The sequence below is a fragment of the Podarcis muralis genome, chromosome 3 (genome assembly GCF_964188315.1).
Source record: "Podarcis muralis chromosome 3, rPodMur119.hap1.1, whole genome shotgun sequence".
Taxonomy (NCBI): Eukaryota; Metazoa; Chordata; class Lepidosauria; order Squamata; family Lacertidae; genus Podarcis; species Podarcis muralis.
In genome coordinates this window covers 106,565,257-106,636,719 of record NC_135657.1, presented here as the reverse complement: position 1 = coordinate 106,636,719, position 71,463 = coordinate 106,565,257, and the positions used below count along the sequence as shown (strand labels likewise).

Sequence of the window (71,463 nt, the reverse complement as noted above, 5' to 3'; positions counted from 1 at the left end):
TCCCACAGGTAAGTTGTCGACGGCTGATTTCATGTCCTATGATAAAAAGCCTTCTGTTTCCACCGCCAAACTTTCAAGGGAGAATTTGCAACAGCTTTGCAGCATTTTTGAGTGAATTGGAGAATTTCAGATTTTTGCTGAAGTTGTGACCCCGGGGCTTAGAAAAATTTTTTCCCCCACAGGTTATGTGTTCGAGGACTGAATTCATGTCCGATGATAAAAAGCCTTCTCTTTCCACCGCCAAACATTTCAGGGGAGAATTTGCCACAGATTGGCAGCATTTTTGAGAGAAGTAGAGAATTTCAGATTTTTACTGATTTTCTGAGGCTTAGAATTTTTTTTCACAGGTTAAGTTGTCGAGGGCTGATTTCATGTCCTATGATAAAAAGCCTTCTGTTTCCACCGCCAAACCTTTCAGGGGAGAATTTGCAACTGTTTTGCACCATCTTTGAGTGAATTGGAAAATTTCAGATTTTTGCTTAAGTTTTGACCCCGGGGCTTAGAATTTTTTTTTTTCCACAGGTTAAGTTGTCGAGGGCTGATTTCACGTCCTATGATAAAAAGCCTACTGTTTCCACCGCCAAACCTTTCAGGGGAGAATTTGCAACAGCTTGGCAGCATTTTTGAGTGAATTGGAGAATTTCAGATTTTTGCTGATTTTCTGACCCCGCGGCTTAGAAATTTTTTTCCCCACAGGTTAAGTTGTTGAGGGCTGATTTCATGTCCTATGATTCAAAGCCTTCTGTTTCCACCGCCAAACCTTTCAGGGGAGAATTGGCAACAGCTTGGCAGCATTTCTGTTTGAATTGGAGAATTTCAGATTTTTGCTGATTTTCTGACCCGGAAACTTAGAATTATTTTTTTTTTCACAGGTTTAGTTGTCGAGGGCTGATTTCATGTCCTATGATAAAAAGCCTTCTGTTTCCACCGCCAAGCCTTTCAGGGGAGAATTTACAACAGTTTGGCAGCATTTTTGAGTGAAGTTGAGAATTTCAGATTTTTACTGATTTTCTGACCCCGGGGCTTAGAATTTTTTTTGTTCACAGGTTATGTCTACGAGGGCTGATTTCATGTCCTATGATAGAAAGCCTTCTGTTTCCACCGCAGAACGTTTCAGGGGAGAATTTGCAACAGTTTTGCAGCATTTCTGTGTGAATTGGAGAATTTCAAATTTTGGCTGATTTTCTACCCCGGGGCTTAGAATTTTCCCCCCACAGGTTAAGTTGTCGAGGGCTGATTTCATGTCCTATGAGAAAAAGCCTTCTCTTTCCGCCGTCAAAAATTCAGGGGAGAATTTGCAACAGATTGGCACCATCTTTGAGTGAATTGGAGAATGTCAGATTTTTGCTGAAGTTGTGACCCTGGGGCTTAGAAAATTTTTTCCCCATAGGTTATGTCTTCGAGGGCTGATTTCATGTCCTATGATAAAAAGCCTTCTGTTTCCACCGCCAAAGCTTTCAGGGGAGAATTTACAACAGTTTGGCAGCATTTTTGAGTGAAGTGGAGAATTTCAGATTTTTACTGATTTTATGACCCCGGGGCTTAGAAATTTTTTTTTCACAGGTAAAGTTGTCGAGGGCTGATTTCATGTTCTATGATAAAAAACCTTCTGTTTCCACCTCCAAACCTTTCAGGGGAGAATTTGCAACTGTTTGGCACCATCTTTGAGTGAAGTGGGGAATTTCAGATTTTTGATGAAGTTCTGACCCCGGGGCTTAGAATTTGTTTTTTTCACAGGTTAAGTTGTCGAGGGCTGATTTCATGTCCTATAATAAAAAGCCTTCTGTTTCCACCGCCAAACCTTTCAGGGGAGAATTTGCAACAGTTTGGCACCATTTTTGAGTGAATTGGAGAATTTCAGATTTTTGCTGATTTTCTGACCCCGGGGCTTAGAATATTTTTTTTCACAGGTTAAGTTGCCGAGGGCTAATTTCATGTCCTACAATAAAAAGCCTTCTGTTTCCACCGCAGAACGTTTCAGGGGAGAATTTGCAACAGTTTTGCAGCATTTCTGTGTGAATTGGAGAATTTCAAATTTTGGCTGATTTTCTGACCCCGGGGCTTAGATTTTTTTTTTCACAGGTTAAGTTGTCGAGGGCTGATTTCATGTCCTATGATAAAAAGCCTTCTTTTTCCACGACCAAAGCTTTCAGGGGAGAATTTCCAACAGTTTGGCAGCATTTCTGTGTCAATTGGAGAATTTCAAATTTTGGCTGATTTTCTGACCCCGGGGCTTAGAATCTTTTTTTCACAGGTTAAGTTGTCGAGGGCTGATTTCATTTCTTATGATAAAAAGCCTTCTGTTTCCACCGCCAAAGCTTTCAGGGGAGAATTTACAACAGTTTGGCAGCATTTTTGAATGATATGGAAAATTTCAGATTTTTACTGCTTTTCTGACCCCGGGGCTTAGAATTTTTTTTTTTTTGTCACAGGTAAAGTTGTCGAGGGCTGATTTCATGTCCTATGATAAAAAGCCTTCTGTTTCCACCGCCAAACCTTTCAGGGGAGAATTCGCAACAGCTTGGTAGCATTTCTGTGTGAATTGGAGAATTTCAATATTTGGCTTATTTTTTGACCCCGGGGCTTAGAATTGTTTTTCTCACAGGTTAAGTTGTCGAGGGCTGATTTCATGTCCTACGATAAAAAGCCTTCTGTTTCCACCGCCAAACCTTTCAGGGGAGAATTTGCAACAGTTTGGCACCATTTTTGATTGAATTGGAGAATTTCAGATTTTTGCTGATTTTCTGACCCCGGGGCTTAGAATTTTTTTTTTTCACAGGTAAAGTTGTCGAGGGCTGATTTCGTGTCCTATGATAAAAAGCCTTCTGTTTCCACCGCCAAACCTTTCAGGGGAGAATTGGCAACAGCTTGGTAGCATTTCTGTGTGAATTGGAGAATGTCAAATTTTGGCTTATTTTCTGACCCCGGGGCTTAGAATTCTTTTTTCACAGGTTAAGTTGTCGAGGGCTGATTTCAAGTCCTATGATAAAAAGCCTTCAGTTTCCACCGCCAAAGCTTTCAGGGGAGAATTGACAACAGTTTGGCAGCATTTTTGAGTGAAGTGGAGAATTTCAGATTTTTGCTGATTTTCTGACCCCGGGGCTTAGAAATTTTTTCCCCCCACAGGTTAAGTTGGTGAGGGCTGATTTCATGTCCTATGATAAAAAGCCTTCTGTTTCCACCGCCAAACCTTTCAGGGGAGAATTGGCAACAGCTTGGCAGCATTTCTGTTTGAATTGGAGAATTTCAGATTTTTGCTGATTTTCTGACTCCGGGGCTTAGAATTTTTTTTGTTCACAGGTTATGTCTACGAGGGCTGATTTCATGTCCTGTGATAAAAAGCCTTCTGTTTCCACCGCAGAACGTTTCAGGGGAGAATTTGCAACAGTTTGGCAGCATTTCTGTGTGAATTGGAGAATTTCAAATTTTGGCTGATTTTGGACCCCGGGGCTTAGAATTTTTTTCCCACAGGTAAGTTGTCGACGGCTGATTTCATGTCCTATGATAAAAAGCCTTCTGTTTCCACCGCCAAACTTTCAGGGGAGAATTTGCAACAGCTTTGCAGCATTTTTGAGTGAATTGGAGAATTTCAGATTTTTGCTGAAGTTGTGACCCCGGGGCTTAGAAAAATTTTTTCCCCCACAGGTTATGTGTTCGAGGACTGAATTCATGTCCGATGATAAAAAGCCTTCTCTTTCCACCGCCAAACATTTCAGGGGAGAATTTGCCACAGATTGGCAGCATTTTTGAGAGAAGTAGAGAATTTCAGATTTTTACTGATTTTCTGAGGCTTAGAATTTTTTTTCACAGGTTAAGTTGTCGAGGGCTGATTTCATGTCCTATGATAAAAAGCCTTCTGTTTCCACCGCCAAACCTTTCAGGGGAGAATTTGCAACTGTTTTGCACCATCTTTGAGTGAATTGGAAAATTTCAGATTTTTGCTTAACTTTTGACCCCGGGGCTTAGAATTTTTTTTCCCCACAGGTTAAGTTGTCGAGGGCTGATTTCACGTCCTATGATAAAAAGCCTACTGTTTCCACCGCCAAACCTTTCAGGGGAGAATTTGCAACAGCTTGGCAGCATTTTTGAGTGAATTGGAGAATTTCAGATTTTTGCTGGTTTTCTGACCCCGGGGCTTAGAAATTTTTCCCCCCACAGGTTAAGTTGTTGAGGGCTGATTTCATGTCCTATGATAAAAAGCCTTCTGTTTCCACCGCCAAACCTTTCAGGGGAGAATTGGCAACAGCTTGGCAGCATTTCTGTTTGAATTGGAGAATTTCAGATTTTTGCTGATTTTCTGACCCGGAAGCTTAGAATTTTTTTTTCTTCACAGGTTTAGTTGTCGAGGGCTGATTTCATGTCCTATGATAAAAAGCCTTCTGTTTCCACCGCCAAGCCTTTCAGGGGAGATTTTACAACAGTTTGGCAGCATTTTTGAGTGAAGTTGAGAATTTCAGATTTTTACTGATTTTCTGATCCCGGGGCTTAGAATTTTTTTTGTTCACAGGTTATGTCTACGAGGGCTGATTTCATGTCCTATGATAGAAAGCCTTCTGTTTCCACCGCAGAACGTTTCAGGGGAGAATTTGCAACAGTTTGGCAGCATTTCTGTGTGAATTGGAGAATTTCAAATTTTGGCTGATTTTCTACCCCGGGGCTTAGAATTTTTCCCCCACAGGTTAAGTTGTCGAGGGCTGATTTCATGTCCTATGAGAAAAAGCCTTCTCTTTCCGCCGTCAAAAATTCAGGGGAGAATTTGCAACAGATTGGCACCATCTTTGAGTGAATTGGAGAATGTCAGATTTTTGCTGAAGTTGTGACCCCGGGGCTTAGAAAATTTTTTTCCCATAGGTTATGTCTTCGAGGGCTGATTTCATGTCCTATGCTAAAAAGCCTTCTGTTTCCACCGCCAAAGCTTTCAGGGGAGAATTTACAACAGTTTGGCAGCATTTTTGAGTGAAGTGGAGAATTTCAGATTTTTACTGATTTTATGACCCCGGGGCTTAGAAATTTTTTTTTCACAGGTAAAGTTGTCGAGGGCTGATTTCATGTTCTATGATAAAAAACCTTCTGTTTCCACCTCCAAACCTTTCAGGGGAGAATTTGCAACTGTTCGGCACCATCTTTGAGTGAATTGGAAAATTTCAAATTTTGGCTGATTTTCTGATCCCGGGGCTTAGATTTTTTTTTTCACAAGTTAAGTTGTCGAGGGCTGATTTCATGTCCTATGATAAAAAGCCTTCTGTTTCCACCGCCAAACCTTTCAGGGGAGAATTGGCAACAGCTTGGTAGCATTTCTGTGTGAATTGGAGAATGTCAAATTTTGGCTTATTTTCTGACCCCGGGGCTTAGAATTTTTTTTTCACAGGTTAAGTTGTCGAGGGCTGATTTCAAGTTCTATGATAAAAAGACTTCTGTTTCCACCGCCAAAGTTTCAGGGGAGAATTTACAACAGTTTGGCAGCATTTTTGAGTGAAGTGGAGAATTTCAGATTTTTGCTGATTTTCTGACCCCGGGGCTTAGAAATTTTTTCCCCCCACAGGTTAAGTTGGTGAGGGCTGATTTCATGTCCTATGATAAAAAGCCTTCTGTTTCCACCGCCAAACCTTTGAGGGGAGAATTGGCAACAGCTTGGCAGCATTTCTGTTTGAATTGGAGAATTTCAGATTTTTGCTGATTATCTGACTCCGGGGCTTAGAATTTTTTTTGTTCACAGGTTATGTCTACGAGGGCTGATTTCATGTCCTATGATAAAAAGCCTTCTGTTTCCACCGCCAAAGCTTTCAGGGGAGAATTTACAACAGTTTGGCAGCATTTTTGAGTGAAGTTGGGAATTTCAGATTTTTGCTGATTTTCTGACCCCGGGGCTTAGAAATTTATTTTTCCACAGGTTAAGTTGTCAAGGGCTGATTTCATGTCCTATGATAAAAAGGCTTCTGTTTCCACCGCCAAAGCTTTCAGGGGAGAATTTGCAACAGTTTGGCACCATTTTTGAGTGAATTGGAGAACTTCAGGTTTTTGCTGAAGTTCTGACCCCGGGGCTTAGAAATTTTATTTTTCACAGGTTAAGTTGTCGAGGGATGATTTCATGTCGTATGATAAAAAGCCTTCTGTTTCCACCGCCAAACCTTTCAAAGGAGAATTTGCAACAGTTTGGCACCATCTTTGAGTGAATTGGAAAAATTCAGATTTTTGCTGAAGTTGTGACCCCGGGGCTTAGAAAATATTTTTTCCACAGGTTAAGTTGTCAAGGGCTGATTTCATGTCCTATGATAAAAAGCCTTCTGTTTCCACCGCCAAAGCATTCAGGGGAGAATTTACAACAGTTTGGCAGCATTTTTGAGTGAAGTGGAAAATTTCAGATTTTTACTGCTTTTCTGACCCCGGGGCATAGAATTTTTTTTTTTTTGTCACAGGTAAAGTTGTCGAGGGCTGATTTCATGTCCTATGCTAAAAAGCCTTCTGTTTCCACCGCCAAACCTTTCAGGGGAGAATTTGCAACAGCTTGGCAGCATTTTTGAGTGAATTGGAGAATTTCAGATTTTTGCTGATTTTCTGACCCCGGGGCTTAGAAATTTTTTCCCCCACAGGTTAAGTTGTTGAGGGCTGATTTCATGTCCTATGATAAAAAGCCTTCTGTTTCCACCGCCAAACCTTTCAGGGGAGAATTGGCAACAGCTTGGCAGCATTTCTGTTTGAATTGGAGAATTTCAGATTTTTGCTGATTTTCTGACCCGGAAGCTTAGAATTTTTTTTTCTTCACAGGTTTAGTTGTCGAGGGCTGATTTCATGTCCTATGATAAAAAGCCTTCTGTTTCCACCGCCAAGCCTTTCAGGGGAGAATTTACAACAGTTTGGCAGCATTTTTGAGTGAAGTTGAGAATTTCAGATTTTTACTGATTTTCTGATCCCGGGGCTTAGAATTTTTTTTGTTCACAGGTTATGTCTACGAGGGCTGATTTCATGTCCTATGATAGAAAGCCTTCTGTTTCCACCGCAGAACGTTTCAGGGGAGAATTTGCAACAGTTTGGCAGCATTTCTGTGTGAATTGGAGAATTTCAAATTTTGGCTGATTTTCTACCCCGGGGCTTAGAATTTTTCCCCCACAGGTTAAGTTGTCGAGGGCTGATTTCATGTCCTATGAGAAAAAGCCTTCTCTTTCCGCCGTCAAAAATTCAGGGGAGAATTTGCAACAGATTGGCACCATCTTTGAGTGAATTGGAGAATGTCAGATTTTTGCTGAAGTTGTGACCCCGGGGCTTAGAAAATTTTTTCCCCACAGGTTAAGTTGTCGAGGGCTGATTTCATGTCCTATGATAAAAAGCCTTCTGTTTCCACCGCCAAAGCTTTCAGGGGAGAATTTACAACAGTTTGGCAGCATTTTTGAGTGAAGTGGAGAATTTCAGATTTTTACTGATTTTTTGACCCCGGGGCTTAGAATTTTTTTTTTCACAGGTAAAGTTGTCGAGGGCTGATTTCATGTTCTATGATAAAAAAACCTTCTGTTTCCACCTCCAAACCTTTCAGGGGAGAATTTGCAACTGTTCAGCACCATCTTTGAGTGAATTGGAAAATTTCAAATTTTGGCTGATTTTCTGACCCCGGGGCTTAGATTTTTTTTTTCACAAGTTAAGTTGTCGAGGGCTGATTTCATGTCCTATGATAAAAAGCCTTCTGTTTCCACCGCCAAACCTTTCAGGGGAGAATTGGCAACAGCTTGGTAGCATTTCTGTGTGAATTGGAGAATGTCAAATTTTGGCTTATTTTCTGACCCCGGGGCTTAGAATTTTTTTTTCACAGGTTAAGTTGTCGAGGGCTGATTTCAAGTCCTATGATAAAAAGACTTCTGTTTCCACCGCCAAAGCTTTCAGGGGAGAATTTACAACAGTTTGGCAGCATTTTTGAGTGAAGTGGAGAATTTCAGATTTTTGCTGATTTTCTGACCCCGGGGCTTAGAATTTTTTTTGTTCACAGGTTATGTCTACGAGGGCTGATTTCATGTCCTGTGATAAAAAGCCTTCTGTTTCCACCGCAGAACGTTTCAGGGGAGAATTTGCAACAGTTTGGCAGCATTTCTGTGTGAATTGGAGAATTTCAAATTTTGGCTGATTTTGGACCCGGGGCTTAGAATTTTTTTTCACAAGTTAAGTTGTCGAGGGCTGATTTCATGTCCTATGATAAAAAGCCTTCTGTTTCCACCGCCAAACATTTCAGGGGAGAATTTGCCACAGATTGGCAGCATTTTTGAGAGAAGTAGAGAATTTCAGATTTTTACTGATTTTCTGAGGCTTAGAATTTTTTTTCACAAGTTAAGTTGTCGAGGGCTGATTTCATGTCCTATGATAAAAAGCCTTCTGTTTCCACCACCAACGGTTTCAGGGGAGAATTTGCAACAGCTTGTCAGCATTTTTCAGTGAATTGGAGAATTTCATATTTTTGCTGATTTTCTGACCCCGGGGCTTAGAAATTTATTTTTCCACAGGTTAAGTTGTCAAGGGCTGATTTCATGTCCTATGATAAAAAGGCTTCTGTTTCCACCGCCAAAGCTTTCAGGGGAGAATTTGCAACAGTTTGGCACCATTTTTGAGTGAATTGGAGAACTTCAGGTTTTTGCTGAAGTTCTGACCCCGGGGCTTAGAAATTTTATTTTTCACAGGTTAAGTTGTCGAGGGATGATTTCATGTCGTATGATAAAAAGCCTTCTGTTTCCACCGCCAAACCTTTCAAAGGAGAATTTGCAACAGTTTGGCACCATCTTTGAGTGAATTGGAAAAATTCAGATTTTTGCTGAAGTTGTGACCCCGGGGCTTAGAAAATATTTTTTCCACAGGTTAAGTTGTCAAGGGCTGATTTCATGTCCTATGATAAAAAGCCTTCTGTTTCCACCGCCAAAGCATTCAGGGGAGAATTTACAACAGTTTGGCAGCATTTTTGAGTGAAGTGGAAAATTTCAGATTTTTACTGCTTTTCTGACCCCGGGGCATAGAATTTTTTTTTTTTTTTTCACAGGTAAAGTTGTCGAGGGCTGATTTCATGTCCTATGCTAAAAAGCCTTCTGTTTCCACCGCCAAACCTTTCAGGGGAGAATTTGCAACAGCTTGGCAGCATTTTTGAGTGAATTGGAGAATTTCAGATTTTTGCTGATTTTCTGACCCCGGGGCTTAGAAATTTTTTCCCCCACAGGTTAAGTTGTTGAGGGCTGATTTCATGTCCTATGATAAAAAGCCTTCTGTTTCCACCGCCAAACCTTTCAGGGGAGAATTGGCAGCAGCTTGGCAGCATTTCTGTTTGAATTGGAGAATTTCAGATTTTTGCTGATTTTCTGATCCCGGGGCTTAGAATTTTTTTTGTTCACAGGTTATGTCTACGAGGGCTGATTTCATGTCCTATGATAGAAAGCCTTCTGTTTCCACCGCAGAACGTTTCAGGGGAGAATTTGCAACAGTTTGGCAGCATTTCGGTGTGAATTGGAGAATTTCAAATTTTGGCTGATTTTCTACCCCGGGGCTTAGAATTTTTTCCCCACAGGTAAGTTGTCGAGGGCTGATTTCATGTCCTATGATAAAAAGCCTTCTGTTTCCACCGCCAAACTTTCAGGGGAGAATTTGCAACAGCTTGGCAGCATTTTTGAGTGAATTGGAGAATTTCAGATTTTTGCTGAAGTTGTGACCCTGGGGCTTAGAAAAATTCCCCCCCACACACAGGTTATGTGTTCGAGGGCTGATTTCATGTCCGATGATAAAAAGCCTTCTGTTTCCACCGCCAAACCTTTCAGGGGATAATTTACAACAGTTTGGCAGCATTTTTGAGTGAATTGGAGAATTTCAGATTTTTGCTGATTTTCGGACCCCGGGGCTTAGAAATTTTTTTTTTACAGGTTAAGTTGTTGAGGGCTGATTTCATGTCCTATGATAAAAAGCCTTCTGTTTCCACCGCCAAACATTTCAGGGGAGAATTTGCAACAGTTTGGCAGCATTTTTGAGAGAAGTAGAGAATTTCAGATTTTTACTGATTTTCTGACCCCGGGGCTTAGAATTTTTTTTCCCCACAGGTTAAGTTGTCGAGGGCTGATTTCATGTCCTATGATAAAAAGCCTTCTGTTTCCACCACCAAAGCTTTCAGGGGAGAATTTGCAACAGCTTGGCACCATTTTTGAGTGAATTGGAGAATTTCAGATTTTTGCTGATTTTCTGACCCCGGGGCTTAGAAATTTTCCCCCCCACAAGTTAAGTTGTTGAGGGCTGATTTCATGTCCTATGATAAAAAGCCTTCTGTTTCCACCGCCAAACCTTTCAGGGGAGAATTGGCAACAGCTTGGCAGCATTTCTGTTTGAATTGGAGAATTTCAGAATTTGCTGATTTTCTGACCCGGGGGCTTAGAATATTTTTTTTTCACAGGTTAAGTTGTCGAGGGCTGATTTCATGTCCTATGATAAAAAGCCTTCTGTTTCCACCGCCAAAGCTTTAAGGGGAGAATTTAGAACAGTTTGGCAGCATTTTTGAGTGAAGAGGAGAATTTCAGATTTTTACTGATTTTCTGACCCCGGGGCTTAGAAATTTTTTTTTTCAAAGGTAAAGTTGTCGAGGGCTGATTTCATGTTCTATGATAAAAAGCCTTCTGTTTCCACCGCCAAACCTTTCAGGGGAGAATTTGCAACTGTTTGGCACCATCTTTGAGTGAATTGGAAAATTTCAGATTTTTGCTTAAGTTTTGACCCCAGGGCTTAGAATTTTTTTTTTTCACAGGTTAAGTTGTCGAGGGCTGATTTCACGTCCTATGATAAAAAGCCTACTATTTCCACCGCCAAACCTTTCAGGGGAGAATTTGCAACAGCTTGGTAGCATTTTTGTGTGAAGTGGAGAATTTCAGATTTTTGCTGATTTTCTGACCCCGGGGCTTAGAATTTTTTCCCCACAGGTTAAGTTGTCGAGGGCTGATTTCATGTTCTATGAGAGAAAGCCTTCTGTTTCCGCCGCCAAAAATTCAGGGGAGAATTTGCCACAGATTGGCACCATCTTTGAGTGAATTGGAAAAATTCAGATTTTTGCTGAAGTTGTGACCCTGGGGCTTAGAAATTTTTTTTTTTCACAGGTAAAGTTGTCGAGGGCTGATTTCATGTTCTATGATAAAAAGCCTTCTGTTTCCACCGCCAAACCTTTCAGGGGAGAATTTGCAACTGTTTGGCACCATCTTTGAGTGAAGTGCAGAATTTCAAATTTTGGCTGATTTTCTGACCCCGGGGCTTAGATTTTTTTTCCCCACAGGTTAAGTTGTCGAGGGCTGATTTCATGTCCTATGATAAAAAGCCTTCTTTTTCCACGGCCAAAGCTTTCAGGGGAGAATTTCCAACAGTTTAGCAGCATTTCTGTGTGAATTGGGGAATTTCAAATTTTGGCTGATTTTCTGACCCCGCGGCTTAGAATTTTTTTTTTTCACAGGTTAAGTTGTGGAGGGCTGATTTCATGTCCTATGATGAAAAGCCTTCTGTTTCCACTGCCAAAACTTTCAGGGGAGTTTTTGCAACAGTTTGGCCCCATTTTTGAGTGAATTGGAGAATTTCAGGTTTTTGCTGAAGTTCTGACCCCGGGGCTTAGAATTTTTTTTTTTTCACAGGTTAACTTGTCGAGGGCTGATTTCATGTCCTATGATAAAAAGCCTTCTGTTTCCACTGCCAAACCTTTCAGGGGAGTTTTTGCAACAGTTTGGCCCCATTTTTGAGTGAATTGGAGAATTTCAGGTTTTTGCTGAAATTGTGACCCCAGGGCGTAGAAATTTTTTTTTTCACAGGTTAAGTTGTCGAGGGCTGATTTCTTGCCCTGTGATAAAAAGCCTTCTGTTTCCACCGCCAAAACTTTTAGGGGAGAATTTGGAACATTTTTGCAACAGTTTCACACCATTTTTGAGTGAATTGGAGAATTTCGGATTTTTGCTGAAATTGTGACCGCGCGGCTTACGGATTTTTTAAAAAAAGTTTTTCCGCAAGTTCAGACGTCGAGGGCTAATTCTGTTTCTGGTGGTAAAACCCTTCTGTTTCTCCCGAAAAACTTTTCAGAGAAACATTTGCAACAGTTTGGCACCATTTTTTAGTGAATTGCAGAATGTCAGATTTTTCCTGAAATTGTTACCATGCAGCTTAGGGATTTTTTTTAAAAAAAGTTTTTCCAGAAGTTCAGACGTCGAGGGCTAATACTGTTTCCGATGATAAAAACCCTTCTGTTTCCACCAAAACACCTTTCAGGGGAGCATTTACAACAGTTTGGCACCATTTTTGCGTGAATTGCAGAATGTCAGATTTTTGCTGAAATTGTTTTTCGCAAGTTCAGACGTCGAGGGCTAATTCTGTTTCTGGTGGTAAAACCCTTCTGTTTCTCCCGAAAAACCTTTCAGAGAAACATTTGCAACAGTTTGGCACCATTTTTTAGTGAATTGCAGAATGTCAGATTTTTCCTGAAATTGTTACCGTGCAGCTTAGGGATTTTTTTAAAAAAAAGTTTTTCCAGAAGTTCAGACGTCGAGGGCTAATACTGTTTCCGATGATAAAAACCCTTCTGTTTCCACCAAAACACCTTTCAGGGGAGCATTTACAACAGTTTGGCACCATTTTTGCGTGAATTGCAGAATGTCAGATTTTTGCTGAAATTGTTTTTCCGCAAGTTCAGACATCAAGGGCTAATTCTGTTTCCAGAGATAAAAACCCTTCTGTTTCCACCAAGAAACCTTTTGTGGGAACATTTGCAACAATTTGGCACCATTTTTGAGTGAATTGCAGAACATCAGATTTTTGCTGATATTGTGACCGCACGGCTTAGGGATTTTTTTAAAAAAAGTTTTTTCGCAAGTTCAGGTGTCGAGGGCTAATGACATGTGATGCTAATTATTTCTCCCAATAGTTAAATGATAACTAATCAGAGGCAGCTACAGTTGCAAATGGCAACAAAATATCTTTGAAAGGAAGAGGAGCAAGTTTGCTCAAGTGTGTTGAAGGTAGAAATACTGTTTGCAATGAAGTCAGAGCAGTAGTTTACTTGTTCTAATTAACAGATAAGAAAATTTTGAGAATTTAAATTCTAAATTAAAATTGATTACTTAATGGAGAAGGGGATTGTAATGAAAACACTGGGGCCTAATTTGAATAGTAGAGTGCCTGGTATCTGGTGGGCAGACCAAAGCACTCGTCAGGAGAGCTATGTGATACAGGTGAGGGTCAGATGCCTTGTCAATCCCAGCAGGTATATAATAAGAAGACCTGGCCTGCCCAGGCCTCAAAAGGTTTACAAAGTTCAGTTATTGCAAAAGTTTTTCAGTGTTAATTTTATGCATTTTCAAAAATCACCATGGTATTTAACAATAATATCTTATGTCCTTAAGAGGAGAAATTGTTAATTGCAGAATTTTAAATACCCGTCATCATCCTCGGCTTCACTCAATTTTGTTTATAACACTCTTCCATTTTCTTCTAGTTGTGAGGGTGGGGCGGGGCCACAAGTGGAGTAGGTATAAATATATTTGGACACAACAAGTATAGCTGGTGTTATGTTCCTGTTCATATGTTGTGAACTTAAAAGTTGACAGACAACCTTTATTACTGTGGAATGTACTTTACTATGTTCCTGACATATATTTCAGCTTTCTGGATTTATTTTTCATCTGGCCTTCAGATATGAAAGGCAGAGTGATTTAACACCTGTATAGACTGCATAGATTTGTCATCCATGTGACAAAATCCTTAAAAAAGCTCAACTCTGGCCCGCTTTGAAAAAATTTGGACACCACTGAATTACACCTTAAATACCAAGGGTTGTATTCAACAAAGTTGGTCTGTTAGCGCAAGGATCCAGAACAGATATGGGTGACAAGAGGAGACGAGAGGAAGCTCTGCTGAGGTGGAGAAAGTCCTTGCCCTAACTACACAACTTTCTTTGTTGCAACCCCAAAACAGTATTAGAGAATCTTTATCCAAAGCCTGCCCCACATGGTTATTCTGCAATCAATCCAAGAATAAGTTAGGAAACAATTGAATATTTACAAGATTTGCTTCTAGTGACATAATGGGAAAATACCCCTCCTTCTGCCAAATGTCAAACATTCTATATTTTAAAAAGAAGTCAAGAAGCTGTCTCACATCACAGCTTTATTGTTCTCTGCCTGATTTATGAGTCAGAACAAATTATCTGTTCCTCTGGACCAGTATGTTAAATTAGAACTAAATGTATTTTTATCTGGTTCTGACTCTGAGCGTACCCAGACTGCTCTTGGCACGAGAGCAGCCACAAATGCATGTTACCACAGAGGTGAAGGCTAAATCCTATTTCTGTGACTAAAGGAAAGGAATTCAGTGAAGTGGTAGCCCATTGCCATGGCAGCATAGTATTTGTGAGCGAAACAAGCCACACTCCTTGTTATGTACTGAGTTGAATAGGATCCAAACTGCAGCAGTCTGATTGGTCATAGAACAATAGGATCCAAAAGGCAGCAGTCTGATTGGTCCTAGAACAATAGGATTCAGAATGCAGCAGTCTGATTGGTCCCAGAACAATGCAGCAGTATGATTGGTTGGCAGGAACTACCCAATCATGCTCCAGATAGAAGTGAATCCACAACCTGATTGGCTTACAGTAGAATTCCAGAATTAGCCAATCATGTGCAGCCCATTGTGTAAATAATGTATATAAAGCAGATACTTTGAGGGGACTGGCATCCATTCCCTCCTCACCACTATGAGCTGAATAAAGAGCATGAAATCACTTTGCGACTCTGAGTATATTTCACTCCTCTTTCGCCATGTTATGGATCAGGGTGAATTTGCAGGTGCATGCAACTGATAAGTTACATTTTACAGTAGTTGCCTTCTTCACATGGCGGGGCTGCTTGAAGCTGGCAACCATTTTCCTGGCTTATCTCATCACACAGTCCCTCCCCCCCTTTCATGAGGCTTTTGGGGAAGGCTGGGTTTTCTGGACCTTAAAAAGAGAGCCTCATTGCAAGACCAGGCCTGTATAGATTTCACCCTGCCTCAAGGAAAGGCCTTTGCTGGGAGCACCGTTGGTCTCTGGTTGACAGGGGCAGCAGACAATTTCACTCACACCTAATTGGCCCTGGGCGGTGAGGTTTTCTCCTTCCCCTCAGCAAGAGTTGTAAAAAATGCTTATCAACATGGACGTCTGTCACAGAGACTTTGGCTTCACCCCTTGGAGGCGCACTCCATTATCTCTTGAGACAGACAGATGTCAACAACGACAACATGTGAGTGCATCTTTTACACATGGAAAATGAGGCAAACTGTTTCAATGAGCACCCCTCTGGATGTTCAGGAAATGGGCCTGGAAGTGCGCAAGTAACGTAACACACACAGAATGGCTTGGAGATTTAAGATGATCCATACAGCAGGTTGCATAAAGGATAGCTGTCAAGTTGAGGGGGGGCAGGGAATCTGTCAATTTTAGCAGATGGTGTCCAAGCAAAATTTTCAAAAAACCGAAAAATTGTTTCGGAAAACCTAGGCATATGGCAGCCCATATCAGAAGTGTTTTTCTGGCAAATTCCCTAAAAAGAATCGGTTTAAAACTTCCCCAAAAATTGAGATTTTGCAAAAAAAAGAAGAAGATGAGCAACTTTGCGCCCTCCCCAAGAAAGAAAGAAAGAAAGAAAGAAGCTCAATAACTTGGGGGGGGGGTGTTATATACTGAGTTGAATAGGATCCAAATGCAGCAGTCTCATTGGTCCTAGAACAATAGGATCCAAAATGCAGCAGTCTGATTGGTCCTAGAACAATGCAGCAGTATGATTGGTTCGCAGGAGACACCCAATCCAGCTCCAGGTGGAAGTGAATCCGCAACCTGATTGGCCTACAGGTGAATCCCGGAATTAGCCAATCACGTGGGGCCCATTGTGTAAATAATGTATATAAAGCAGATATTTTGGGGAAATTTTCATTCCTCACTACTATGAGCTGAATAAAGAACATGAAATCCTAGCTCGACTCTGGGTATATTTCGGGGGGGGGGGGAGCTCAACAACTTTTGTGCCCCTACACTATATGAAATGCCTCTATTTTCACAGTGCAGAAGCCAAGAGTAAGCTTTACCTAAGCCTGTCACATAATGCAGCTCACCTCCCCTTTGCAAGCTAATGACATTTCTTATAAAAGCAATTAAAAAAAACTAGAGCAGGATGTATGAAACAACATTTGGCTCTTCCAATTTGGAGATAAGCCTTGTGCGCCTGGCAAAGTACCATCACTGAACAGAGTAGCACCGATTGAACTTGCAACTCATTGATCATGTACATGTCTCCAGAGAAGCAGTGATCAAATGGTTCAAAATTAATGGAAAACCAAATCTAGAGGATGCAACCCCTGACCAATCAATAGATACAAGATCTAAGTGAATCTGAAAAGCATCTGTCATGTTTTCTGAAATACATCTGTTGTAAACAGTATTTCCAGGTTTAGGGCAGTCACACCCTTTATATGTTGTTCCTGTGGCGCAGTTAGCATTTGAAAGATATATTAAGGCAGCACAGCTAGATAATTTGCAACATATTTTAATGCGATGTTGCATGTAGTGTCTGCAGTGCAATATTGTGAAGCCACATAAGATTGGTTATTACAGTCATACCTTGGAAGTCGAATAGCTTATTTCCTGAATGTTTTGGCTCCCAAATGCCGCAAACCTGGAAGTGACTGTTCTGGTTTGTGAACTATTTTTGGAAGCCGAATGTCCGTCAGGGATTCTGTGGCTTCCTGCAGCCAATCAGAAGCTGCGCTTTGGTTTTCAAATGTTTTGGAAGTGGAAGGGACTGCTGGAACGGATTCCATTCAACTTCCAAGGTACGACTGTATTGTACTTTCTATTGGCCACCAGTCAAAGATCTAGAGTGTGTGTGTGTGTGAAGGTTTTAAATTATTTAATCCCTATCTGATAGAAATAAAATATGTTTATTAAGACTTTGCCTTAATTGGGTCAATTGTATTCAAACAAACTGATATTGCAAGGCTAGAGTGTTGCTAAATCGGGGTAAGGGACCTGAGGCTCAGGGTCTAAATGTGAACCTCTCCCCCAAGGAATGGGCAAAAAATATATATGGTTATAATGTAATGATGGAACAGTGGTAACATATATGGACAAAAGGGTTAAAATAAATCCTGTGTTTAAAAGAGAATTTTTACAAAGCAATGTATCATTGGTATATAAGTTCTTGGTATCAAAAGTTACTTATCGAGTGTATAAAAATGTTTCAAATGTTTATCGGAAGTGTCAAGTGTAAAGAAGCTATATTTTATCATGTTTGGTGGACTTGTAAAAAAAGCTTTAAAATATTGGATACTGTCAGGGGTTCAGGAGCAGAGGCGAGGGCAAGGGAGGAAACAGAGAGCGAGGGGGAGGAGTCCGAAGAAAGGATGAGTGATGACGACGACCCGAGATCTCCGAGTCTTTCCAGTGAATCGGAAGATTCACAGAAAGGAGCGCCAGTGGCCAGAGCAAAGGGGGGGCCTAGGGGGACACCCCAGGAGGAAGGGACCAGCGGGGGTTCAGAGGGCAGCAGTTGGAAATCGGGGCCAGCGTCCCCACCAGAGCGCAGTGGAGAGGAAGGACGTCAGGGATCGAGCCCTGGCAGCTCGCAGCAGGGAAGAGGGCAGGAGTCAGGAGTGACCACGCCCCCATCGGGGAGCGAAGAAACGGTCAAGCGGAAAGTGGAAGGCTGGGCGCGCGCGCCAAGTTCAAATGCACAGGAAGGCGGCGCAGTAAGCAGCCCGGAAAGGGAGCCATGTCCTAAAGCCCGACGCAAGGAGAAAGGAGGGTCCGGGGGGTCAGCGTCAGAGGAGTCCCGGAGGGAGGAGACCACGGGGGGCAGAGGGACCCAGAGAAGGACGGTCAGGCGGAAAAGGTGGAGTAAGGCGAGGATATTAAGTTGGTGTACGAGGGGCGGAGATTCAGACGGAACTTCGCCGGTCTAGCCATAAGACGTAGAGTTGCACGCAGCAGCTTGGAAATGGAAACTGTAACTCAATAAAGACTTTTATAAAGCGAACGCTGGCTAGCGTGATCCTCTGTGAGCTGGGATCGGGGAGCAGCTCTGACAGTAAGCTCCGTCTCACATTTCTGTGGGCATCGAAAGCCTAGCGGAGAGGAGAGAAGGCTGGTGCCTACTCGAGAGCTCACGAACGGCAGACAAGATGACGGCCGAACAACAGATAGCGGATCTCAGAGAAGCAGTGACACAACTGAATGCCGAGGTACTTGCATCCAGGAAGAGAGAGGAGGACGCAGCTGCCGCCTACAGAGATCTCCAGGTCAGATTGGAAATGCTTACGAAGCAAGGGCAACTGACACCCAGACCGGAGGGGATTGGGTTGGGGAGACGAGCAGGCGGTCTAGTCTCTCACTTCAATGGGAATTTGCAACAGTACCCCAACTTTAGAGCAGATGTAAAGTGTGCACTGCAACTGCTGGAAAAGGACTTTAGAGATGAGCAAGAGAAGGTGGGGTTTATCATGTCCCATTTGCATGGAGATGCTAAAGCAGGGGTGTCAAACTCAAATTTATCGGGGGCCGCATCAGCAGTTTGGTCACCCTCAAAGGGCCGGTTGTATCTGTAGGACTTTACATGAATGCATGTAAAGTGGAGGTTTCCTGTGTAGAACGGCCGCCGCTGCTAGAGGACAGACATTCTCTGGCTTGTAGGCTGCCGCACATGCGCTGAAGAGGCGGCTTTCTTGTGTCAAAAAAAAAAAAGTGAGAATAAAAGGTGAAGGCTGGCGGCCGGCGGCGGCTACACGGGCCACATGACGAGGTCTGGCGGGCCGGATTCGGCCCGCGGGCCTTGTGTTTGACACCCGTGTGCTAAAGCATGGCTGCGCAATTTGTGGAGAGATAAGGATCCGGCGCTCCAAAATGCGGATGCCTTCATTAAAGCGATGGATGGGTGCTTCTTATCAAGCATAGACGTGGATCTTGCCCGGAAGGAGGTGCATGGACTTAAGCAGGGGAGGGCCAGTGTACGGCAGTATCATGCCCGCTTTTTTGCATTGGTCAGTGCCCTGGAATGGGACAGAGATTCGGCGCCAGTCAGAGACCTGTTTTGGGAAGGCTTGAGCGGCCCGGTTAAGGACGAAATTGCGAGGGGGGAGAGACCCCGGAGCACGCAGGAGATCGTTCAGAGGGCGCTCGCAGTTGGGGTCCGTCTGGAGGAATGTCCTTGGGGCAAGGACGAAGGGCGCGGAGGGCGCGAACCAGCCAGAGGCTACTCCTTCGTTCCCAGAGAAGCAGCGCGTGCGCAATCCACGCCTCCGCCAGGAGGAGGAGCGGAACCTATGGAGGTTGGCGGTGCAAGGGCTCAGTCAGCAACCAGAGCCCTAGCACCGGGAGCAGTGAAAGCAAAGCCTCCTAGAGGGAACCGGAAGTGCTACATCTGCGACAATCCCCAGCACATGGCGAAAGAGTGTCCCCAGAGGCTCCACAAGCACACTGCAGCCTCAGCAATGGTAACTACAGCGACTCAGCAAGGAGAACCACAGCAGGGAAACGAAGGAGTCTGGCTGGAGACAGAGGCACTGGGGCCCAGCCAGACGTGTCAGTGAAGCAGTCCCCAGAGATGTTGCAACCCACGGACCCCCTCCCGCCCAAACCAGTAGTGCGGCTCACCGCATCGCTCCAACTACCCAATGGACTCACCATGGACGTGCCAATCACTATTGACTCAGGAAGCAATGCGGACTTTATAGGGCAAGACTTTGTCGACCAGCACGATATACAGTTGCTGCCTGCCACACTGCCCCTGCAGGTAGTCACGGTGGATGGCAGGGAGCTGCTCGGGGGGCAAGTCGTGAAGCAAACGCCTCCAATGGTGATGCGACTTGGGAACCACAGGGAAGTCATCAGCTTCAATGTCACTCAATTATCGGACACGCCCATTGTACTGGGCATGAGTTGGCTGGACAAGCACAGCCCGGCGATGGCGTGGAATCAGAGGCAGCTGACTTTCGGCTCTTCCTATTGTGCTGAACACTGCATCCTGCCCCAGCAGGAGGGAGAGGAAGAGGAGTCACAGCTGCAGCTTGGGATGCTGCAAGCTGTTCCCCACAAGTACGCAGACTTTTTGGAGGTTTTCTGCGAGAAGGAGGCGGACAAGCTACCCCCCCACAGACCATACGACTGCAAGATCGACCTCCTACCAGGGGCGGCGTTGCCAAAGGGGAAACTGTACTCCATGTCTGAGGACGAACTACAGGACCTCAAGGAGTTCATAGATCACAATCTGGAGCGCGGTTTCATCCGAGAGTCCAAGGCAGTGGGGGGCAGTCCGGTATTCTTTGTCAAGAAGAAAAACACGCCCCAAAAAAGGCTCGTGGTGGACTATCGGATTTTGAACGCTGTGACCAAGCCATCGGACTTCCCCATGCCCAGGATCGACGACCTCCTCGCGACGGTGCGCAAAGGATGCGTCTTCACCAAGTTGGACCTCCGAGGGGCGTACAACCTCATTCATATGCGGGAGGGCGACGAGTGGAAGACGGCCATGTTCACGCCCCTGGGCACCTACGAATACAGAGTTATGCCTTTTGGATTACAAAATGGCTCCCACTGCTTTCAAGCTTTTATGCATCACGTCTTGGCAGGGCTGCTCTACAAGAAGTGTGTCTGTTTCCTGGATGACATACTCATCTTTTCTGAATCGCAGCACGATCACGACAGAGACGTCAAAGAAGTGCTGAGCAGACTACAGCAGCATAGGCTCTACGCCAAGCTGGAAAAATGCCAGTTCGACGTGTCGGAGGTGGACTTCCTGGGCTACAGGTTGTCAGACAAAGGGCTCGCAATGGACAGCGCCAAGGTTCGCGCAGTTTTGGATTGGAAAAGTCCGCGCAACCGGAAGGAGGTCCAGCGGTTTGTGGGCTTTGCGAACTTCTATCGCAAGTTCATCAAGGGGTTCGCGATGCAGACGGCGGCCATCACGGACACGCTCAGCTCCAAGAAGAAGAAATTCATCTGGACGGCGCAAGCAGAGCAGTCCTTTCAGGCACTCAAGCGTCTCTTCGCGTCGGAGGAGCAGCTACTACACGTCAACCCCAGCAGACCAATGAGGGTGGAGACGGACGCTTCAGACAGAGTCGTAGGAGCAGTTCTGTTGCAGCAAGACCCGCAGGGGGCTTGGAGGCCGGGAGCGTTCTACTCCAGGAAGCTCACCAAGTCAGAACAGAACTACACCATCTGGGACAGGGAGTTGTTAGCCATTCATGCAGCCTTCAAGGCGTGGAGGCACTTCCTGATCGGAGCCAAGCACACAGTGCAGGTCCGCACGGACCACAAGAATCTGGAGCACTGGCGCACGGCGAGGTTCCTGAACCAGAGGCAAATACGTTGGGCAGAGTTCTTTGCGGACTTCGACTTCCGTATAGAGTATGTCCCGGGGGACACCAACATCATGGCAGACGCCCTCTCCCGTAAACCGCAGTACCTCGAAGAGGCGACGCCAGCGGCGGCCATGCATATCTTCGCACCGACAGCGTGGGCGTGCGCTTCGGCGACTGTTGACCTGGAGGCGGTACGACGTGCATTGCGGGACGACTCTTTCGCGCGAGCAAAGATGGCAGAGGCGCACAGGGGCACGGCGGCGAACGACGAGTTCCAGGTTCGCGATGGATTACTCCTCCGTAAAGGGGCCATCTACGTGCCAGGGGACTATCTTCGCGCCAAGGTACTGCAGCAGTTGCACGACGCGCCCACTGCCGGGCACTTTGGCACAGAGAAGACGATAGAATTAGTCGCCAGAGACTTCTGGTGGCCCAGAATGAGAGGAGAAGTCGCGGACTACGTGGCGAGGTGCGACACCTGCCAGAGGGCCAAACCAGTACACAGACCGCCGGCGGGACTGCTGGAACCTCTGCAAACCCCGTTCGAACCATGGGAGAGAGTGGCCCTGGACTTTGTCACGGATCTGCCCAGCTCGAGGGGCAAAACGGCAGTGCTAGTGGTGGTGGACTTGTTCTCCAAGATGGCACATTTCATTCCGTGTGCGAAGGTGGCCACGGCGGAACAAACCGCCAAACTGTTCATAGATCACGTGTTCAAGGTTCACGGTCTGCCGCGGTCTATACTGTCTGACAGGGGGCGGCAGTTCATCTCGAACTTCTGGCAGAAACTGATGGGCTTCCTGAACGTCAAGATCAACCTGGCTTCGGCTAGACACCCGCAGACCAACGGGCAAGCGGAGCGGGTCAATGCCATCATGCAGCAGTACCTGAGATGCTACGCAAATCAACAGCCTGCGACGTGGGTGGACTACCTGCCGCTCGCCGAGTTCGCCTACAACAACACGAAACACGTGTCCACAGGGGTGACGCCGTTCTTCGCCAACAACGGAAGGCACCCCAGAACCTTCCCGGAACTGGAAAGAATGGGGGAGGGGGAGCCGCAGACAGCAGACGCGTTCGCGTCAGAGTTGCAAGAGGTCCACGATCAACTTCGGCGGCACCTGGAGCTGGCTAAACACGCATACAAGGTGCAAGCGGACAAACACAGGAGAGTCGGCGAAGAGATCCAGGTGGGAGACTGGGTCTGGTTGGCAGCCCAAGCAGTGCCGGCCAGGTCATTAGCGAAGAAGAAACTAGGGCATAAACAACTAGGGCCCTACCAAGTCGAAGAACAGATCAACCCGGTGGTTTTCAGGCTGATGCTTCCGGAGGGTTCCAGAATGCATCCGGTGTTCCACAGGTCGGTACTCACTCCCTACAAGACACCTCACAGGTTTCAGGAACCAGGAACGGCTCCGAGTCCGCTACGAGAGGGAACCGAACAAGGGGGAGTGACACAAGAGGAGTCCATCAACGAGGTCACAGAGATTTTGGACTCTAGATGGGGAGAAGAGGGAGTAGAATACCTCCTCGCCAAGGAGGGCTTCCCGGCCAGTGCCAACAGCTGGGTGCCAGGCTACGCCTTGGAGGAACCTCTGCTCAAGGACGAGTTTCACGCCCTTTTCCCACACAGGCCCATGCCAGCAGACTTTTTCGACGATTGGCTTTTCACACCGACGCTTTCAGCCAGCACTTTCCACGGGTTCGACTCGGACGAGGAACCGACAATGGACACGCGTTCCCCGGAGGGGTCGCCCTCGGGATCTGCCTCAGAGCCCTCGTATTGGTGGGACGATAGACCAGAGGAGCAGTGGCGCAGGAAGTGGCTGGAGGTTCCAGGTCGAGCGACGGACCCGGGAACGACTGAGGCGGAGACGGACGTGGACATGTTCGGGGAGGACCTGGGCTTCGAGCACGGCGGCACAGAGATGGAAGCGGAGGTGACCGCTGTCGACGAGCGCAGGGAGGAAGAATCGGAAGTCTTCAGTTGGAGGCCCGCCAAGGGAAGCGAAATGTATCCGGCATTCGTCCCCATGACTCGGCAGCACCCAGCTCCCGCACCGGAAGGAGGGGAGGGGGGAAAGGGGGGCTTCGAGGGGGGGATGGATGTCAGGGGTTCAGGAGCAGAGGCGAGGGCAAGGGAGGAAACAGAGAGCGAGGGGGAGGAGTCCGAAGAAAGGATGAGTGATGACGACGACCCGAGATCTCCGAGTCTTTCCAGTGAATCGGAAGATTCACAGAAAGGAGCGCCAGTGGCCAGAGCAAAGGGGGGGCCTAGGGGGACACCCCAGGAGGAAGGGACCAGCGGGGGTTCAGAGGGCAGCAGTTGGAAATCGGGGCCAGCGTCCCCACCAGAGCGCAGTGGAGAGGAAGGACGTCAGGGATCGAGCCCTGGCAGCTCGCAGCAGGGAGGAGGGCATGAGTCAGGAGTGACCACGCCCCCATCGGGGAGCGAAGAAACGGTCAAGCGGAAAGTGGAAGGCTGGGCGCGCGCGCCAAGTTCAAATGCACAGGAAGGCGGCGCAGTAAGCAGCCCGGAAAGGGAGCCAGGTCCTAAAGCCCGACGCAAGGAGACAGGAGGGTCCGGGGGGTCAGCGTCAGAGGAGTCCCGGAGGGAGGAGACCACGGGGGGCAGAGGGACCCAGAGAAGGACGGTCAGGCGGAAAAGGTGGAGTAAGGCGAGGATATTAAGTTGGTGTACGAGGGGCGGAGATTCAGACGGAGCTTCGCCGGTCTAGCCATAAGACGTAGAGTTGCACGCAGCAGCTTGGAAATGGAAACTGTAACTCAATAAAGACTTTTATAAAGCGAACGCTGGCTAGCGTGATCCTCTGTGAGCTGGGATCGGGGAGCAGCTCTGACAGATACATACGCCATAATACGCCATAATAATCACAATTATAACAAATAAAGGCTTGACATATCTCGTTTTGCATGTCATGAGTCTATCTCATATATTAGTTTCCCCTTTTAAGTTGAATTATTGAAATAAATGAACTTTTCTACGGTATTCTAATTTTTCGAGTTTTACCTGTATACAACCAGAAAGAGAGTATGGAAAATTATTTCAGTATATGATCACTGTGGCAAGATTGCTATATGCACAAAGAAGGAAGGACTTATTATTACCGATTATGGAAGAATAGTTATTGAGATTAATGGATTTGTCTGAGACAGCAAAGTGGATGTGTTTAATTAGAGAAAAATCATTGTTGACATTTATTAATGACTGGAAACCCCTTATAGACTTGTTGCGCAAAGAAGGAAATGAGCTTGTAAAATCTCGATTTGAAGATTGAGGAAAGGTTGGTTTATGGAAAGTAGAAGAGTTGGATGCTATTATAGAACAAGGGTTTAGCAGAAGACTATAAAACTGAAAGACGGAGAATCAGAAGCCTTTTCTCTCTCTCTATTTCAGTTTTTACTTTTGAAAAATCCTTGGTATTTGATATTAACTTTTGTATATTGCTGTTTTCTTTGTTTTTAAACACACACCCTCAAGATAGGTCATATGCCTCAACAACTGCTGTTTGCCCCCCCCCAAAGTGCTTTTGCCTGGCAGCACTGTGTCATTTAACTCTTAACAATGCCTCTTGATGGTCTGGATGGAGGAGAGAGGGATGTTGCGAGTTGTGCAGAAATTCATCAGCCTTGGAAAGATGCATCTATAGTCAGCACAGCTACATATTTTAGAATACATTGGCATGATATCCGATGCTGTGAAGTCACATCAGATTGTTTTGAAATTCCGGTATAGTCTGGAGACCATAGGCTTATTCTCTGTAAAAGTTTGAAAATCCTTTCATAGTTATATCTTATAAAAATACATGACTTCATTTACCTTGACTTCATCTATTCCTTCACATTGATTGATTAGTCAGCGGCTGTACTTCTTAGGATTGTTTTTTGATGCCTCGTGGAACCTAGATCTAAGTCTAGCATTTCCCTTCATGTTTGCTGTCCAAGAATCTTCTCCTTATGGATCTGAAAGGGTCAAGTGCATATATAGGTATTTGAGTTGCTACAGAATGGGAATGGGCAGGCATTAGACTTACAACGTCTACTTTGTTCTTACTAGAAGCCCAGGTATGTACTGGAGCCAGCGGTTGCACTTAGAATTAAAAGAATTCTGAGCCCAGGAGTTTGTTATGAGTACCAGAATTGTTGGAACACAATGTCCTTCTATGCAAAAGGCCACACCCGGATACCACCAAACCTTTTTTATTTCAGCAATATAATTTAATGTGGAGGGGGTGGTATGTATTCAGTAGTCTGTGTTTGCTTGTGCTTGTGTCTGCACTAATATGGATTCTGAGCCCCTGTGTTCTGATTTGATACATGATATCCAATCACAGAACATTTCAGGATTTGAGCCTCTGCCCACTGGCCCTTGAACTCTGAGTCGTGATTCGCAGCTTGGAAATTTAGACAACCAATCACGCTGGGAGTGGGAGTGGCCCAGGCTTTCAGAAATGTATATAAGCAGTTGCTTTGCCCCTGTTGTCCAGTTCTGTTAGTTCCACAAAGGTTCTTTCTGTTATCACTGTGTCTCACTTCGTGGGAACTCACCTACACTTCCGGGGGTATTGGATTGCTGCTATTGTTAAGCAGTTTGAAGTCAAATATCCTTGCCAAACTACTACAAATTACTCTCTCCCCTGCTGTGATACACATACTAAGCACTCAAGCCACATAGATAACAAGTACTCATAGTTCAAATTTATAATCAAGCAAGAAAAAAGAGCAAGAAGATGTCACAATTACCTCACTTTCTGTGACTCCATCGCACATGTTTGTTTGGTTGGTTCAATCACTCTTCTGTGGGAGGGCAGATGAATGACATTGACTTACTCCTCCATAAGGAAAAGAGGAATTTCTGAAATTCACATGACACAACCTAGTGATTGTGTGGACTCTTGTATTACTGTTACAACCATCTTCCTGGAAATAGAAACAATTTAGTGCACAGTGGTTAGATAGCCTGTACTGTTCACTTTTCAAAAATGAAAAATATGCAATCTAAGCACAAGCTTTCCTGTTTCTGTCTGCCCTCCACACCTAAGACCAAGCGCTTCATCTGTGTCCATTAGGGGTGCAAGGAAGGCAATTAGAGCAATTCTGAAGACATTCAGCAAATATGATACTTTCACATATGTGAGTTGCACTGATGCTCCCATCAACATTGACAGTGATGAAACAGAAATGGGCACAGCAGTGCTGCTGCTAATGCCAGAGTTCGTTACACAAAACACTTTATCAGTTGCCCATAAGATCTAAAAATGCCCTTCACATTAAACACAGAGGCGTGCATTGAATTGGGTGGCCTGTTCCTCTCCTTTCCATCAAAACAGTGTGCTGCTGGCATCCCAATAATTCACTGAAGACTTTTGCATTCCCACTGCGGCTCTGAATGACAGCCTAATGCTGTTATTAAAGGAATTGCTTATCCTAAAGTTTCCCACACTTCATGCATACTGACAACTTGCAACTCAACCACGAAGATATTAGCATTTCCTATAACCTTGGATCTCCGCAGTGCAAAGCTCAATACTGAAAGCGGATTGGACACTTGCAGATTTAATATTTTCACACCACTGCCCATCCATACGGAACTGGAATGACCTGCGCTTCACACAAAGTACTGCACTTATTGTGTAGACATGTGCAACAATCAAGACACACAGGAGGCAACTGTCATAAAAGGTAAAAAAAAAAAAAAAGGGTAAAGGACCCCTGGACGGTTAAGTCCAGTCAAAGGCGACTATGGGTTGCGGCACTCATCTCGCTTTCAGGCTCAGGGAGCTGGCATTTCTTCACAGACAGCTTTCCGGGTCACGTGGTCAGCATGACTAAACTGCTTCTGGCACAATGGGACACCGTGACGGAAACCAGAGCACACGGAAACACCGTTTACCTTTCCGTCATAGCAGTACCTATTTATCTACTTGCACTGATATGCTTTCAAACTACTAGGTTGGCAGGAACTGGGACAGAGCAATGGGAGCTCAGCCCGTCATGAGGATTCGAACCATCAACCTTCTGATCGGCAAGCCCAACAGGCTCAGTGGTTTAGACCACAGTGCCACCCGTGTCCCTTTCAACTGTCACAAGCCAAAATGGATGGATTTGGGGTAGGAGAATATGGTGCCAGCATCAGCACTATTCCCCCTGCCTCTTAATTTATTTTTACCTAAACACTTTTGGGCATCATCACAAGCAGTTGCAGACCTTTGACAGGAGCAGTTAAAGGAAGCAGAGAGAGGAGGAATATTTGTCACATGGGTGGCACTGTGGGTTAAACCACAGATTCTAGGACTTGCCGATCAGAAGGTCGGTGGTTCGAATCCCTGCAACAGGGTGAGCTCCCGTTGCTCGGTAAATGGGAAGGTAAATGGCATTTCCATGTGCTGCTCTGGTTTGCCAGAAGCAGCTTAGTCATGCTGGCCACATGCCCCGGAAGCTGTACGCCGGCTCCCTTGGCCAGTAAAGCGAGATGAGCGCCACAACCCCAGAGTCATCCACAACTGGACCTAACGGTCAGGGGTCCCTTTACCTTTAACCACCAGATTAACAGTCCCTGAACCCAGCATCTAAATCCATTGGTTGTAAATGGAATCACTTTTGGGGGGGGTATCTTTTCTTAGCCCTAGTTTCAGGATGCCCCATTCTTAACCTTCTCAATATACATATATGCATATAGGTCAGAGGGAACTGACTGGTCACATTGAATCCATCATCATCTGTGGTTATGAAGTTCTCTCTGACCAGTGGCTTTGCAACCAAGTTGCCATGGGCATTTAAAGAAGCAAAATTATTAAAGAAAACAAAGTGCACCTAATCGTATTTGTTGACTTTTATGAGGTTAGAAATTGTGACCCTGGGAATATGTCAGCTGTGGTAGCTGGTGCCCTCTGGGGTGTGCACAAGTTGGAGAATAGTTTCTACCAAAGGCATCATTGGGATGCTGGTGGCACTGTGGGTTAAACCACAGAGCCTAGGACTTGCCAATCAGAAGGTCGGTGGTGCGAATCCCCCCAACGGCGTGAGCTCCTGTTACTCGGTCCCTGCTCCTGCCAACCTAGCAGTTCAAAAGCACGTCAAAGTGCAAGTAGATAAATAGGTACCGCTCCAGTGGGAAGGTAAACGGCATTTCCGTGTGCTGCTCTGGTTCGCCAGAAGCGGATTAGTCATGCTGGCCACATGACCCAGAAGCTGTACGCCGGCTCAATAAAGCAAGATGAGCACCGCAACCCCAGAGTCGGCCACGACTGGACCTCATGGTCAGGGGCCCCTTTACCTTTAAAGGCATCATGGACTTTGAAGAAGCACGATCTCAGGGCGATCTCAGGGAGAAATAAGCTAAGGGGAAGGCATGTTTGGCAAATCATCACTGTGATCAACTCCCACTCAGAAACCTATGGCCACCCTGTGGAAGAATGCGTGGATCCAGAACTGGCCTCCATGACTGCGTTCATGGAAGACAATCTTACTTGGCTATGAGTGATCGCTGAAGGAGGAGGAGGTAGATCAGTAGGCAAGGAGACCAACAGTCACAGCCAATGACAGACAGACTCACCCCTTGACTGGTTGTAAGAAAGAAGGCGGTCAAGTGGGGACCAGCTAAGGGCACACAGGTTGGTGAGCAGTGCCCTCATGGACCAGCTTCCTCTGAATGTGAGGGACATGGGGTGAGAGCTGGCTCTTGATTTGTCTGCCACAAAGTTAAGGTGTCTTTAAACCTAGATTGCCCCTATGTTCTGCCAGTTCCTGCTGTTCTTCTGCCCATCAGTCTCTCAAACGGCAAACAGCTTCAGTCTGCAAGTTTTTGCTCTGTTGTATCTCAAGAGCTGCTAGCAGTCCTCTGCCTGCCTCCACTATGTCTGCTTCCTCTTGCGACCATCTACCCTGGGTAATCGCTGTCCAAGCTGTGTAATACCTGGAGAGTTGCTCCCCACTGCAGCGAGAAAGACACTTGCAAGCCACTTGGCATACTATATGCGTGAGCACCCCACCCCCGATGTTGTGATCGCCTGCTCCTGTATAGGCTCACCTATACAGGAACATGTCCAGAGGAGGGCAACCAAAATGGTCAAAGGTCTGGAAACGATGCCTTATGAGGAACGGCTAAGGGAGCTGGGCATGTTTAGCCTGGAGAAGAGGAGGTTAAGGGGTGATATGATAGCCATGTTCAAGTATATAGAGGAGGGAGAAAGGTTGTTTTCTGCTGCTCCAGAGAAGTGGACACGGAGCAATGGATCCAAACTACAAGAAAGATTCCACCTAAACATTAGGAAGAACTTCCTGACAGTAAGAGCTGTTGGACAGTGGAATTTGCTGCCAAGGAGTGTGGTGGAGTCTCCTTCTTTGGAGGTCTTTAAGCAGAGGCTTGACAACCATGTCAGGAGTGCTCTGATGGTGTTTCCTGCTTGGCAGGGGGTTGGACTCGATGGCCCTTGTGGTCTATTCCAACTCTATGATTCTATGATTCTACCTCATTGAGGAAAATACTGTGTCACACACTCCGATTTCTACTGGTATCATTGTGTTGATAGAGAGAGACTTTTGTCCACATGTTGCTGCTGCTATCTGGCTTCAGCAAGAGAGGTGATGAATCTGCCTGCCTTGAAACATCATTATGCTCTCTGTTAAGTTGTGGGCGAACATATCAGATGACACAGCGATTCTTCAAACAGCTCTTCTTTATTCTGAGGCCAGAACTGAACTGAACTGAAGGGCTCAGTCAGCCTGCTTATATAGAGTTCCAGTACCTTGTTACTGTAACAACTTTCTAAAACTATCCAATCACTGAACGTCACTTTCGATCCTCCATTTGCATAACTATCTACAGTATCCCCCTGCTGGCCCAGGGTGAGAACTTCAGTACATAACACTCTCATGTGGATGCTGCCAGTTTAAAGGAGAGAGACTGGCCATTGTGACCTCATGATGATGCTGCCAGACTGAAGGAGAGAGATTGGCTATTGTGATATCATGCTGATGGTGCCTGTCTGAAGGAAGAGACACAGGTAACAAAGGCAGGTTTAAGATTTATCAGAAATCCAGACTTCTTCAGTGACAATTTAAAAGGCCATGTTCTCCCATCATTCTAGGGGAATGATGATATACAGGAGGACATAGCTCCTGAATCTTAATAATTGGCTCAGAGAGGGAATTTCTGCAGGGGCATTTTTCATTATGCATGCATGACAAACTCTTCTCTCAAAATCCTCTTCTATACAATTGAAAGGTCTACCTTCAGTTTTCATCATCTCATTCCACTCTAAACCCATCTCCTTTACGTATTAGGCATTTACTTAAAAAGCTATTCATTTCTGTACTCTATTAAAAAGCCCTTTAAGCCTTCATTCACTCTATCAATCCATGCCGAGCAATATAGTTTAAATCTTTAAGTGGTTTACATAAAAACAAACGTTTCATAACTGAACATCAAGTTATGCAGCAAGGCATGTATAAAGTTGTGCCAATCAGAAATGCGCCTTTCCTTATATGTTGAGCACCTGCAAAAAGCCTCTTGGATCAAGCAGAACTGGAATTCTCTAGTATGAGTATTTTTTTTTGTCTTTTGTTAGGAATACTTGAAGCTCTTAGCTACTAAAAACCAATTCTCTCTGTATATAGTGAAGTGTTTTGAGGAAGAACATCACTACAATTATTTCCAAGCCACAAGCACGGTGGCACAAAACTCCATTCTTAGATGAAAATTATTACATGCAATTAAATAGCTCGCTTTGTCTTTGCCTAGACCTCAGAAGCTCAGCATTTTAATTTAAAATCACAAGGAGAATGCCCTCAATTCTATAATTAGTTATGGAATCTTAGGGTGGTTTTTTCCCCTCTCCCTATGGACTACCAATTAAGCAATTGTAACAGAACAATAATTGAAAGTCTAAGGGGCAAGAAGCTAGAAAATTAATATTCATATTCTGTTGTTGCTTGGATGTTGTTTTCCAAATAGAAAAGGAGCAAAAGAGGGAGTGGAGAGAAGAGGCCTTTAAAAAACACACAAAACTAGTGCAAAGATGCACATAGCTTCATGGATGCGATCCACTTTATTCTACAACCTCATTTGCTGCTGCAGAGAACAGGGAAACAAAAGGGAAGTGTGAGTATTCATTATTCTTAATGCTATGGCATTCTATGAGAAAACAAAAGAAAACCCCTATACTGAAAAACTTATACTATCACAGAATGAAAAGCTGACCACAGGGGAGCTGTTCAGACCCTATGTTTAATGCAACTATTTTTCCTCGATTCTGATAAGAATCTCTGAAGGGTTGGGCTGGGAAATCCAAACATTTTCTCAACTCTCAAGATTGTAATTTCAAGTACGTTACTCTTGGCCTTTTATGTCTTTGCCTGTAAACCTGTGTGATATTTGCAGCAGGAACAGATTACTGAGTGGCATGATCCATGTAAGGGACTTGCAGAGGCTTGCTGTGTTTCAGTGACATGTATTTAAGACAAAAGGGACGCAGGTGGTGCTGTGGGTTAACCCACAGAGCCTAGGACTTGCTGATCAGAAGGTTGGCGGGTCGAATCCCCGTGACAGGGTGAGCTCCTGTTGCTCGGTCCCTGCTCCTGCCAACCTAGCAGTTCGAAAGCACATCAAAGTGCAAGTAGATAAATAGGTACCACTCCAGCAGGAAGGTAAACGGCGTTTCCGTGCGCTGCTCTGGTTCACCAGAAGCGGCTTAGTCATGCTGGCCACATGACCCGGAAGCTGTATGCCGGCTCCCTTGGCCAATAAAGCGAGATGAGCGCCGCAACCCCAGAGTCGGCCACGACTGGACCTAATGGTCAGGGGTCCCTTTACCTTATTTTAAGACAAGGTGGCTACAACTTGTTCTAGACACCCAGAATTGGGCAGCTGTTTAAGCTACTTAAGCTGGGCACTTAAGCGCTTTTCCTCTGTTGAATACACGTTTCATAAATGCCCACCGAAGACCACCAGGGAGGTAGTCTTGCAGGAACTGGTCCTTTAACAAGTGGTTGCCTGCATAAGGAATATCCACTCTGGCAAGAGGCTCACAGTAGAACTCTGTATTGTTAAAAACATGTTCACCTGTTAAGTAGTTGCAAGGCACTTTGACCCATTCCGCTATTGCAAGTAGTGGCCAGTGTGGTGAGGCAGAGCTGCCTTCTTGCCACAGGTCACTGCAGCTTACCTGCGCAGGTGCACAAGCAGGTCTGCTAGAAAGCCTCTACTGGGGCATTCACACAATACCAAACTCACCACTGCCTTGTCCAGGGAAATAGGAGTGACCCTGGTGGACAGCTTTGCCTCACCTCATTTGCTTCCGATTGTTGCTGCAGGTCCTTGTTGCAAATGGACTCACGTCCATGTTTTGAGTTTAAAAATATGAGTGCAGAACATAAACAAATGAAAGCAACATTAAATGCAATTGCTGACAAAATGTGTTAACTATAAATACCACATGCTTTGTCTTCAACTCTGAGTGCAAGAATCAAGTTGATACCAAACATAAGGGTGTGTACTTTTACAGAACTTCTGGAATATTGATTTATACCCATTGCCATTGTTGCAGTGAACCTATTTTCCTAGCTAAGTTCTCCAATGCAGGTATTTTCAACCTTTTCAGAGGCACTATTAACCCTAACATGGGAACCCTTTCTGAATCTTTTGCCATATATTTGCATGGTGGTGGTGCTTCTATTGTGACCCATCTTGGATGAGGTCATGACCCACCAGCTGAAGACCACTGCTTACTGCATGAGCTGTAACTTTTAAAAATGTAGCAGCTTTTCACTTTTTACACAGGACGGTCCTCACTAAAGACATCCACAACTCCAGTACCTACACAACTCATGGGTCTATATTCAAAGGTTGCTTGCACTTCCATCACACTTCTGTACATCTATAGGTATCTCTGCACATAATTCAGAAACTGAATGCATGCCATTGGCTGTTGAAAAATACTGCATTTTGCATTGAAGTGAGGAGATACAGAAGTTCTCCCCATTGAATTGTATATGCAATGGTACCTATCCCAACTCAATGTAGCTACACAATTATTTAGCCGGCTCACCATGTGGGTGTGGTATGGAGGAGTGCCAATGGTGGGTATACCAAAACTTCCTGCTGCCATTACAAAACACAGTAGCCAGACTACTGAACAGGAGGTGGAGATCTGAATATAAAATTCTAGTTCTGCCAATGTATTTCTGAGCCCAATTCAAAGTGCTAGTTTCAACCTACAATGCATCATGAACCCACTTTCCTCAGGTCAACAGATTACCGCACATCAACACCTGAGGTCTTTCTGTGTGTTCCCTTTCAATTAATGTACTGAGGGTGTTAACGAGAGAGTGGCCCATTTCTGTTGATGGGCCCATTTATAGAATGCTCTCAAACTGGTCTGGTGCAACTTGTCAAGTTTCTGACACCAAGGGCAAATATGGCTTTATTCTCCCAGCAATGTTTATGTGATTTCCTTTTGATGAGCACTTAACATTTTACATTTGTGCTGTTTTGGTATACAGCGGTACCTCAGGTTAAGTACTTAATTCGTTCCAGAGGTCCGTTCTTAACCTGAAACACCACTTTAGCTAATGGGGCCTAATGCTGCTGCTGCCGCGCCGCCGAAGCACAATTTCTGTTCTCATCCTAAAGCAAAGTACTTAACCTGAGGTAATATTTCTGGGTTAGCGGAGTCTGTAACCTGAAGCGTATGTAACCTGAAGCGAATGTAACCCGAGGTACCACTGTATTTCTTATGGCTACTGTATTTTATTATGGTAAATTGCTTTGGAGTGCCCTTGGATGCGTGAAGCAATACGTAAATATGGAACTAACTCGACTTTGTTGACTGAAGGCAAAAGGGGGAAATAATATACATACACAGAAACACAGATTAAAGGAAGGGCTAGCTATACCTCAGCCTTTAAGTCATAACAAGAGAAAGATTCCCCCCCCCCACCTTTCATATTAACATACGCACTAGGTTAAAAAAAGAGACAAGTCAAGTGTTCTGTTTTATGCGGTACAGGTAAAACAGTAGTTTGTTACACTAGTACTGAGGCAATTCAATGAAACTCACAACTGGCTAACAGTGACAAAGCCAACCGCAGATGCTGGCCATGATCGTCGCTGATAATGCTTCCCAACCTTCTGTGCTCAGGGCCTAACAATAAGAGCTGCAAGGTCAATTTTGCTCAACACTTGTCACACGTCACCTAAAAAAGTCAAATTTAATGTTTCATGGTATTTTAAAGTGACTACTAATAACTCAGGTTTGGAGTAGGCAAACTAATTAAAAACATAAGATCACACAATCACTCAACAGGATAACACTTTATAGAAATAGAAATCTGACAATAATAATGTTTATTGTACCACTAACTCGGCACTAGTGAGGTAATCTGTTAACCTGCTTCTATGTTATTAAAAATAGACCCTAACACTGTCATATGGAGATTTCCCCCCACATGCACATTCTATGTAACCAATTAAATAAGGTCAACATCGTCTCATCTTGCTTTGTTGCAGTTCTGGGTAATAGTTAACAGTTTAGCTACAGCTTATTTCAGCAGTTAAAGTACTCTGATTAAACAATAAATCTCACACAGTTCACAGAAGAACCTCTGTAATTCAGCAGCAAAGGATAGAAAGAAAGAAAAGTTAAGGGCGGGGCAGAGAGGAAACGCCCAGGTATTACTGTCCAGAACAGTCTGTGAATGTAGTAACCATGTTTCCTCGACGTTGTGTGACAGTTCTGCAGTGCTTACTAGATCCATGGAATTTATTTTCAGTCTGCATTGTGTGTCGGTGTGTGTTCTCAAACCCATTAAATGAAAACATTTTTTCCATATCTTCAAACATGTCATCAAACAGTCCCCCTCCGAAGGAAAATTCTGGGAAAGAACGTCTTTGCCTGCTGTGAGCATGCTGATGGCTCCGAAAATGACTTTCGAAATGTTTCTTTGACTGTGTGTTGTGGTTTTGGCCAAAGAAGTCAAAGTCTTTAAACAAGTCATCAAAATTGAAGTTAAAAGGCTGCTGGAAAGTATTTCCATTGCTGCTTCGTCCTTCAGCATGGCCAAACTGGTCGTATTCCCTACGTTTGTTTTCATCCGACAACGTTTCATATGCTGTTAAAGAGCAATGCAAGAGAAAGTTTAGCACATGCTCAGAGAGAGAACAGTTTTAGCTCAGTAGAAGTGAATATACTCTGCATGCATGACATATAGTTCAAGGTTCTCGTGTAATAATAATAATAATAATAATAATAATAATAATAATAATAATAATATCTTTATTGTCATTGCCCCCTCTCGGGGACAACGAAATTACTTGGCTGCTCCATCCACCCAGGTAGGGCACTCCACACAAAATCAAATCAACTATAAAAACACTAATTAAAACAATACAGTATAAAACAGCAAGGAAGATTAGATGACTTTCAAAGTCCAGGCTTCCCATTCAGGGCCGAGATCGCTCTGGAGAAGAAGCTGTTCTTAAGACGGCTTGTTCTTGTCTTCATCGTCCTGTATCTCCGTCCCGACGGCAGGAGCTCGAAGAGACAGTGACCAGGATGCGATGGATCTTTTACTATGTCCAGTGCCTTCCTATGGCACCTTGTGGCATAAATCTGCTCTAAGGTGGAGAGTGGGCAGCCAACAATGCTCTCTGCTGCCTTAACAACTCTGCACAACCCCAACCTGTCCCGGGTAGTACAGCTTCCATACCACACACATAAGCCATAGGTGAGCACGCTCTCAATGGCACAGTGATAGAAGGCAAGCAGCAGTTTCTGCGGAAGATGGTTTTTCCTTAGAATTCTCAAAAAGTACAGTCTCTGCTGCGCCTTCTTCACAAGCCCCCTTGTGTTGACACTCCAGGACAGATCCTCTTGTAATTCAATGCCCAAAAATCTGAACGTTGTTACCCTCTCCACACAGACCCCATCAAGCAAAAGTGGCTGGACATTGCTCTTCTGTCTCCTGAAGTCCACCACAAGCTCCTTTGTCTTCCTTGTATTTATGAGCAAGTTGTTAGCTCTGCACCACTCTGTCAGCCGCTCCACCTCATCTCTATAGTCCGTTTCACCCTCCCTTTCAGAGATGAGCCCAATCACGGTTGTGTCATCTGCAAATTTGACAACCCTATTACTAGGGTGAGCAGCGACACAATCGTACATGTAGAGAATATAAAGGAGCGGACTGAGTACGCATCCCTGTGGTGTTCCTGTGTTAGTCCTAAGCATACTAGAGGTATAAGGGCCCAACCGAACCCTCTGGGGGCGGAGACACTCACAATTTGTGCAGCACTTGTGCAGGACTGAGGAAGTTTTTGAGCTTTCAAAATGCTGAAGAACTGCTACATTACTGTTGATACTAGGTCACAGATAGAACACACTCCACAAAGTCAGACAACTGATCCATACAGCTCAGTACACTAACAAGCAGTGGCACTCCTAGGTCCCAGACTTATGCAGAGATGGAACCCAAGACTTCTTGCAAACAAAGTATGTGTTCTACCACCGAACCTTTCCAGATCAGTTCCTCATTCTTTTGAATTTAGAATTCTGACAAAATGTCAACAACTCACCCAAGGACATGACTTGGGCGAACTGTTTTACAAATACTTATGTGAGAGTAAGCATCCCTGAACTCAGTGGGACTTACTTCTGAGGGGGCATGCACAGAATGGCCTGTAAAGATACAGGGCTCGTAGAAGAGCCTCCCTAAGTGCTCTGCAACAACTTTTTGTTTTTTTAATCCACTTGCAAATTCTGCTTTATCAAGGATCACATAAAACTTTTTTAAAAAATATGTTTTTGAGCCTCTCTGGATCTTTTATGCTAAAGTCTCCCTGGATTGATTTGTCTCACGCAGGCCGAAGATAGAAATTAAGTGAAACCAAAATCCGCTTATTAGTTCAATTTGAGTTTCAACTGTAACTATTTTTAGTTACAATTTAGGAGGTGTAGTTGCTGGAAACTACACTCTCCTAGAAGTCAGAGTATAAATATTTACAATAAATAAAGTTGTGCCTGTGTGCAACAGTTTCCAAAGATAGCTAAAAGGGTTATTATGGCCAGATGACTCTTTAATCCCTGGAATATAAAATTAAGATTCTTCTAGTACTAGTTCCTTTTGTGCTCCAAGGAATACACAGGACTCCTACACAAGCAGATAAGTTTCATTAATTTTTGAAAAATGCAAGTTTTCTCTTTTTTTACCCAAAGCAGGATTAAATGTTTGCATCCTACTAAATCAGTGCACATGCAGAGTGACTTCTGTGAGCGCAACAGCATTTCTCTATCTCTTCTCCCCAGGAAGCTGCAACGAGGATTCCCTCAGTCTTCCGGAGCAAATTTGGAGGCAGTGGATGGGAGGGATAGAAAGTTCTATTGCTCCCTGTGTGCAATGATTTAGTTGGATTCAACCAAATATATCTAGCTTTACTCATCTCCATGCAAAGTGGAGATCAAGAAATATCAGGTCAATGTGTGTTTAGTAAAATAGAATAGGATTCTACTTGCCTTCTGCAATTTCCCTGAATTTTGCTTCCGCTCCAGGACTCTTATTTTTGTCTGGGTGGTATTTCATTGCTAGTTTGTGAAACGCCTTCTTGATTTGGCGATCGGATGCAGTCTTGGGAACACCTAGGATGTCATAATAACTTTCAGCAGCCAGGATTAATTCTGTTATCATTAAAATGCAGAGTGCAAATATAAAGACAGCCTGTGTGGTAGCCATTGCAATATTCCTGTGGGGGAAAACAACATGATTAGCCTTTGGCAACAAAGCATCTCACTAGTGAATTATTTACCTTTTTTTAAGGAAAGTAATTTTGAAGCTATATTTTTAGTTTTGCACCAACTTCTCAGGCATTAACAGTTCACGGCTGCAGCTAATATATTTCCTTTCACCATGGATATTAGTAGTTTTCCTTCAGAATAATTTATACTTACTCCTAGCTACTAAAAGATGGATCATTATTTTTTAAGGCATTTTCCGAGCAAGGTGTGATGTAAACCTAAGTTATATTCAAAATAGACCCAGGGAAAACAAATTACTTCGAGTCCATTGCTTTCAATGAATCTACTTCAAATACCAAATATCACACAAAAGGTTTAAACTGTGCAGTCTATTTATTTTTACAGTTTTTAATATACAGTGGTACCTCGGGTTACAGACACTTCAGGTTATGCGTTTCTGGGTTGCGCACCGTGCCGAACCCAGAAGTAACGGAACAGGTTACTTCCGGGTTTTGACGCTTTGCGCATGCACAGAATCACCTAATTGCAACACGCGAGTGCGCAGACGCGGTGCTTCGGGTTGCGAACATGCCTCCTGCACGGATCACATTCGCAACCCGGGGTTCCACTGTACACGCATTCTTTAAATATTATGCCAAATGCTTAGGGTAGGATTAAATGAATGCGTCCCACCAGCGGAAACCCTGTGCAACAACTTCCACTTCCACAATGGAGGTCCCCCCTCCTTTGCCCCCCAAATTGGCTTGGGATGTGTCACCAGAACCCCTGGAATATCCTGTGGTGGGAGGAGAGGGAATCATTTCATCAGGCAAGCCAAAACACTTGCACCAATGGAATAATCAGAAGAGCGTGCCTCTGAATGCTTCCCTTAGATTGCTGCTATTGGAATCAAAGAGAGGTAAGTACTTCACTTTGGTTGGATCAGAGCCACATTTCTATATGTATTTATGGTTTCCACCAAACAAGGGTTTAGGATCTACAGTGGTGCCCCGCAAGACGAATGCCTCGCAAGACGAAAAACCCGCAAGATGAAAGGGTTTTCCGTTGCGGAGGCGCTTCGCAAGACGAATTTCCCTATGGGCTTGCTTCGCAAGACGAAAACGTCTTGTGAGTCTCGCCAATTCCCCCCCCCGCTTCCCCCCATTTCAAAGCCGCTAAGCCGTTAATAGCCTTTTAACAGCTTAGCCGCTAAGCCCGCTAATAGCGCTAAATCGCTAATAGCGCTAATCCGCTTAGCCGCTAATGGGGTTGCTTCGCAAGACGAAAAAACCGCTAGACGAAAAGAATCGCGGAACGGATTCTTTTCGTCTTGCGAGGCACCACTGTATTCTCAAATTTCTGCCATTAAAGATCTACAATCATCAACAAGCACCACAGCAGGGCAATGCTGAATTAGTCCATGTTGGGCTTTTCAGGCCTGCTTAAAATGTCTCCCTACAAATATTAAATTTTCAAGAACATCAGCAGTATCAAGGAAACATTAGGTAACCTTGTAAGGTTTACAGTTTCTGAACTCTGTGTGTGCATATGTGCAGAAATACACAATATGCATGCACGCGTTTCTAAAGATGCCTACTCACATTTGTAATGGCTAAAACCACCCAAGAAAGGGCAAATGTGCATGTCTGTGTATCTGTACACTAAGGTAACCTGGTGTTACCTTATTTTTTCAGTAATGTCAGAAGCAATGGATAAAGTTTGGGCCATTTTGCAGAGGTTGGCTTTATAATCAGGCTTCTCCTTTGTTGCAAAAACACTGCCTGACCTGTGCAAAATAAAAGCAATCAAAATAAATTGTAGCATTCCTTCCACCTGCTGTGTTTCCAGGCGACTCTCAACATACGTTGGGTTTACGTTTGGGGGGGGGTTTCCAAAGTCTTTTCTTCCTGGGGGCCCTTAACGTGCACAAGTTAAATGTAAGTTGCAAGTTACCTGTACTTCAGCCGTTCCCTTTTCATAACAGGATTGCTAAAGACTAAATACATCCCTTAAAAAGAACTGCAGGAGTGGGGGCAGTTCAACAGGTCCCCGTCCCCCCCGCACATTTAGCTGTGTATTTTTGGCATGAGAATGGAGAGGTGGCAGTGAATGGAAATAAGTGCAAGCTTTTTTATTTTAGGGCACGGGGAGCAACAGTGATAGCAAGTGGAAGTAATGTATTATTCTTAGTGTGACTGCCTTTGTTTCCTCAGCCATCAAAACCTAATGCTTACTTCAAGCCCTTTGGGGACAAAGAAAGATGCTGATGAAATGGCTATGAGCTACTCTGAGCCCATGGGATATTGCAGGCTATAATAATAAATAAATAAAATTGATAATGCAGAAATGCACTTCTTAACTACCAATTCCCAATTGAAAATTCTGTTCCCTGCAGTTGTCAACACACATACTGACATTTATCACTTCCTAACATGGGCAATTACAATTTCAATGTGTACACTAATACCGTTTTTGATACATATGCAAATTATTATACGTGTCTATACATGCCTGTTTTGCATCTTATTCCTGGTAATGAGACCACAGCAGGCAAGACTTGGACACAAACAAGTTGTTCTTTATCTACACTCTTACATATGTTACATTCTCCCAAACCCTCCTTCCTTCATTTTCATCTTGCCCCTCCTTCCTTCTACCAAGGCTCTCTAGGGTTGTTTAGGGACAAGCTCTAAACATATACGCACAGAGAAATGAAATAATATAGCCCTAAGGATAAAACAGCCTGTTCTATTAAAGTTTGTACAGCGGTACCTCGGGTTAAGTACTTAATTCGTTCCCGAGGTCTGTACTTAACCTGAAAGTGTTCTTAATCTGAAGCACCACTTTAGCTAATGGGACCTCCCGCCGCTGCCGCGCCACCACTGCACGATTTCTGTTCTCATTCTGAAGCAAAGTTCTTAACCCGAGGTACTATTTCTGGGTTAGCGGAGTCTGTAACCTGAAGCATATGTAACCTGAAGCGTATGTAACCCGAGGTACCACTGTACTTTGCTTTCAAAACTAAATTGTGCTGTTCAACATAAAAATGAAAGTAACAATTGTTCTTTCTATTTTGATTATGTATTCTGTGTTTTTATATCATGGTTTTATTCTGTGAACCACCCTGGGACCTGTGAGTATATGGTGGTATACAAATTTTATAATTAATAAAATAAAAATAGTAACTACACAACATCCCAGTTTGCATGCGATTTTGGTTTTAAACACAGTGTAAGGTAGTCTCTGTGGGAGTTTGTTTGTTTGATTGATTGGGTATCAGAGTTTTAGGGGGTTAACCAGGCTGGGATAGCAGGCTTGTTGGTTTCTGAATGTCTGATGTAGATTTTTTTCAATTTCATTGTTCTGTATGGGACAATGACAATAAAGATTATCGTAACGATTATCATATTGTAAGTAGTGATGAGAATGAAACACTGATGGGAATAAGAAGTGAAGGGTTTGGGCATAATATTGTAAGAATAATTCAGATTATGGTGTGGCCAGGTTCAGGTAAAGGCTGAATAACCTTCAGGGTAAGCTAGAAAGAACTGCTAACTATCTTGTCTGAGAACTGGAAGTCAGGGGGGAAATGTATTGGCACAATTAAGACAATAGGCACCACAATTTTAATTATCAACAAGCAGTGAAAAATTCCTTTTGTGTGAGGTGGGAAGGGGAGGAGGAGCTTCTGCTTTCACTTTTTACTAAGCTGTATTGGACTGGTTTGTAACAACATGGGAAACCAAACTATGGCTTACCAGGACTGCATGAATGCACCTTGGCTACAGCTGATAGTTAGCAAGTAAAGGTGTTAACTAACTACAGTGCAGGATTAAAAATAACAACTAGGGAGGAACAAACCAAACCTCTCCTGGAGACCACATGTTCATGGTACGGCATATTTTGGCTTACTGTGTCATACAAACCAGTCTAACTCTAGTTAAGGAGATCAAACCAAGGTTTAATTGTGGTTTGTTCGAATGAGAGCAAGTGTGGGGAACCTTTGGCCTTCCAGATGTTGCTGAACTACAACTCCTATAGTCCCTAGCCAACAGCCATTCTTGCAAGGACTGATGGGAGTTGTAGTTCAGCAAAAGATTCCCCACACCTGTACAGTGGTACCTCAGGTTACATACGTTTCAGGTTACAGACTCCGCTAACCCAGAAATAGTGCTTCAGGTTAAGAACTTTGCTTCAGGATGAGAACAGAAATCTGGCTCTGGCGGCGTGGCAGCAGGAGACCCCATTAGCTAAAGTGGTGCTCCAGGTTAAGTACGGACCTCCGGAACGAATTAAGTACTTAACCTGAGGTACCACTGTACTAGGACTTGGGCATAAGCTACAAGGCTAGAACTTCGCACTCGCCCTCTCCAAGCTATACTACATGCAAGGACTGGGAACCGTGGTTTAGTCCACTGGTCTTCAATGAGTGTGTCAAGTGTGTCCTGGGACTGAAAAGGGTGAAGATAACCAGTTTAATTTAACTCTAGTTCAGGACAAGCCTCTCCTTTGTAACTTAAATTGCCAGTTTAAAATCTTAATTATTTTAGGTGATGCATTCATATGCTGAATGCCTTGTACTCACAGCTGAGCTAATGCAACCTGTATTCAGATATATTTACAGGGAGAGAAATAGCAGTCTGGAACACCACCCTTTGTAAGCACTTAAACTCACATCTATCTTATTAGCATGCAGTGTAGCTGGAACACAGCTCACCTCCTTCCAAAAGGATCTAGCTCCAGCTTTTCTCCTGGTTTCTTATTTCTAGCTGGTGTGTTTTTTAATGACAGTTTTCCTCCCTCAGCATAAGCAAGCTCAACCCCCACTTAGTTTATATCACCACCTCGCCCACTGCAGCTTAATTTGGATTTGGTTTGTACAACATAAGGGTTGCCATACGCCTGGAATTTCCCGGACATAGCTGGAATACAGCAGTTGTAAACAGTGTCCAGGCGGAAATCGCTGAAATGCCTGGAGAAATCCGGACAATCCATGCCAGAAGTCAAGATTTTGGTAAATTTCCTTAAATAGCTCAAAAACATCATTTTTCAGCAACTACGGGCAAAACTAAAAAAACAAAACAAAATGTGTCCAAATTTTCACTTATTGAAATATGGCAACCCTACACAATGTCACAATAGATGAACATGCCTTATGAGTGAAACACTCTTCCCCCCCCCCCCCAGGTTAACTGCAGCCGACATTAGAATTACCGTATTTTTCGCACCAAAGGACGCACCGGACAATAGGACGCACCTTGTTTTAGAGGGGGGAGAACAAGGGAAAAAAATCCCCCCTCTCTGCCCAGCGCCCCTTCAGCGAAGCGGCAGGAGGCGCTGCGCAGAGAAGGGGAGAATTTCCCCCATCTTGTTTTCCCCCTCTAAAACAAGGTGCCGTTTAAGGTGCGTTCAGTCGCCTTCAGGTGGCTACCTTGGAAGCCTGGAGAGCGAGAGGGGTCCGTGCGCACCGACCCCTCTCGCTCTCCAGGCTTCAGGTTCATTTTGACCTGCTCTTTGGGGCTGGTGGGGGGAAGCCCACCACCAGCCCCAAAGAGCAGGTCGGGGAGCAGCGCAAAGGCGCGCAGCAGAGAGACTCCTGCCATAGCCGCACGTCACCTCTCCAGCCGGCAGAGGGTCACGGGGCTATGCTGTCTTCGTTCCATAGGACGCACATACATTTGCTCTTCATTCATTTGCGTCCTATGGTGCAAAAAATACGGTAAAGAAGAGGAGGAAATACCATAGAGGTCTGCACAGCTAGAAGACCCCCTAGGAGACTAGGGTTCAAATCCCTCACTTAGCCATGTAGCTCACTGGGTGGCCTTGGGCCGCCAGTCACCACTTCTCAGCCAAACCTACCTCACAGGGTTGTTGTGAGAATAAAATGGGAACAGGTGGTTTACAAATGCAAACCATACAAAAATGAAAATTAAAGTCCAGAGCTCAACTCAGGTATGACCCTGACCTTGGACACCTCTCTCTCTCTCTGCCCCTCATCTATCTCACAGGACTGTTGTGAGGAAAGGGAGGGAGTTGAGAGGGAGAGAAAGGAAAAACTTTGATCCTGTTAGCCATCCTAAAAAGAACTTGAGGTGACGGGCGAGGTTAAGACATACTTGGGGAGAGAAATAGAAAACACTACACAGGCCTTATTCCTGATGCATAAAAAAAACCTCCCAAACCTTTAACAACCGATCTCACAGCTACGGAGACTTGGTGGGTGGAGGGAAGGAACCCCCATCCCGCCAACTCATAACCATTTAGGTTTTTCCCACCTCTGAGGGAGCAGAGAGGAGATGAAATGGGGCAAAGTGATGTTAAGGGGGGGGGGGAGGAAAGGAGGTTAAAATGGGACAGGGGTGAAAAGGGGAGGAAGGAGAGTTAAAGTGGGGTTTAAAAGGGATGTTAAAAGGGAAGAAGGTGTGTTAAAGTGGGGTTTAAAAGTGGGGCAAAGGGAGATTAAATGGGGGGAGGGGGTTAAAATGGGGCAGGGGTTAAAAGGGGAGAAACCTGTGTTAAAATGGGGTTTAAAGGGAAGCAAAAGGGGGCAAAGGGGGGTTAGGAGGTTAAAATGGGGCAGGGGGTTGAAAGGGGAGGAAGGAGTGTTAAAGTGGGGTTTAAAGGGAAGCAAAAGTGGGGCAAAGGGAGGATTAAAAGGGGGGCAAAGAAGGTTAAAAGGGAGTCGAAAGGAGGCTAGAAGGGGGAAGGGAAGGAGGTTAGAAGGGGGCAAGGAGTTAAAAGGGGAGTGTTAAAGCGGGGTTTAAAAGGGAAGCAAAAGTGGGGCGAAGAGGGAGGTTCAAAGGGGGGCAAGGGAGATTATAAGGAAGCCACGAGGGAGTTCTCACCCCACCCCACCTTCACGGGAGCAACAGCTAAGGCTTCCCCACTGCGTCGCCGCCGCCCCACTCACCGGCTCCCACATACACACTCCCAGGCGCTCTCCCCTCGACGCACCGCTGCCCCTTCTCCGGACCGCTCCTTCCCGCCTCTCGCCCTCCCCTTTTTATAGCCTCGGCCCAGAGGAGCGTCGCCAGGACGGAGGGGCGGGGCCGCTCCTACCACCACGAAGCGCTCCCTGATTGGCCGCCCGCGGGCGGCTGACGCGGCGCGCCCGCTTTCGGCGCACGTGGAAGGAGGCTGTTGTGGCTCCGCTTCGGGGTGACTCAGCGATTGGCCGGCGCCCGGCTTCCGGAGCCGAGGGGCCGGAAGCCGGAAGCAGCTTCCGGAAGCGGAAGCCAGAGGAGGGTTGGGAGGCTGCTGCTCGTTGTTGTTTTTTTGTTGCGAAGCTGGCACCCGGGAGGCTCGGGGAGGGGGGTGGGGAGCAATGCCTCGGTACTGCGCTGCTACCTGTTGCCGGAACCGAGCGGGGCAGAGCGCCCGGGACCAGCGGAAGCTCAGCTTCTACCCGTGAGTACCAAGGGGAGGCTGAAGGGACGGGCTGCCCGATCTCCGACCCGCCAGCTGAGCTGGGAAGTGGGTGGTGTCATGAAGCGGAGGGGAAGGAGAGTGGGTTGTGGCAAAATACGAGGCGATTTTTCCTTTTCAGCTGGTGCTGAAACGACACCAAAGAAAATCCCCTGTGTTGCAGAACAGAACGCTCTGAACAACATCAAGCAACACGTTGGCTAATAATATACCAACAGTATTTTTATAACACTATACTGTTTCAGAATTCATAAACAGAAGACATATAATATGCACATGGAGTCACAAACTAATAAGAATCAAATAAATGTTCCGTGAACAGGAATGGTAAGTCACTGTCAAAGATCACTGAAATGGAGGCAGAATGCCTTTCCAAGTCAATATCCTACAGACGTGAGATGATGGCTGCTCCAAAAGTCGCAATAAGGTGCTCCGAGCACAGCAGCAGACAGTACAGTTCTTCCAGGATAATGAACAAATTAATAGTCCCCAAAGGTACATCAAATGGCCATGGATCAGCTGTCACTAAAAACTGACTTCAGAGCAATCCATATCCGTTACATTGCAGCCCAACAGGAAGCCCCCTCTGGAATTTGTACAGAGACATGTAGATGTTAATGTGTTTTAATCTGCCTTTAATTGTCTTTTATGGATAATTGTAATGGATTGTGTGGGGTGTTGTTGGTCCTTTTGTAAACTGGTCTGAGGTTTATTGCAATCCAACGACATGCAGTGCTTTTTTCTGGGAGGACAAAGGGGTACGCATACCCCTAAACATTTTGGGAATTTTTGTCCTTTTACTGTATTTGTTTTCCTGATTTGGACTATAAAATGGTGGTTTTTCTTGAATCAAAGTGAGAGTACCCCTAAACATTTGTTTAGGGAAAAAAGCACTGACGATATGTAAATATGGACTGGGAAGTAAAGGAATGGAGAAAGTGGGAGTCCACCGAAACTTTTGTGTTGAAAGGGTAGCAGTCATTTGGCAGATTCATGTAAGCGCATATATCTGGTAGACCGGTAATATGCACATGTGAATCTGTCTGTGCTTGGCTACTCGGTACTTACCGTATTTTTCCCTCTATAACACGCAGATTTTTTCTCCTAAAAAGGAAGGGGAAATGTCTGTGCGTGTTATGGAGCGAATGTGTGGTCCCTGGAGCCAAAAAATCAAGCAAAAGTCAAATCGTGAGTCATGGAGAAGGGAAACCTGAAAAGAGGAAGTGGCAGCTTTCCTGCATTCTGCCTCAGGGTCTTACTGCCCACCCTCCTCTGTTTAGTTGCTGTGTTTGCTCAAACGGAACAAAGAGCAGGGAAAGCCCCTCCCCTCCAGGCAAGCAGAGGGGAAAGTGTCGTCTCTGTGCTCCGGTACTGCTGGGGGAGAGGGAGAGAGAGTGGGGGAGGGAGAGGGGGGGAGGGAGAGGGAGAGAGAGAGAGAGAGAGAGAGAGAGAGAGAGATGGCTGGCTTGGGGGGGAACTTTTGCCTCCCACCCGTTAAATCCCTCTCCAGCATTCTTAGCCAGCTGCTTCTCTGCACACCCCTCTCATGTCCCTTCTTTGTTTTTCCTTCGCTCCCCACTTAAAATGTAGTTACAAAGCATGGATCCACATGGATCCTCAGGATCTTTGCATTGGGTCACCCCAAATTCACCATCAGATCACATAGCATGTCCATAGCTACAGCCTGCCCCCCAAAAATCACGCACCCACTGTTGCCTGGGGCAGCAATAGTGCAAAAACGTGGTTAAAAAGCATGGATCCACATGGATCCTCAGGATCTTTGCATTGGGTCACCCCAAATTCACCATCAGATCACATAGCATGTCCATGGCTACAGCCTGCACCAAAAAAATCACGCACCCACTGTTGCCTGGGGCTGCAATGGTGCAAACACGTGGTTAAAAAGCATGGATCCACATGGATCCTCAGGATCTTTGCATTGGGTCACCCCAAATTCACCATCAGATCACATAGCATGTCCATGGCTACAGCCTGCACCAAAAAAAGCACGCACCCACTGTTGCCTGGGGCTGCAATGGTGCAAAAACGTGGTTACAAAGCATGGATCCACAGGGATTCTCAGGATCTTTGCATTGGGTCACCCCAAATTCACCATCAGATCACATGTCTGTGGCCACAGCATGAAGCACAAAAATGATACATCCACTGTTTCATTCAGAATGTTTTTTCCCTTGTTTTCCTCCTCTAAAAACGATGTGCGTGTTATGGTCAGGTGCGTGTTATAGAGCGAAAAATACGGTAAATACAGGACCTTTCACACCCCCGTTGCTGTGCAATGCTGCATTGTATCAATTTACTTAAATTATAATTGTTCTAAATGCTATAATAAATTGGCCAAAATAAATAAATACTCGGCACTTTACACACATCCATTCAAAAAGGGTAGGTTTTCAGAAAGTAATGTATTTCATCCTCTTCTCTGCAGCTTGCCTGATAGTTAACTTTAAGATTGGCTGGGTCCAGTAAGAATGGTGTCTCTAAGGGGGCTACATACAGCTTGGTTAACAAGGTACAAACTAGCAGAGAAACATCATAGTGTAGTCCAGACCTAAATGAGGAAACAGAGGCAGGACCTGCTAGCCAAGATCTAGGTCTGGAGGACTATACCTGCTGCTGTGTGAAAAGGCCACGTAAGCCCATTTCAAAATATAATCAATGCTTTTTACAAGCAGCATACTGTGTGATACTATTGTGAATGCACACAGTATGAATGCCTAGCATTTGTTTGACATCCTGCTCTTCAGAGCAAAGTTTCCAGAGAAGTTCCCTACACAAACAAGCTATATCTGTTGTGAAGTTTATCAAAATAGCAGCAGCACAAATAAATAAAATTTGAGTCTGTGATATTGACCTTAAAAGCGTGGGAAGTTGAAGATTTTCAGCTGTCTCCAATCATCACCTGCCTCTTGTCTGAAGGGACCCATGGAGGGAGCTCCAAAGCAGATCTTAATGAAGCAGCAGTTTCATTGGGAAAATCAGTCCCTGACATACCCAAATCCTAAGCCATTTAGGATTTATGTGTCAGTGCTAGCACTTTGAATTGTGATGTTATGCCACTGGCTGAATTGTGATGTTATGCCACTGGCTGATGCATTATTCAAATCATATAATTTATCCAGAGCTCTCGTTCTTGTGAAGTATCTCCAGTATCAATATGTTTTGTAAGAAACGTAAATGAATACTTTTGCACATAAAGTCTAAAAGGTTGCAGGTAAGAATTTTACTTGAAGCGTAACATACTGTTCTTGTAAAAATCTTTTAAAGCAGATTTCCTCTTCATGATAAAGAAAGATTAGAGAAATGGTTACGGAATATGAAACGCGACACTTGGACTCCCAGCAAGCACCAGGTTCTCTGCAGTGACCATTTTACGCCAGATTCTCTTGATGTACGATGGGGCATTCGATATTTGAAAACGACAGCAGTGCCGACTATTTTTTCATCATCTGTTAATCAGGTAAAACAAAGAATTTCAAATTAGAAACAAACTGTGTAATACAGAGTAAGGATGTGCACAACCCGCACCCTCTTGATCCACCCTCTGGCTCTGTTCTGAGACCGCTGGATGATGCCAGCTCAGGGGCCACCTGCCCCTGAATTGATTAGGGGGCAGGACTACCGTTTAATATTTGTTTAAAACCCCAAGTAAACATATGCCTGCGAAGGACTAGGTGGGAGGAAGGAGATACCGTGTCTTCTTCCCTCCAAAACAAGAGTGGAGGGTGCTTTGCTGAACATCATGGGACTTGTTTTTTTTTTTTCCTAAACGTAATAATAAACTAATTATACTGCTATATACCAAAATGGGCTTCTGTGAAAGGTTTGTACTGTTGTACCCAAACATTCTGGGTTTAAAAGGTAAAGGTACCCCTGACTGTTAGGTCCGGTCGCAGACGACTCTGGGATTGCATGCTCATCTCGCTCTATGGGCCGAGGGAGCCGGCATTTGTCCACAGACAGCTTCCAGGTCATGTAGCCAGCATGACTAAGCTGCTTCTGGCGAACCAGAGCAGCGCACGGAAATGCCATTTACCTTCCCACCGGAGCAGTACCTATTTATCTACTTGCCCTTTGGTGTGCTTTCGAACTGCTAGGTGGGCAGGAGCTGGGACCAAACAACGGGAGCTCACCCCATCACAGGGATTCGAACCGCCAACCTTCTGGTCGGCAAGCCCTAGGCTCAGTGGTTTAGACCACAGCGCCACCCGCATCCCTCTATTCTGGGTTTACAGTGAGGGGGGGAAAGTATTTGATCCCCTGCTAAATTTGCCCGTTTGCCCTCTGACGAAGAAATGACCAGTCCATAATTTTAATGGTAGGTTTACCTACCTTATTAACAACAGGAAAACCCCCAGAAACCCAGAAAAGTCAGAGATTGATGTGCATTATAATGAGTGAAATAAGTATTTGATCCCCTACCAACCAGCCAGCTGTCAGGCTACCTGGTATCTTCACTGTATGTAACGAACTGAGATTAGAAGCACCTGCTGTAAGGGAGAGGTCTTACCTGTAATCCCAGTTTGTTACAGTACCTGTACAAAAGACACCTGTCAACAGAAGCAATCAATCTAGCAGATTCCAAAGTAGCCACCATGACCAAGACCAAATAACTGTCCAAGGATGTCAGGGACAAGATTGTAGACCTGCACAAGGCTGGTGTGCAAGCGTCAAATTTATTTTGAATGGTGGGACTATGGAATAATATTTCAGGTTGCAGTCCTGTGCTCACTTACTGTGGAGTAAGCCCTCACTGACCACAGTTGGACTTGCATCTGAGAAAACATGCATAGGATTATGTTGTAATACAATATAGGAGAGGGAACCACCATGCAATGTGTTGTAACAACTTTAATAAAATCAATTATTTTCTCTTCTTTAGGAAAAAGGATTTTCCCAGAAAAGAAAACAAGAAAAAATGGATGTCAAACAAAGGGATATGAGTGTAGCAACTGCATCTCTTAAACTTGCTTCACCAAAGAAAAATATCGTTGAAGAAAGCCTATATAGAAAAGCACTTTGTACAACTTTAAGCAAGTCTCCAGAAAAGAAAGGACTGCTTAAGAACACAGTAGAAGATGATGTTTCCTGTCTAATTAAGTCTGTTACACAGAATACAGAGCAAACCAGCCCAGTCTTAATGCCAGCTGATGTGCAGAATTCAACAGCCCACAATTACAGCTTCCCAGAAAATTGTAGTTTTAATAACTCTTTAGATAACATCTTCAGTAGCACAACCACAATTTTGCAAACTTCAGTTCATGATCTTCATTCATGTCTTGAGCGCCTTTCAGATTCCAAAGTCACAGTTCCACCGACACATCTTGAACACTTGGGTTCATCTCCAGAATTAAACAATACCACTGTACCAATTAATGACCTTCCATCTGATCAACTGGACTTTCCCATTGCAAGCTGTTCAGTGGAATTGCAAGAAACTGATGAAAACACTGTGTTGCTCCACACTGTTTCACAAGCATTAGAACAGCTGAATGGTAATAAAGATTCTGTTATCACCATTATAGTTCCTTCTGAGGGTTCAAGAACTCCCTTGCTGTTAGAGGGTTCATTTCTACCAGCAGAACAGGAATTAATAAACATAGGAACTGAAACATCTGCATGTATTGCCAGTTACAGTGGAATTGATGTTCTGCAGACTGAGCATTCATATTGCAGGCAAGACTCTGACAGGGAACAACTCTGGCAGAAAATTACAAAGCTGCACTCCAAAATAGCACTTTTAGAAATCCAGGAGAGAAAAACCTTAAACAGGCTCAAATCCTTAGAAGCGCTTATCGCAAAACTAAAGCAGGAAAATCTGCTCTCTGAAGAAAAACTCAAGATTGTAGAAAACTGTTTCACAACATTTGAAGTTACTATGATACAATAAAGGTTTTGCACTGATTGTTACAACTGATTACTACTTTGTACTTTGAAGATGATTGATTCCGTCATTCATTTTTAAGGGTACTATTTAATGGCATTTATCAAATGCTCAAGTTTCTTAAAGGTGCAATAGCCGGGTTATTCATAAAGGAGAATCCTTGTATTTTATTTCATGATTGCACTGAAATAAGTTATTTGATATGGCTTAATCAAAGAGTTAGGCTTAGCAGTGAAGCTTGAGATTTGCAGGCTTATTTGAATGTATTTTCAGTGAGTTTTTTATGCTTAGGCCCAAGTAAGTGTATAGGGGTAGCCTTAACTTTCTAAAAAGCAAAAATGTCCCTCGAGCATCTTTAATTTAAAAGTTACAGCTTCTTTGGTCTACTCGGTAGTAAATGTATTCCATGGGAGGTGCACATAGAATTGCAGCCTACATTAAGAGGTGCACATAGAATTGCAGCCTACATTAAGATTCAATAGATCTTGGTTTCCACTTACTTTGTTCAGGAGAGAGGGACAGATTGAGTTGCTGTATGGAAATAAAAGGGATTTTATTGAAATAAGATGGGTTAGGCTCAAGGCCATAGTGTTTTTCTTTGAAATATGAGTGGAATACCTCCACTTGCCCCAGTACCGGGGGAAAAATAGCTCCAGTGGTTTAACTGAATTGTTGATTAAACCACTGTAATACTGTAATTTCTAATATCTTCCTAACATGGTGTTCCAATTACCGTATTTTTTGCTCTATAAGATTCACTTTTCCCCTCTTAAAAAGTAAGGGGAAATGTGTGCATCTTATGGAGCGAATGCAGGCTGCACAGCTATCCCAGAACAGCAAGAGGGATCGCTGCTTTTGCTGTGCGGCAATCCCTCTTGCTGTTCTGGCTTCTGGGATTCAGAATATTTTTTTCTTGTTTTCCTCCTCCAAAAACTAGGTGTGTCTTGTGGTCTGGTGCGTCTTATAGAGCGAAAAATATGGTACTTCCTCTTTCTTTTCAGTTGGATAAATTGACCATGGAAGGTGGTAATGAATTAGTTTCCTACCAGATCCTGGAAAGGGAGATACTCTGTAGAGATACTTTGCCACTGAATTACAGTTAACTCTACATTTTGTTTCTTATTCAACACCGAGTTGCATAAGCAGCGTGAAGACTGAGGGAGTGGCTTTTATGAGCCCCGCCCCATCCCCCAATAAGCTGTAGGCTACCCCATTTCTTTGATAGGGATATGGTCCCTCTCAAGATGCATCAGTATTATCCATGATCATAAGTTTTTTGTTGGACAATTGGCTTTAACACACAATGCTCTACCTCTCTTTTAAGTCAGAACCAGTGAAGGCGGTGAAGGTCCTGTGTGAGTGTCTGGAGGAGGATGGATGGCGGCTAACAGATTGAGGTTGAATCCTGACAAGACAGAAGTACTGTTTTTGGGGGACAGGAGGCAGGCAGGTGTGGAGGATTCCTTGGTCCTGAATGGGGTAACTGTGCCCCTGAAGGACCAGGTGCGCAGCCTGGGAGTCATTTTGGACTCACAGCTGTCCATGGAGGCACAGGTCAAATCTGTATCCAGGGCAGCTGTTTACCAGCTCCATCTGGTACGTAGGCTGAGACCCTATCTGCCTGCAGACTGTCTCGCCAGAGTGGTGCATGCTCTGGTTATCTCCCGCTTGGACTACTGCAATGCGCTCTACGTGGGGCTACCTTTGAAGTTGACCCGGAAACTACAACTAATCCAGAATGCGGCAGCTAGACTGGTGACTGGGAGCGGCCGCTGAGACCATATAACACCGGTCTTGAAAGACCTACATTGGCTCCCAGTACGTTTCCGAGCACAATTCAAAGTGTTGGTGCTGACCTTTAAAGCCCTAAACGGCCTCGGTCCAGTATATCTGAAGGAGCGTCTCCTTCCCCATCGTTCTGCCCGGACACTGAGGTCCAGTTCCGAGGGCCTTCTGGCGGTTCCCTCACTGCGAGAGGCCAAGTTACAGGGAACCAGGCAGAGGGCCTTCTCGGTAGTGGCGCCCGCCCTGTGGAACGCCCTCCCATCAGATGTCAAAGCGATAAACAACTACCTGACATTCAGAAGACATCTGTTCAGGGAAGTTTTTAATATGTGACATTTTTGTGTATTTTTCATCTTTGTTGGAAGCCGCCCAGAGTGGCTGGGGAAACCCAGCCAGATGGGCGGGGTACAAATAATAAATTATTATTATTATTATTATTATTATTATTATTATTATTATTATTATTATGCTCCAAGACCTTTGTGAGATGAGCTGCAGTTGGAGAAGTGGGAATAAGGGAGCAGGAAGGGATAAAAAGTGAAGAAAGAGCAAGCTGGAAAGGAAAGGTGATAAAGCAAGGCAGGAAGTGCAAGGAAAGGGGAACCCAAATTCAAAGGGAGAGCTGATGGAGTTTCCAGCCACAATAGGGAGCTGGTTCCATATATGGATTATGGGGCCTGATCAGGATCCACATGCAGCTCTGTACTGATGGGGAATATCCAGCTAAGATGCTTTTTATATGCCCCTGTCCCCATCAATCTAGCTACAGGCAATTCTATACAACCGGATTTTGACTGAACACCTAAATATTGATACGATATGAATTCTAATTCCACAAATCGGCATTTTTCACAAGTTACCGCCAGGTGGATGAACCCTGTGCCAAAATTTGTGTAAATGAATAAGGAACAGTAAGTGGTGTGAGCTTTGGATTACACAAAACCAGGCACGCTTCCAGTTTTTATTTTATTGCGTTCATGAATTGCTTCACATAAAATATTCCTATGCAATTTCACAGCAAAAACAAACAATTTAAAGATGCAGTGGGAAGTTTTGTTTTCTGTGCAATGCACATTATTAACGTGATACCCTGAGACCAACATTTAGGAGTAAGGAAAATGAGCCAGTTGCTGGCTTAAAATTATAGTTTGGACAGTTGAAATGTTTGGCACATCTAATGATCATTTATTGTTAGGTAAAAGAGCACAGTGGATGTGAAGGTTAGTGCCATTCTAGATGGTATGAAACGTAAGTGCTGATTATCCAGCTCTTACTAGGACTACATAATGGTTTGACAGATAAATAAGGTAATCATCTCAAGTCTTAATCGAGCAAGCTTGTGTTTGCCTTAGCCTGATGAACTTTTGATCCACAGGTGAGGCCTTGAGAATATAATTATCTCTACACCTGAATAATTGCCTTTGAAAGTAATACCTTCTCTAATCAGCTATATTATTTTAAGAACAAAGAAGCTTATGTGTAATGTGGCTGTTCTGAAATAATCCAACAAGGAAGCTGCTTCTTTTTTAGTGCATATGAAAGTTACATTTTATTTAACCCCTGATTCTGACATTGAAACACATCTAAATAAATTATATTTTGTTACTAGCTGTTTTTCCTTTGTTGTTGTGGTACATGTAGAAAGCTTGTTTTGCCTATTATCGTTCTAATGAGATACTCCTTTCCTCTCCTAAATTTGATCCCATTTTTTACTGATGCCAAAAGAAAAAAAAATTGAGTGTTAAAATGATTTATACAAGTCCTACATATTAGTTAATTGAGTATGTATTATTTATAGACCATATAGCACCATTTCCAATGAGGGAGTCTTCTATAACTATAGCTTTCTAGATTTTTTAATATGGTTGATATATTGCTTGTTTTCTTTGACTATTTATTTGACATCAGCCCATATTATGACTAGGACAATATATTGCTATATATTCAGAAGGTTTTTCCCTTCATTTGATTTCAGTTTCTGAAATAGTTGGATCTTTTTACATGATATACACGCAATTTCCCTTCCCCACGTCTGTTTCAATCGTGAAAGAAATACTTATGGAATTAAGAGAAACTCCACAATCACTAAAATAGATGCCTGCAAATTATAATCATACTAAAATGCTACTTAATTTTTTTTAAATTGTTTTTTAAACAAATACAATAACCATTAAACACTTATCCAGCAGTATGGCTAATGGAGTTTGTTTTATCCATTGTCTCTAGACATACACTTATACATTCAACATTCAAACATATTACTTAACGTAGCCTCTCCACTATAAGAAGGTCTTTATTTTGGTCATTAACATGGTTAAAGAAGGAGTCCACGTTTCTTGGAAGGTGTGTCTATTCATTATGCCTTTAACTGCCCTCCTGTATTCAGACATTGCTGTATGCCAGATACAGTGGTACCTCGGTTTTCGAACAGCTTAGTTCCTGAACAACTTGGAACTCGAACGCTGCAAACCCGGAAGTAGGTGTTCCGGTTTTTTGAACTTTTTGACTGAGGATACGTAGCATCCGGGTCTAGTGATTTATTTACAGGATCGAAAGAACAGAGCCATTATGGCGTGCCTCTTCTCCTCCGAAAGAGAACAACAGAACAGAACAAAAAACAATGAAGATGGCCCCAAGGTAAAAGACTTCTGGGAAAGGATTTATAATGAATTGAAAAAAGTGTTGAAAAACACATTTATTATAATAACTATAGTGTGTGTGTGTGTGTGTGTGTGTGTGAAATCCCCAAAAAGGATGTTACTTTTTTCCTGTATGCCACAACAGCTGCGAGAATATTGTTAGCGAAGAATTGGAAGAAACAAGATTTACCAACTATCGAAGAATGGCAGATAAAGATGATGGACTATATGGAACTCGCCGAACTGACCGGGAGACTCCGAGACCAGAGAGAAGAGACGGTGGAAGAAGACTGGAAGAAGTTTAAGGAATATTTTTTTAAAAAAATGTGTTAATATTTAAACCTTAGAATAGCTTTGGAAGTGGATATAGGCTGTAGGGTTAGAAGTAGAAGATAGGGTATTTTAAAATAGTATTATTTGTAAGTGATAAAATGTGAAGTTATTTTAAATGTGATTTTTTTAAAAAAATGGTTAGAAATTATATATGTAAACTGCTAAAGATGAAGTAAAATGAAAATCAGATAGGTGGGACTTGGGGAAGCCCACTTAACAATGTTTAGAAAAATAATATGACAAGAATTTGTTCGTATTGTTTGTCTTTTCTGTTTGTGTTTTTTATTTGTGTTATACAGTGGTACCTCTGGTTACGTACTTAATTCGTTCTGGAGGTCCGTTCTTAACCTGAAACTGTTCATAACCTGATGTACCGCTTTAGCTAATGGGGCCTCCCGCTGCTGCTGCGCCGCTGGAGCACGATTTCTGTTCTCATCCTGAAGCAAAGTTCTTAACCCGACGTACTATTTCTGGGTTAGCGGAGTCTGTAACCTGAAGCGCCTGTAACCTGAAGCGTATTTAACCCGAGGTAGCACTGTAAAGACCACTGTAAGACCACTGTAAGACCACTGTAAGCCATGGTCTTCCCAGTAGTGATGTATGGAAGTGAGAGCTGGACCATCAAGAAGGCTGATCGCCGAAGAATTGATGCTTTTGAATTATGGTGCTGGAGAAGACTCTTGAGAGTCCCATGGACGGCAAGAAGATCAAATGCATCCATTCTTAAGGAAATCAGACCTGAGTGCTCACTGGAAGGACAGATCGTGAAGCTGAGGCTCCAGTACTTTGGCCACCTCATGAGAAGAGAAGACTCCCTGGAGAAGACACTGATGCTGGGAAAGATGGAGGGCACAAGGAGAAGGGGGCGACAGAGGACAAGATGGTTGGATAGTGTTTTCGAGGTTACCAGCATGAGTTTGACCAAACTGCGGGAGGTAGTGGAGGACAGAGGTGCCTGGCGTGCTCTGGTCCATGGGGTCACGAAGAGTCGGACACGACTAAACGACTAAACAACAACAACAAGCACTGTAAAATGAATAAAACATTTTGGGGGGGAAAAGAACAAAGAAGATGGAAGTGGCGCACAGTTCCTTCCATGCCCACGCTTCCAAAGAATGGAATGTCAACACACAGAGCATGTGATCTAGTAGTCACACACACTCTGCAGCACGGGAGAGAATGAAAATCCTGACACATAGATGCTCCATTTCCCCTCTTTTCCTCCTTCTCTGGTAAGACACCTCACAATAGCAGAGGACTGGGATATTGGGTGCACATTGCCCGGGGTGGGTGGTGAGGGGTGGGCAACTGGCCTGGCGACATTATTTCTTTTTCTCAAATGTGACACAGCCATCTAAGGCTCCCCCTTCCTCTCAGCTTCTCCTTGTGATGCTACAGAGGCAGCCCTTGCCTTCACCTCTGGCCATCTGCATCCCTCTTGGGGATACTTGGGACATTGAGAAGCTACTTTGAGTAGCACAGCCCCTGTGTGTGTCTCTCCTCAGAAGTAAGTCACCTTGGATTCAAGTGGGGCTTGCTCGAATGTAAGCGTGTGTGCAGGGGATTGCAGCCCAAATGGGAAAACAGAACAAACAAACAACTGGGCACTTTGCAAAGAAAGGAAGCGCTTAGGGTAGTACAGTCCCTGCCATGGCTCTCCTCGGATTCAGTGGGACATCTTGAACCTCTTTCTGGAGCTAGGTGAAAACCCTTTTTTATTCCCCCAATTTCTGAGATACAATTTTAATCTATCTGACTATTTTGGTGGCCTTTTAGGGGCCTTATTCTCAAATTCTCTAAAGTGCCTCAAATATAAATTAAAGGGTATCAAACTACTTAAAATGAGCAAATAAGAATTCAAAATCCTTGAAAAACGTCCTAGTTACTTATGTAATATGCTTTCGTATGCATTTTTGGCAGTGCTTCATTCTTGTATTATTTTTATTTCATGCAAGGCGTATTGTATACTTGCATAAAATGGCAGGATATAAACAAGGTGTTATTTTTGACAGAAGTGACTTGATAGCTACTTTCCTTTCACACTGATAGCATATCTAATTCTGCATCAATTTAACTTAATTAAACCAATTACTGTAATACGCACAAAGTAATTCACTGAACAAACAGTTCAACAGATATCATTACTGCAAAGCCTTCACATAAGCAAATACACATAACTGATAACCTTCTTAATTGCTAAAGACAGGATGTGTCCCTCTATGAGCACGTAATCCCCACTGAACCAATAGGAAAATACTTTATTCGTCCATGTCAAAATGGGATGATGCTAACAGACCACAAAGGAGTTAATTTCATGCTCCACCTGTCGGGACTGGTCCAAGAAGGGTCATGTGATGCCCATTATCAACACATTGCAGCCTGACATTGACCAAGAGGAACCAAACGCTCCCCAACTGCTGAGAATTGTGTGATGACTCCACTCTCCATTTGTGTTCACAATAGGTATGTCTGGGGCAGCACCATAGGACCCATTACTGTAGTCATTTGCACTACTTTATTCTACACAACAGCCAGAAAAGAAGATTGCTGGAAGCCCAAAGTGAGGAAATACAGGTGGAGCAAGTTTCCATTTCTCCAGATCCTGCCGTCAATTGCTCTCCTCATTTGCACATTGAGAGGGTAGACACAAATATACCATCTTCAGGTGCTGATGAGAACCCTCAAGCCATTGCTGACTTGCTCTCTACCTAGGAAAACTTTGAGCTTTGGAATCTTGTCCCCAGTGAGTGTTAAAGCTCTGGTTCCACAGCCCATCTTGGAGTCATCCATGGAAGAATCATCATCACTGTAGGCAAAGATTTGGGAGAGGCTCAGCCTCAAAAGGAGGGGAAGGGGAAGTCCTCTGTGCTACATCATCATAGCTCCTTTTGAGGATCAGGGAAATGAATCAACTCTACATAGATATGTTTTCATTTTGCATTAAATAGACGAGAGAGAAAAAGGTCTCCCTAATGAGCTCTGTGATTTCCTTTTTATTTTTAAAGCATATTCTCAACTTCATTGCAATTTCACAATGGAAAAATTCCTTAAAATGTATAAAAGAGTCCTTTCATATGTCTCTCATTTTGCCCTTGACTTAGATGAAGGACTTGTCTATCTCGCTGCTAGATTAAAAAAGTATGCCCGCATTGAACTTGGAAGTTAATTTCGTGTTGCGATGGCATGTGTAGGATGGTGAATAGATTCTTCACCAGCAGTGAGGCTCCACCATGGTGGAGACTTGTTCTTTTATCTCGTATCTAATGGTAGTCAGTCAGATGTCTCTAAGACACAGATGAAGGCAATGGTTTTCCATTTCTTTACTCCCAACAATAGGAGTTCAGAGGTATTTTGCCCCTGAACATGGCTGATTCCGTTTTGCTGTTGCAGCTACCTTGATCCTCCATGAATCAGTCCAATCTTATTTTAAAAGCACCCCAGTGAGAGGCTATATATTGTGCCAGCAAATTCCTTATTGCCTGAATAAATTCTTTCACCTGGGATCTACTACTGAATTTCGTTGGGTGACCTGAAGTTCTCAAGGGAGGAAGAGGAGAGCTCTATGTCCATTCACAATTTGATAGATGTCTATCATACTGTCATATGAAAGAGGACCAAATATCTTAGGCTTTCTTTGTAGAAAATGTGCTCCAAACCCTTGATCATTTTGGATTCTTGCGTTTTCTTTTTCTGCTTTATTCCCAGTATTGTTGTAACCTTCCCAAACCAGAATTCCTATCTGCCTAGTTCAGTGGTTCTATTTCAATTTAAAAGGTGGGAAACAAATATTTCAAAAAACAAAACCCGTCTATAAATAGAAAAGTTAGGTTTTTTTTAAAGCCGTCAAAGACCATTTGCAAATCAATATGCCTTCCTACAAAGCTTTTTTGCAGGTGGAAAGCAAACCCAAATTTCCTCACTATTCTGAAAGCAAAATGCTTGGACAAATTCCAAACAAATCCATGCAACTTATTTAAGGGCAGGATACCAAATTATATTTACAGCATTTCACATTCTCCCTTTAGATCTAGTAAAAATATTTGATCCTATACACATAGCACAGCCAGTATCTTTCCTCCCACTGTTTTCTGAGGCAACCTCATTCCATGGGAAATATCTGGTTTGCTATTCCATCCTATTTACAATTTAATATTTAAAAGCTCTTTCATCCCTAATTCCTTACAATTTCCCCTCCAGTTTTCTTAATGAGTAATTCATGTTGCTCTTTTGTAAGCTGACTATTCACCAGAAACACACTAGGACCCCCTCTTGTGGAGTGAACTGCAGACCACGAGAAGAATGGAAAGTAACTAAACAAAAGTCACCTTTAGTTCTATCTAGAAGCTGTCCCAAATGTTCTACACATTTTCATGAAGAACATCACCCAGTTCCCAAATGCTCACAACTCTACTCCCTGTGTGAATAAACTACCTTAAATTTTAGGCAAAGAGGGCAAACTAAGTGTCAGGGAACTGCCATCGGAAGGACAGGAGGTGCAAAGGCTCCCTCAGGTTGAAAGAGACGGAGCAGCTGAAGAGGGAACCAGTAGGGGGCGAGCAGGAACTTCCAGGGAAAGTGAGTCGGAGGGGTGGCTCAGAGACGTTTCCAGCGAAAACAGTGGAGAGGTCTCAGGACCTCCTATAGGGACACCCACGCCTCGCCGGAAACTGTCACGCAGAGAGTCCAGAAGACGTGTTTCCGTGAAAGAGCTTTTATGTTGGAAACGTTTCCGAAAGCAACCACTTTCGGATTCTACTAGCGATTGACGCAGCCATGCCGGAGGGGCTCCGTCACAGGCAGAGGTTTGAAAACCTGATCAAACTCTGAGGGACTTGCATTTTACGCACAAGCAGCTCATCATCCCACCACAGCAATCCGAAAGTCCCTGAAAGCCAGCTTGTGCAAGCAGCGGCATCATGAGCGACCCAGCCGGAACCGGAGGAGCAGGAGCAGCTGGAGGAGGTCCAAGCCTGGAAGAAAGGTACAGGGCGTTGGAGATCCAGCTGGCCATGCAAACGGTGAGGCTTGAGGAGAGGAGGGCTCAGGATGCAGAAAAGGGAAAGGAGAAAACCACCTCGATAGCCAGAAAGGTGCCAGGATTGGTGCAGAAATTCGGGGGAGATCCCAGAAACTATCATGCCTTTAGAACTGAGATGCAATACGCTCTCAACCTGCAGTATGATGACTTCCCCGACGAGGAATCGCGAGTGGCTTTTGTAATTGGCCATCTCGAAGGGGGGGCGAAGGATTGGGTTCGACCCCTGATGGCAGTGAATAATGAGATACTAAAGGACACGAGGAAGTTTTTTCGTGCCATGGACCTGATGTTTTCCAGTGACATTGAGCAGGGGGTGGTACGAAGGCAGTTAATGGCTTGCAAACAGGGGAGCCGATCTGTCCGTGAGTACTGGACTGAGTTTACTATGCTGATTCATAAATTGGGGTGGGACCTATCGGCGGAACCCATCCAAATGCTTTTTGAAGAGGGGCTTTCTTCGGCCGTTAAAGATGAACTTTCCCGGGGGCCAAGGGCGGAGTCTATGGATCAGCTGACCAAATCCGCGCTGGCCATAGGAGCGCGCCAGGAAGCGAGAGCTTTGGAAAGGCGGGAAGGGAAAGGAGAACGTTGGAGGGAACTGCGCATTCCGGACATTCCAGAGCCACCTTTCCCGCCGGCAGAGCCGATGGAAGTTGGAACAGCGCGGGCGCGCGCAGTTTCAAATCCCAGTGAAGGGCGGAAGAAGGAGGGAAAGAGCGCCAAGAAATGTTATCTCTGCCAACAGCCAGGGCACTTTGCCAGAGTCTGCCCACAAATAAAGGAATGGCAAGGGATGGCAGGAGCTGTGGGGGAAAGGGAGGAGGAAAACAAGGAGCAAGTAAAAGCCAACGCCTGGCTGCCACCGTCGGGGCACAGCAGCCAGGCCAAAGAGCAGTGAAAGTGCCCACGCCAGAACCACCCAGACCTGCTTTAGTGATAGAAGTGTCACTAGAGCTGCCAAATGGACACCCCCTACAGGTCAAGGCGCTTTTGGATTCAGGCAGCTCCTGTAATTTTATGAGTAAGGAGTTTGCAGCTGAGCACCAGATACAGACCATCCCTTTAAGTAATCCCTTGCAGGTGACCACGATTGATGGCAGAGAGCTGTTGGGAGGAGAAGTTAGCCAACAGACTGTCCCGATGATAATGAGGGTGGCAAGGCACACCGAACGGATAGCGTTTAATGTGGCCACCTTGGGAGGAGCTCCCATCATTTTGGGGATGAGCTGGCTGGCGCTACACGATCCGCTAGTGGGCTGGCATCAGAGGGTGGTCTCCTTTGGGTCAGCGCATTGCCTAGAACACTGCAAGCAGGGGAAGGTTCAGGGCGGAGACAGAGTCACCCTAGCCGGGATGGAAGTAATGGGCAGAGGGAAGGTGCCCCCGCAATACGCAGATCTGAGCAACGTATTCAGCGAAAGGGAAGCAGACAAACTGCCGCCGCATAGACCCTTTGACTGTCAAATCAACCTACTCCCTGGGGCCCAACTCCCAGTGGGCAAGCTGTACGCCATGTCCGACAGGGAGATGCAGGAGCTGAGGGAGTTCATTGACAAAAACCTGAAGCGAGGTTTCATCAGAGAGTCCCGAGCGGTGGGGGGCAGCCCAGTGTTTTTTGTGGACAAAAAAAACACAGATAAGCCGAGACTTGTGTGTGACTTCAGGGCCTTGAATGCAGTGTCGGAACCCCTGGCTTTCCCTATGCCCCGAATTGATGACATTTTGACCAGGGTAAGGAAGGGAAAGATTTTTACAAAGCTGGACCTGCGGGGGGCGTACAATCTGATACGCATAAGGAAGGGAGATGAATGGAAGACCACCATGTTCACCCCTTTGGGAGCCTTTGAATACCTCGTTATGCCCTTCGGTCTACAAGGAGGCTCCGCGTGCTTTCAAGCGTTTATTAACCACGTTCTGGGGCCTTTGCTCTACAAGAACTGTGTGGCCTTTTTAGACGACGTGTTGGTGTATTCGGAGGATGAGGAGCAGCATGTGAGGGACGTTCGAGAAGTGTTGGGCAGGCTGCAAGCCAACCAGCTGTGGGTGAAACTGGAGAAGTGCCAGTTTCATACCAAGGAGGTGGAATTCCTGGGGTACCGCTTGTCAGACAAGGGATTGGCCATGGATCCAGGCAAGGTCCAAGCGGTACTGGAATGGAAGACACCGAAGACCAAGAAGGATGTGCAAAGATTCTTGGGGTTTGGGAACTTTTATCGGAAGTTCATCAAGAACTTTGCCCACTTGACGGCGCCCATCACCGACTGCCTCAGCAGCAAGAAGAAATTTGTTTGGACGGCGGAGGCGGAGCGAGCATTTGAAGAACTGAAAAGGGCTTTCGCCTCGGAAGAACAACTTCTGCATGTGGATTTACGAAAACCCATGAGAGTGGAAACCGATGCGTCCGACCGGGCGGTAGGGGCGGTACTTCTTCAACCGGGGAGGAGTATGTCAGAGTGGAGACCGTGTGCCTTCTTCTCGCGGAAGCTGAATAAATCCGAGAGGAACTACACGGTGTATGACAGGGAACTACTTGCCATTCACGAAGCGTTCCGGAGGTGGAGACATTTATTAATTGGGGCACAACACAAGGTGCAAGTGTGCACCGACCACAAGAATTTAGAGTATTGGAGAACAGCTCGAGTGCTCAACCAACGACAAGTGAGATGGGCACAGGAATTCTCTAAATTCAACTTTGAAATTTGTTATGTGCCAGGTCCAGAAAACGTCAGGGCGGACGCTCTCTCACGCAAACCAGAGTATTGGGAGGGGGAGGGGGCGATTGAAGAGAGACATGTCATCCCTGAGGACCGCTGGGTGTGTGGGGCGGCGCTGGTGGGGCAACGAGAACTGGTAGAGGAAACGGAAAATGATGAATATGCCCAGGATAAGCTCAGAGGACTCAGGGGGGAGGGCGAGAGCCCCGAAGGTTTTGAGGAAAGAAATGGGGCATTGTATTACAAAGGGGCACTGTATATACCCGAAGGTGAATTGAGGGGGAGAGTACTCAAGCAGTTGCACGATAGCCCCACGGCGGGACATTTTGGGCAACACAAGACCATGTGGTTGGTTACCAGGGAATTCTGGTGGCCCAAGGTGAGGGAAGATGTAAGGGAGTATGTAAGAGGGTGTGACCAATGTCAGCGAGCCAAAGGGGAAAGACGGGCGCCGGCAGGGTTATTAGAACCATTACCCACACCAGAACGGCCTTGGGAAGCGGTATCAATAGATTTTATGACGGATCTGCCGAAGTCCAAGGGGAAAACAGCCATCATGGTAGTAGTAGACCTGTTAACAAAGATGTGCCACTTTGTAGCATGCTCACATGCAGTCACAGCGGAAGAAACAGCGAAGTTGTTTGTAGAACACATCTTTAGGTTGCACGGGGCTCCCTTGAGGGTGATCTCAGACCGCGGCAAACAATTTACTTCCAGGTTCTGGAGGAAGCTCATGAGCTTGCTGCACGTGGAAGTCAATTTTTCAACGGCCCGGCACCCTGAAACCAACGGGCAGGCGGAAAGAGCAAATGGCATTCTTCAACAATATCTGAGGTGTTATGTCAATGACAGAGAGAACGATTGGGTCGAAAAGTTGGCGCTGGCAGAATTTGCCTACAATAATGCGGAGAATGTGTCCACAGGGATGAGCCCCTTTTTGGCTAATTACGGGTGTCACCCCAGGGCATTTCCAGGGGAGGGAGGGGAGAGATGGAGCGTTCCAGCGGCTGAACATTTTGTAGAAGAGATGGAAGCGATCCATCATCAGCTCCAGCTCAACTTAGAAAGGGCCAAGGCACAATATAAGAAGCAGGCAGACAAGAACAGAAGGGAAGGTGAAACCATAAGGGTGGGGGATCAAGTGTGGCTGTCAACCCAAGGGTTGCCGTTCAAAGGGGGTTGTAAGAAATTGAGGCCCAGAAGATTGGGACCCTTTGAGGTCATTCAGCAGGTCAACCCGGTGGCTTTCAAACTCCGGTTACCCAACCACATGAAATTGCACCCAGTGTTCCACAGGTCGTTACTGTCACCATACAGGGGGGGACGTGAAGGGGAGCACGTCAGGGGACCAGCCTTGGAAGAGAGGGAACGCAGCAACCATGTAGCGGAAATCCTCGATTCCAGGTGGAAGGGAAATCAGGTAGAGTATTTGGTGGCGTGGGAAGGGGAACCGGAGTCAGAAAACACCTGGGTGACTGCAGGGGAGGTCAATGACGAGGTTTTAACAGAAACGTTCCACCAAAGATTCCCTAGGAAACCACAGCCGGTAGAAAGGTTTAGGAGGGAGTACTTCGGCACCACCGACGAGGAACAGGAAATGGAAGGATTCACGGAGTCGGAGGTGGAAGAGGGAATAGACTCCGAAGACGAGGAGTATCGAGAGACGAGGGACAGTAGCAGGTGGAGGGAAGTGTTCGAAACTTCGGACGATGAGGAAGGTTCTTTCAGGGGTTTTACTTCCTCCCAGCCCGGAGGGGAGGAGACGGGAGGGGGTGAAGGGGGCCCTGGAGGGGAGGTGGATGTCAGGGAACTGCCATCGGAAGGACAGGAGGTGCAAAGGCTCCCTCAGGTTGAAAGAGACGGAGCAGCTGAAGAGGGAACCAGTAGGGGGCGAGCAGGAACTTCCAGGGAAAGTGAGTCGGAGGGGTGGCTCAGAGACGTTTCCAGCGAAAACAGTGGAGAGGTCTCAGGACCTCCTATAGGGACACCCACGCCTCGCCGGAAACTGTCACGCAGAGAGTCCAGAAGACGTGTTTCCGTGAAAGAGCTTTTATGTTGGAAACGTTTCCGAAAGCAACCACTTTCGGATTCTACTAGCGATTGACGCAGCCATGCCGGAGGGGCTCCGTCACAGGCAGAGGTTTGAAAACCTGATCAAACTCTGAGGGACTTGCATTTTACGCACAAGCAGCTCATCATCCCACCACACTAAGCAAGGAAGAAAAATATTGTTTTGTTTTTGCAAACACAGCCTAAAGCTGCTTATATTTAGCTTTTCGTGCATACTATTTCCTAGGAAGAGATAGAGAAACATACTCCCCCAGCAAGCTACAGTTCATCATTTGCCCCAATCGACTTTTTGTGAAGAAATACTTTGGTTCCTGCCTAGTTCATATTTATTTTTGTGGGCATCCAACAGTCCAAAGTACAATTTCCTTCTTTAGTATGTGAACCATTTAGGGTGTTGTCACATAAATAAGACCTAGATTAACAATGACAGGCACCTGGCTAAGTTTTAGCAAGCTAGCAAGTAGGGGTTTTCAGTGAGCGGGAAGTCAGCCTTTAAAGGAAAAAGCTGAAGCCTAGAAGTTGCAGGCCTGGTTCAGAGCCCTAAAAGATTTATTATTATAAACTAATCTGGCCAACAGGGAGTTCACATCTAATTTGCTGAGCAAAAAATAGAGGACAAGGCAATAACTGTGAATGCTCTTTGACTGCTTTCAGGTGCGGCAATTCCTACCCCCTCAGCTGTTTTGTCGTTGAGCTGGGAAGACAGTTAATGGCTTTTAATGAGATGGAAGCAAAGTGCTGACAATAAAATAAAGTCTTGAGACTTGAAGGTTTTCTAAAAGAGCGAAAACACACGGCCAAATAGCTATGAAACTGGCAACAAGCCCACCACAGCCCTTGAACTAGTACGGAAAAAATGAGACAATGTTCACAATAAAAAGAACCCCCCACCTATTTTTCACCACAAGCAGGTATGCCCATATACTAAAGTATGTTGTCTGTCTTGTTATACAAACATTTATAGACTTTTGAGCCATCTGAGCTGCTGTTGTCTGTTACTGCGAGAGACTCTTCTCAGCTTTACTACTTACACTTTTTAAAAATGGAGATGCCATTGATGGAATCTAGGTCCATCTGTGTAAAGCATATGCCCGCTTATACGTTTTTACCCATGAAATTGGTAAAGTCACCTTGACATAGTCCTGTTGACTTTGTGGCTTGGCTTCAGTATAACTGATTTATTGTTATCACTCATAGAAAGACAAATAGCGTTTCTCTCAGTTGCTTGGCTTCAGGTAACATTCATCACCTGTGACTAATTTACTGGGGGGTGATATTGGGCTGTTTGTCTGTGACCCTGAGACCTCCAGGCATAGGGCGGTATATAAAATAAAAAATAATAATAAATAAATAAATACTGCTTTATGAGTAGCATGGCATAACACCCTTGTGAATTTGTTTAACTAGAATTAACTTGAGTCACTAAAAGCGGAGAAGATGTAAGTTAGAACTCCTTGCAAAGTTTCATACGTGTTCATTGGCTTTCTTAAGTTTGTTTCCTGCTCTGCTAAACCGCCTGATCAGTTCTGGTTAAGATGGCGTCAGGCCAGACAGTCAGCTCCAGAGCTCCACAGATTTTAATCGAGTTTTAATTGATTTTAACTTGTTTTAAACGAAGTATTTTATTAACTACCAGTTGTTCTTTTAACTGGAAGCTGGAGAGCAGAAGAATGTTGAGCTGTGAGATAAGCAATAATTAACAAACTTGGAGCTTATCTGTTCTGTCAGCACCCTGTTTATCAAGTGAAAGCACGGGAGGTTGCTGAATTCAACACTCTAACGATTGAGATTTTAACTTAGCCTCCTGAGCCTAAAATGCCACCCAGAGGCAAGAAAAGAATCCGGACGAGTCCCAGTAATATACTGGAGCTCATAAATCCAGTAAAGCAGATGAGGATGTACTATCTCCCCACCCTAAGGACAATGCCACACTTTCTCTGGATGATATTTTCACTTCCCTGTAGCTTTTTAAATCATTAGTAAAAAGTAAAGCCCCTAAAATAACTTGCTTTATCTCTCACACATTCAATGCAAGCAATTCTCCACTGCACACCTATCTCTTAAGCCAGTGTTTCCCAACCTTTTTTGGGCAAAGGCACACTTGTTTCATGAAAAAAATCTCGAGGCACACCACCATGCCAGATGGGGAAAGGTCACTTCTTACTTATGTAAAAAAAAATAAAAAAATAGTAACAGCATAGAAGGTAATGGTTAGGCTAGCATCCCTCTTCCAAATATGCTAGGTTTTTATTTGCAGGGACTGTTCTACATGGGAAAGCATTCAGCACTGTCATTCTCCCATCTGCCATCTGAATTGGTACTATTCTGGGTCAACTTACTCTGCTGCATGTGTAGATGAAAATGGCACCAAGTGTGGGGGAGGGGGCAGAACAGGTTTCAGATACAGGATATTAAGCATACACGTACTTCAGATTGAACTGGTTGCTTGCTTTGCAAGTTTTCATTTCCCAAATGACTGCCTTGGCAAGCGCAATACCTACCAGGCTCAACGCCGGTCTCGCGCTGCCGCTTCCCGCGCTCTCAAGGACCCGGGAGGAGGAAGGCGTGAAGGGAATCCCGAAGGCGCGAAAACCTCGCGCATGCGCAGGCCTTCCGCCTGCGACAGCCCAGTAGGCCGGCCGAAGCGAGCGGCGATGGGATGTGGGAGGGAGCTCGCTCGCCGCCCCGCGTGTGCCTATGTGGGGCACGTTACAGCCCCGTGACGTCAGCGCCACGCAGGCAGCCAGGCAGGCAGACGGCGAGAACCCCGCGCTGGGCGGCCTCTCCTCGCCGCCGCCGCCCCGCCTCTCGCCGCCCGACTCGCCCGCCTCCCTCCAGGCAACATCTCGCGGCACACCAGGCAACGTCTCGCGGCACACTAGTGTGCCACGGAACACCGGTTGGGAAACACTGTCTTAAGCAACCTTAGTAAGGAAACTGCCCTACTTATAAAGATCCTTTGACTCCGCCTACAAGCTTGCCCACCTATCAAACACCACTTTCAATTTCTCTCTCTCTCTCTCTTTCAAATTATTTTTATTGATTTTCCAAATTATTACAAACCAAAGCAAATTGCTTTGTTACAATTTCTTAAAATCAGGTTTCCTGCTCCTGTTGCAAACATATGTCAATCATTTTCTCCCATAGCTGCATCATTACTTATCTAATGTCCAATTGCCATCCTTTACTTGTCGTTAGTCCATTCTTGTAGCTGACCGCTTACACCACTTTCACTATTATTAACCCTGTAATGAAATGCAGGTGTGCAACCATGTGACCAAATTACATTGTTTGTCTACTTGGAAGAAGTACTTAATTCGTTCCGGAGGTCTGTTCTTAACCTGAAACTGTTCTTAACCCGAAGCACCACTTTAGCTAATGGGGCCCCTGCTGCTGCCGCGCCGCCAGAGCCTGATTTCTGTTCTTATCCTGAAGCAAAGTTCTTAACCTGAAGCACTATTTCTGGGTTAGCAGAGTCTGTAACCTGAAGCGTATGTAACCTGAAGCGTATGTAACCCAAGGTACCACTGTACAAAGGCTACTGAGGTTGCAATCCTAATCACACTTACTGGGAAGAAAGGGCCGCCAGGGGTGCCAACTTGAATAAAATATGGTGGGAGCCCAGCTAAGTCCCACCCCACATAATCAATCACATGACATACTGCAAGCACAATCTTTCCTAGTAGTCATAATAACAAACTATTTCTTATGTCTGGAGCTTTAATCCCAGAATAGGCAGGTAGGATTTTAGAATGTAATAATCTGATTGGCCGTTGGAGCCATCCAATCCGGCTCCAGAAGGGAAGTTTGAACCAGACTATCAGGTGTGACCTAGGATGTGAACAAAGGATATATAGCCTGGGGTCTAGGAGGGGCCACGCCAGAAAAGCACTGGAAGACACCCTCAATCACGGACTGTTTTTATTACTGACATAAACTCCATGAAACTGATGGTTCGCTCAGAGTATGTGTCACTATAATTGATTGGGAGAGCTCCCCCCCCCCCAATTCCTATAAATTGATAATGGTAGGATTTTGATTAACTGGATTATGATAAGAAGAGAGCACGATATACAGTGGTACCTCAGGTTAAGTACTTAATTCGTTCTAGAGGTCCGTTCTTAACCTGAAACTGTTCTTAACCTGAGGTACCACTTTAGCTAATGGGGCCTCCCGCTGCCGCCGCGCAGCACGATTTCTGTTCTCATCCTGAAGCAAAGTTCTTAACCCGAGGTACTATTTCTGGGTTAGTGGAGTCTGTAACCTGAAGTGTATGTAACCTGAAGCATATGTAACCCAAGGTACCACTGTAGTTTGTTTACAAGAAACTTAGTCGACACAGCACATTGACTTTGCCGACTATAACGCCTATGCAGTTCCTGCAGTCAAACTCCACAAGAAAGGCAGGCCCTCGGGTGGCTTGCTAACCCTGGTGGCTCCCCATATAAAATGTGAACACATTCTCTCGGCTAATGCAAATTGCAAACTTTTAGCAACACATATAGAGCTGGAGAGCCAGGACATGTTACCGGTCAATGTGTATATTCCTCCCACCTCTACTGTCATAGCCAAGAACCATCACTGGGATCTCCTTGCACATGTGCTCGAGAATCTGGACACTATTTTCCCCGATTTACCCATTGACTTGACAGGGGATTTTAATGCCTGCCTAGCCCAAGGGCGGGAAGTATATACAAAAGCTTGGGAGATCTTGGACTCTACTGCTCTTCCTGACTTCTACTTATGGGAACGAGAATCACGGGACTTAGAAATCAACCTGGCGGGCTTATGGCTCAGCAAGCTGACTACCACCAGGGCTTTGATGTGGCTTAATGGGCTGCCAGACTGGGAAGGCTCTGGGAACTTTATCTTCCTCTCCCCACAAGGAAATAGTGTGGTAGACTATATTCTGGTCCCCACTAAATTGCTGCCCCACGTGGTTGAGTTCCACACAGGTAATCCTATGCTTAGTAACCATCTCCCCCTTCCATGTAAATTTGTCTTTCCATTGAGAGTGCCAGAATATAGAATCAATCCACACACCCCAGGTACCCTGTCCTGAGTACACAAGGATCTGAATTAAGCATACACTATCGTCTTTCCAAACCTTGGTGTATTCTGATCGTGTGTGTCAGGGGCTCAGGAGCTGAGCCACAGGGGAGAGAGGAAATGGAGAGCGAAGGGGAGGAATCTGAGGGTAGCGGAGGAGAGAATGACAGTGACCCGAGAGATTCCATAAGCCTCTCCAGTGAATCAGAAGATTCCCAGAAGGGGGCGCCCACGGTCAGGGAAAGGGGGGTCCCAGGGGGGACACACCAGAAGCAAGGGGCCAGCGGAGACTCCCAAAGTAGTAGCTGGAAATCAGGACCAGTTTCCCCACCAGAACGTAGTGGGGGGGAAGAGTCCCTTGGGTCAGAGTCAGCGTTCGCTCCAGCAGGGAGGGAAGAGGAGTCAGAGC

At 44.9% G+C, this 71,463-nt stretch overlaps 2 protein-coding genes across 3 annotated transcripts; one reads left to right on the top strand and one right to left on the bottom strand.

Moving 5' to 3' along the window:
* Positions 1-34,355: 34,355 nt before the first annotated feature.
* DNAJB9 (DnaJ heat shock protein family (Hsp40) member B9) lies at positions 34,356-45,150 on the bottom strand. Its single transcript, XM_028722240.2, has 3 exons — positions 45,010-45,150; positions 37,881-38,107; positions 34,356-35,484 (listed from the first exon to the last, which is right to left on the bottom strand). Exons 2-3 carry the CDS (start codon positions 38,095-38,097, stop codon positions 35,048-35,050), a joined length of 654 nt encoding a protein of 217 aa, XP_028578073.2. The 5' UTR covers positions 38,098-38,107; positions 45,010-45,150; the 3' UTR covers positions 34,356-35,047.
* Positions 45,151-45,313: 163 nt separating this feature from the next.
* On the top strand, positions 45,314-51,459 carry THAP5 (THAP domain containing 5). Of its 2 annotated transcripts, none has more exons than XM_028722237.2 (3): positions 45,314-45,506; positions 48,813-49,002; positions 50,425-51,459. In XM_028722237.2, the coding sequence occupies exons 1-3, from the start codon at positions 45,424-45,426 to the stop codon at positions 51,430-51,432; spliced, it is 1,281 nt and encodes a 426-aa protein (XP_028578070.2). In that variant the 5' UTR covers positions 45,314-45,423; the 3' UTR covers positions 51,433-51,459. The 2 variants fall into 2 exon arrangements, with proteins under 2 accessions (XP_028578070.2, XP_028578069.2); XM_028722236.2 differs by having other exon boundaries at positions 48,810-49,002.
* The last annotated feature ends 20,004 nt before the right edge of the window (positions 51,460-71,463 follow it).

Bases quoted from the DNA above. Each gene is read 5' to 3' on its own strand.
- DNAJB9 (XM_028722240.2), bottom strand. From the start codon at position 38,097: ATGGCTACCACACAGGCTGTCTTTATATTTGCACTCTGCATTTTAATG. The intron at 35,485-37,880 runs GCAAGTAGAATC...GCTCTTTAACAG, and splicing joins ATTCAGGGAAATTGCAGAAG to CATATGAAACGTTGTCGGAT.
- THAP5 (XM_028722236.2), top strand. From the start codon at position 45,424: ATGCCTCGGTACTGCGCTGCTACCTGTTGCCGGAACCGAGCGGGGCAG. The intron at 45,507-48,809 runs GTGAGTACCAAG...AATCTTTTAAAG, and splicing joins CGGAAGCTCAGCTTCTACCC to CAGATTTCCTCTTCATGATA. The intron at 49,003-50,424 runs GTAAAACAAAGA...TCTCTTCTTTAG, and splicing joins TTTCATCATCTGTTAATCAG to GAAAAAGGATTTTCCCAGAA.